General features: G+C 39.6%; 2 protein-coding genes across 2 annotated transcripts; both read left to right on the top strand.

Moving 5' to 3' along the window:
• The first annotated feature begins 13,714 nt into the window (after positions 1 to 13,714).
• LOC123232390 (WD40 repeat-containing protein SMU1-like) lies at positions 13,715 to 15,266 on the top strand. The gene has a single exon (XM_044658818.1). It carries the CDS (start codon positions 13,715 to 13,717, stop codon positions 15,254 to 15,256), a length of 1,542 nt encoding a protein of 513 aa, XP_044514753.1. The 3' UTR covers positions 15,257 to 15,266.
• A 10,719-nt stretch (positions 15,267 to 25,985) lies between these two features.
• On the top strand, positions 25,986 to 27,536 carry LOC123232389 (pleiotropic regulator 1-like). The gene has a single exon (XM_044658817.1). The coding sequence runs from the start codon at positions 25,986 to 25,988 to the stop codon at positions 27,534 to 27,536; it is 1,551 nt and encodes a 516-aa protein (XP_044514752.1).
• Positions 27,537 to 72,089: the final 44,553 nt, after the last annotated feature.

Here is a 72,089-nt window from a genome sequence, read left to right as displayed (position 1 = left end):
GTAATTTATTACAATCCTCTAACTAATCCAGGTAGATATTAACCCTCAGCTGAGAGTCAGAGGGCCAGAGGCCCAGAGGTGAATGGAGCAAAACTTCATTCTCAGAGTCTACTAAAAGAAATTTCTTAAGAGAAGTTCAGGAAGATTCAAACAGTCTTTAAACTCACCACATGGAATTCAAAGAAGATATTTAAAGCAGTCTCACCAAGGTCACAGTGTTCCAACACTCCTCCATGAACCAGAAGAGTTCTGTCACCAGACACCCTCTTCAAACGAAGACCCTCTCACTCACTCAACTCCCTCTTTTTAAAGGGCTCACTTATGCGTCACTTCCTGTGCCTTCCCCTAATCTGCATGTCCAATCACAATAAACGCTTTCTCATAGAACTCCTAGGGGGTGGTCAGTCAATTATGATTCATCACCCACTCTAGCACACTTGGGATATGGACCTCCCAAAATTGGAGGTGCTCTCACCTTTGGTGATTAAGTCTAAAGATGGGCAGTGTAGACTTAATCTAATTATCATAATCCCCCCTGTGATCATTTGGGAGACTGCTCTCCCCAATTGATCATTTGACATAATCATCTTGTACCCCTAAAATTCTAACTACAATAGTTAGAGATAAGAGGGGAGTGGAAGAGAGAGAAAGCAAAACCAATGTTCAACCCCCATCATTTCAATCAATTGTACCCCAAATTTCATTTTAGATCTCTTGATGCAATGTAGATTCTTCAGGCATCTTTCTTGCAAACAATTCATTCTCCGGATTAAGGAGTCAGCAAGCTTCTTTCCCTGAAAATTTTTCTCAAACAAAAATTTAAATCTTGGATTTATAAAAATACAACATTCACACTATGGATCATGACCAAGTTAGAAAGGAAATAGAATATGTTTTTGAGTGAAAAACCTTTGTGTTGCACATGGAATGTGAACTATGAATTCCCAATTTTAAAATTGTTATTATTGTTTTTCTTATATTTGCAATAGGATATTTGATTTTTTCTTAATTTGTGTATTTGAGTACATGAAATCAGTATTAATATTTTTTTTAATTTTTTTTTAGGATTTTTTTAATAAACCCTTGTACTTCGGTGTATTGTCTCATAGGTGGAAGATTGGTAGGGTGGGCAATGGGGGTCAAGTGACTTGCCCAGGGTCACACAGCTGGGAAGTGGCTGAGGCCGGATTTGAACCTAGGACCTCCTGTCTCTAGGCCTGACTCTCACTCCACTGAGCTACCCAGCTGCCCCCAGTATTAATATGTTTTTATTTTGAAGGATAAGTTTATAATATCTATTGGCCCTAATACCTATGCATACCCAAAAGCTTTAGAGGATGGAAAACTGCCATTGATTATTAAGTATTATGGGCTTTTAACTAATAATTGTGTCTGATTTCAGAAGAAGGGATCACAAAAGAGCCACTGCACAGTACAAAGAAACATAAGGTTGAGGAGATCAACAATCCCTGTGGGATTGATGAGGATCTGTACCAAGAGAGAGGACTTGTTTTGAGGTTTGAGGAAGCAGTTTTTTGATATATCCAGATGCTGGGCTTCCCCATTCCAAATTCCTACAAGTACCTTAGTTTGGCTTTCATTTTGGCTCCCTTATCCTTGAGATTGAAAGTAAAATCAGAACAGGGAATCACATTTTCCTTTTACCTCAGAATCTAGTCCCTTCTCTTTTATAGTATGGCAATTTTCTGTAGTCCTGGCTACTGATGGGTAAGTGCAATATTGCTGCAATTGTCCTGCAGGCTTGTAGGACATAAGTCACCTTAATTTGTCCTTGTTGATGATTCAAGGAACTGTTATGGTTTTATTTTTTTACTCATACTTTTATACACATCAGATTTTGAATATATTTTTAAATTTTTTAGCCAGAATTTAATTTTTTCTCTTCTCTTCTTTTTTTTTTTGGGGGGGGGGGAAGGGTTGATATTCTCTTGAGAATTGATTCATATACCTCAAAACTCAGCCATTTATCCCGGGGTGATTCTGGTGTTGGTCAACAACTCAGTGGGGATTGTAAAATTATCCTGAAATCCAAGGTTTAAAATCTTTTAGAGAAATTTTGGGAAAAGAGAATTGCCAACACTTTGAATCAAGAATGTGGATCTTTTAGAGTAGATACCATAAGGATGCCTACAGAAACCACACACTATATCAAAAGATCCAGAATGAACTTTGGGATGTAATGAATTGAATTGAAGGGAGCTGAACATATCATTTATTCTGAATGTATACTCTTATGCCAAAGGGGAATGTTGCTTAATTTGCTCTTTGTCAATGTGTCTATCAATAATTTTTTATTTTCCCTTTTCTTTCCCTCTTAATACCAAATGGTTGTAATTCACTCTAGGTAAAGGGAAATGTTTTATATACCTCTTGTAAGGGAATCTTTAGAGGTATAAACTGGTTATGTGAAATTATTCATTGGGGAGACTAGGCATGTTAATCTCCCAAGACCCCAAGTGGGGAAATTTTAGAATCACAGGGGGGATTGTCAGTAGGAAATTTCTATCTCCATTATGTTGCCTTTTTAAATGTCATCTCTCAGTGATCTGGAGGTCAAAGACCACTGAGTAAATTCAGGGATAGATAAACCCTCAGAGAAAGGAAATTAAAGAACCAAGGAACAAATGAGACAAGAAAATGATTCCACAGGCACTGTCCCATCTGGGTGGCCCAGGCAAATTAAGAAACTATGCTTGGTTCCTGTGTTGTGATATGTGAGAGCCAGTGGGTATAGAAAACAGCTTATAAGGAAGTAAGAGTCTTCTGGTTGCAGCATGGAGAGCTGAAGGAACCCTTGTCAGAGTTTAGCCACAGGTTCATCATGGCAGACAATAGATTAGAAAGTTAAGTATCTCTCTACCTCTTTCCTACCTTTCCATCTCTTTACTACTTCTATTACTTTGATTTAATAAAGTTATTATGCTACTATGAACCTCATAAATTTAATCATTACAGTTATGAACCCAGTAGTGGTATTGCTGGATCAAAAGGTATTCATTATTTTTTACTTCTTTGGGCATAATTCCAAATTGCCTTCCAGAATGGGTGGATCAATTCACAACTCCACCAGTAATGCATTAGCGTTCCAACTTTGCCATTTCCTCTTCAACATTTGTTATTTCCCTTTCTTATCATATTGGCCACTCTGATAGTTGTAAAGTGGTACCTCAAAGTTGCAAAACAGGATTTTAAATGCTGACCTTTTCCTGGTTTCATAAAAAAATGGAAGCTTATTTAAGGAAGGAACATCAAAGATCTCATGCATTTTATGTTTAGGAGAAAAAATTTCACTTCCATCTCCCCCTCAAAGAACCTGAGGTCCTTATCTCAGTTATCTGTATAGTTGCATGTTAGCATTAGGATCACAGACACATTCATTCACTAAAAACAAGCTTCTAAATTTCAACTGTCGTGGGTTTTGTGAGTGAGAGAATACCCTAACCCCTTATTGATGATTAGATTTAAATGTTGGTGATAGTTCTCAGTGAATCATAATTATATTTCTAAGATAATTAGCATGTCATGATTTTATAAGGCTTTTTCATCTATATCTTAGTTATGTTTTAAAACTACTTTAACTTAGGCCTTGGAGTCAGCCCTCACCCTTCCAAGTTTTACTTCATCCACTTACCTTCCTTGTGACCAGGTATGCATCATTGTCTTTGACCTTAAGTTTCATAACCAGATATGGAACTGAACATCACCACCTATCCTTACCAGAGTGGGCCTAAGTAACCTCTTCCTCTCCCCCTGATAACTATCAAGTGACTCTTAGGTAATGGTCAAAAGCTCTCCCTCACCAAATAAGGGGTACTTCCTACATGATCTAACCTATGTACAAATATGGGGTGTTTCCTAGATGAACTGAAAAATGAGTGTTGTTACTGGGTGACTTTATCCTTGGAAGGGATGAATTTGGAAAGAATGCCTAGAGTTTCTTTTTAAATGGCATGACAGATGTTAGGTATTAATTCTGCAGTCAAGCCTTTTGAAAGGTGCTAACTAAGACTCAGAGAGCTTAAAACCCTACTCCTATTTTTCAGTAAGGATATAAGAAACATCTGGGAAAGTAAAGATTTTACTATGTCATTGGGTTTAAGTATGTATGTGCTAAAATTAGTGAAAAATCAATGGCTGGAATATATGAAGAATACAGTAATCTTTCCAGTAAAAGGAAGGTTTGGGAGAAAAAATATGGAGGGAAATAAGAGAAGTTTGGCTCCTAGAAATATGGTAGGGACAAGAATTTGGTCAGACTTTTTGAGCAGTTTGAAGGAAAATAGAGAAAAATTCTAGGGAACTAGAACTGCTACCACATGTCTAGGAGTGAGGCAAATGATAACAATGACTTCTCAATCTTGAAGCTCTGTTAGAAATTTTGGGGATTTTACATACTGCCCTCAGTAGTTATCAAACCCAAATTTGATTTGATCAAAATATGTCCTGAAACTGAATCAGAATGTGGTTTTTAAGAGTGATCCTCTATTAGGAGAATCATGCTGGATCCCAGCTTAACAAGAGGGATAGTAATTTTGCATTTTCTACAATGGATTTGCTAAATACGGAGGGCCATCAAACCCGACAAAGTCTCAGACAGGGGGTCCTAGAACTGCAGAGTGAGATCCTAGGGAGGATGGTTCCCCCTACTCAAGATTCCCCCATGTGACTTCTCTCTTATTAACACTCCTTAGTGGAATTGTTATAACTAATATCCCCACTCAGCCTCAGGGAAATACAGAGGAACATTATAGGATACTATTAGAGCCCTTACAGGTCCCCTACAAAGTCCTAGGAAATTCCGACCTTTACATATAGTAATACAGAAATTCCTCTTAGAAGTCACTTCACAACAAACCAGTAACTGGTGAATTAATGTTAAAGATTTTAAAACCCTAAATTAAATCTCCCATACACAGGTGCCTGCAAAAACAGGTCAAGTTTCCCTCCTCCCTGAAAAATGAATGATAAATGGAGAAATTGTCTCCTGTACTTTCCCACCACTGTAGCTCAAGAGATACATCAAACACACCTTGAAAAATATTGAGAGTTACTGGAAAATAAAAAGTATGAGTTAATACATTGTCTCCAAGAAAAGATACATGGTGGGAATGGAAATCATGCCAACATATATGTAATTTTAAGAAAAAGGTATAAAAATTAAAGTCAGCAGATGGCATATCAGAACAGCTTTCTACAAGCTTACTGAGTCTCTAGCTGTTCTCATTCCGTCTCAACTGCTTAGCTGTCCTGCCCCCCAAAATACCTAGACTGCTGAGACAGGATCCTGGCAGCTAAATAATCCTAGACCTTATGAAATGTTTAAAATAAGTGGGCCTTGTAAAGAATAACACTGAATAATTGAAATTATTTCTTAAACATTCTGTATGAAATTGATGTAGGCTGAAACATCCCACTAACCCTGCCAAGTAGCTGTGAACAATCAAAGAACATGGAAGAAATAATTAATTGATTAATATGGGGCTACTTTTCAGATAAGACATATGAGTTGCTTAGATGGAGGTGCATGGCATTCTTTTTCATAAGTGCACAGAATTGTCCTGGATCATTGTATTGCTATAAGTAGCAAAGTCTATCACATTTGATTGTTCTACAATGTTGCAGTTACTGTGTTTAATGTTCTCCTGATTCTGCCTACTTCACTGCATCAGTATTATTAGGTCTTTCCAGCTTTTTCTAAAACCATCCTGTTCATCTTTCCTCATAGCACAATAGAAATTCCATCACCATCATATACCACACTTTGTTTAGCCATGCCCTAATCAAGGGACATGCTTTTAGTTTCCAAATTTTTCCCACCACAAAAAGAGTGGCTGCAAATATATCTATATCTATATCCACATAGATATAGATATAGATATAGATATAGATATAGATATAGATATATTTGCTCACAGGGCCTTTTCCTTTTTTAAAAATCTTTTTGGGACACAGACCTAGTAGTGGAATTACTGGATCAAAAGGTATGCATTCACTTATAATCCTTTTGGCATAATTACAAATTGCCTTCCAGAATATTTGAGTCAATTCAAAACTCCACCAGCAATGCATTACTGTCCCAATTCTGCTACTTCCCTTCCAAAATTTATCATTTTCCTTTACTGTCATATTGGTCAATCTGATTGGTGTGAGGTGGTACCTCAGAGTTGTTTTAATTTGCATTTCTCTAATCAAGAGAGATTTAGAACATTTTTCTTATAATTATTGATAGATTTTATTTCTTCATCTGAATACTACCTATTCAAACCATTTAACCATTTATCAATTGAAGAATGACTTAGATTCTTATAAATTTGGCTTAGTTCTCTATACATTTGAGAAATGAGACTTTAATCACAGAAATTTGCTATAAAATTTTTCACAATTTGTTGTTTCTCTTCTAATCTTGGTTTCATTGGTTTTCTTTGTACAAAACCTTTTGAATTTGATATAATCAAAATTATTCATTTTACATCTTGCAATCTTGTAATGTTCTCTGTCTCTTGTTTGGTCATAAATTCTTCCTTTCTCCATAGATCTGACAAACTATTCTATGTTCCCCTAATTTACTTATCTCTTTTTCTTTTTTCTTTCTTTTTTTTAAACCCTTAACTTCTGTGTATTGGCTCATAGGTGGAAGAGTGGTAAGGATGGGCAATGGGGGTCAAGTGACTTGCCCAGGGTCACACAGCTAGGAAGTGTCTGAGGCCGGATTTGAACCTAGGACCTCCTATCTCTAGGCTTGGGTCTCAATCCACTGAGCTACCCAGCTGCTCCTCCCCTAATTTACTTATAATGCCACTCTTTATGTTTAAATCATATATCCATTTTGACCTTATCCTGGTATGTAATCTGATATAGGTAATATATATATATATTAATCCAAACCTAAATTTTGCCACTGTTCTCCAATTTCCCAGCATTTTTTGTCAAATAGTGAATTTTTATCACAAAAGTTTGGATCATTGAGTTTATCAAACACTAGTTTGCAGAGGTCATTCACCCCTAGTCTATTCCATTGATCCACCCATCTATTTTTTAGCCAGTACCAGATTGTTCTTTCCTTCCCCTCCTCCCTCCTCCTTCCTATAGCCAACAAGCGATTCCACTGGGTTTTACATGTGTCATTGATCAAGACCTATTTCCATATTTTTAATATTTGCAATAGAATGATCGTTTAGAGTCTACATCTCCAATCATATCCCCATTGAACCATTTGATCAGTCATGTGTTTTTCTTCTGGGTTTCTATTCCCACAGTTCTTTTTCTGGATGTGAATAGTGTTCTTTCTCAAAAGTCCTTAGAAGAATTCTTGAAAGTGGTTTGAGAATGGAAGACCAAATGCTGATCAAAGTTTAAGTTATGAGATGTTTTTCTAGTTTAACCAAAACTGAAGATGTTAGTTAGAAGTATCCTTGGTTAACCTTTTAATAGAACCTTGGGTGATTTTATGCTAGGTGAAGTTGTCCCCAGGGACAAGGCTATATATTCAAATTTTTATTTCTATCCTTTAGCCTAAATGAATTAAGATTTTATTTAAATGGCTAGCAAAATGGTAGTCTAATTATCTACTCTGAATTCACTGATCTTTTCAACTCTTCAGGTTTTTTCCAGAAGTATTTGATCTCTCCAAAAGGTTACTAAAAATATTGGCAATTACTGACCCACCATGCCATTTCATCATTCATTGGTATTAAAGCTAAAATTTCAGTGGGTCTATGATGATTCATGAGACACGTGAGTTATATGAAGAGGGATTCTGTTGTTTGGGGTTCTTTACTGCTCACGTTCATTTGATGAAAATAGGATATTCATGTATTAAAATGGGAAAAATTAGGAGCTCTCAATCTAATGTACCATCTACCCTGTTTCCCAGAAAATAAGATGGTGTCTTATATTAATTTTTGCTCCAAAATATGCCCTATGTCTTATTTTCAGGAGATGTCTTATTTTTTTTTTGCAATGAAGAAGAATTCACATTTATTGCTGAACCAAAAGGGTTTTGGTCCTTGTTTATAAGGCATGCTGATTTAGGATGTCCTATTATGTGAAAATTCCCAGATCCCAGAGTGCCATTGACACATGCACAGGTTCTCCTCAGGTAAGGACTAGATGCACCCGAGCAAGCTGCCAGCTATGTGCCTTCTAGCATCTAGCTGGCACAGACATATTATTAGCAGTCAGGTATGTTTTATTAGGAATTTAGGGGTTTCAGATAGTTTGGGATGCCCCAGGCGATGGAAATAAGGTGGCCCTGATCACCAGTCAAGCTAAACTGCAGGCAGAAATAAATTAATGACCCCTTCAGCAGCCCCCTCCCCAAAAAAGTTTAAATAAATTATAAATAACATCACTCCAAAGCAGGCAAATATAGCACAGCACCTGAAACAGCATCTGAGCGGCATGTGTATCAGTGTAATAACTCCAAGGGGGAGACCACAGCAAGTTTTGAAAGTTCCGCCTCTGCAATGAAGACTCTCAGGTGCAGTCGATGCAACCTGAACATACATTCTTCATGTGTTGCAGCCCGGATGTCACGAGGTGCTGCACAGAGCATCAGGAGCTTCCAAACAGCCTTCGCCTATGTTACAATCACCTAGGCCCACTGCGGATCAACAAAGCCACCCAGGAGCAGCCCCTGCAAGGTAAAGGGTGACCCAGAAATGTGGGACTACAGCATGGCTTATTTTTGGGGAGTGCCTTATATGAGACAACCCCTTGAAATCGCTGCCATGTCTTATTTTCGAAGTACATCTTATTTTCGGGGAAATACAGTAGAACAATATGAGATAGATTGTTCCACAAACACTTTGGTGGTTTAAACTATGATTAAATCATAATCACTTACATTAGAGTAAAATCTGGATCCCCAGGACCCAGAGAGTGAAGATAAATTGCTGACCACACAGCAACTAATCCCAATACTATACAAATTATTTGATATAATAAGCAAAGAAGGAGTCCTACCAAATTCCTTTTATGACACAAATATGGTACTGATACCAAAGGCAGGTAGATCAAAAACAGAGAAAGAAAACTACAGACCAATCTCCCTAATGAACATAGATGCAAAAATCTTAAATAGTGTGAAAATAGATAATGGAGGGCACCAGGGATGTTACAATAAATCTAAATAGTTGTGGGTACAAACACTGGGTTGTAGGAGAGACTGGATCAGGATGGGAAGACCAGAGTTCCCTGGATTAATGTAGGAATGTCAGTTGGCCTTAATGTCACCCATTTTTCCCTAGGCCAGAGTCTAGAAACAAGCAGGCAAGGTAAAAGGGTTTCACTGGATTAATTATGTTTAACTAAAAGGTGGGAAAGGGATTTCTATACTTAAAACCTAATGAAAAAACGACAGGACAAGGGGAGGACTTCTCTACTCTAATCTTAGTGATCTAAGCAGACAGGGCCAAAGGAGCAGTGCAGGAATCACTGTGAAGGCCTCAAACCTGGTACCAGCCAGATTTGGCCAGCACAGCAAATGGGTCTAAGGGTGGCTTTGGGGATCTCACAGTAATCCACAGATGATCAGGATGCCAAAAGCTTAGGTGGTCCAAGATATCCAAGAAGAAAGAGTGTGCTTGAGATTCTGTCCACCAGATCCCAAACTTCTCCTCTTCTTTGTGCTGCTCTGTTGTTCTTGTCCTCTTTGCTAGATGCTACCACCACACAGGATCCCAGGGAAATCAGGATGCAGGGTGTTCTTTACTCTGAGATCTCCCAGGGCTAACAACAGTTTGTGCCCACCACTAACAGAGTCCCTTTCAGAGCACAAGCCACTTCTTCCTGCCCCTACATTCCATCTTAGAATGCTCCAGCCTTCCTGCTAGATGAATATTAATTCTTAATTAATTACTACCTAATCTTCCTCACAAGAATAGAATACTAGCAAAGAGACTCCAGCAAGTGATCAAGAGGATTATCCATCATGATCAGGTTGGATTTATACCAGGAATGCAAGGATGGTTCAACATTAGGAAAACCATCCACACAATTGACAATATCAACAATCTAACAAACAAAAATCACATGATTATCTCAATAGATGCTGAAAAAGCCCTTGACAAAATACAGCATCCATTCCTATTGAAAACCCTGGAAAGTATAAGAATAGAAGGCCCTTTCCTAGAAATAATAAACAGTATATACCTAAAACCATCAACAAGCATCATATGCAATGGGGATAAATTAGAAGCCTTCCCAATAAGATCAGGAGTGAAACAAGGATGCCCATTATCTCCTCTATTATTTAACATTGTACTAGAAACACTAGCAGTAGCAATTAGAGAAGAAAAAAATTGAAGGTATAAAAATAGGCAATGAAGAGACTAAGCTATCACTCTTTGCAGATGATATGATGGTCTACATAAAAAATCCTAGAGAATCAACTAAGAAGCTCGTAAAAATAATCAACAACTTTAGCAAAGTTGCAGGATACAAAATAAATGAACATAAATCATCAGCATTTCTATATATTTCCAACATATTAGAGCTGCAAGAGGTAGAAAGAGAAACACCATTTAAAATCACCCTAGACAAAATAAAGTACTTAGGAATCTATCTACCAAAACAAACACAGGAATTATAAGAACACAACTACAAAACACTTTCCAAATTATTAAAACTAGATCTAAACAATTGGAAAAATATTGATTGCTCATGGGTAGGACGAGCCAACATAATAAAAATGATCATTCTACCCAAATTAATTTACCTATTTAGCGCCATACCTATCAAACTACCAAAAAAACTTTTTTACTGAATTAGGAAAAACTATAATAAAGTTCATCTGGAATAACAAAAGATCAAGAATATCAAGGGAAATAATGAAAAAAATGTGAAGGAAGGGGGCCTAGCAATACCAGATATTAAACTGTACTATAAAGCAACAGTCATCAAAACAATATGGTACTGGCTAAGAGACAGAAAGGAGGATCAGTGGAATAGACATGGGGTAAATGATATCAGCAAGACAGTGTATGATAACCCCAAAGAGCCCAACTTTTGGGACATGAATCCACTATTTGACAAAAACTGCTAGGAAATTTGGAAAACAATACAGGAGGGATTAGGTTTAGATCAACATCTCACACCCTATACCAAGATAAATTCAGAATTGGTGAATGACTTGAATATAAAGAGGGAAACTATAAATAAGTTAAGTGAACACAGAATGGTATACTTGTCATATCTCTGGGAAAGGAAAGATTTTAAAACCAAGCAAGAGTTAGAGAAAATTACAAAATATAAATTAAATGGTTTTGATTATATCAAGCTAAAAAGTTTTTGTACAAACAAAAACAATGTAGTCAAAATCAGGAGGGAAACAACAAATTGGGGAAAATCTTTATAACAAAAAACTCTGACAGGGGGTCTAATTACTCAAATATACAAGGAGTTAAACCAATTGTATAAAAAATCAAGCCATTCCCCAATTGATAATGAGCAAGAGACATGAATAGGCAATTTTCAGATAAAGAAATCAAAAGTATCAATAAGCACATGAGAAAGCGTTCTAAATCTCTAATAATTAGGGAAATGCAAATCAAAACAACTCTGAGGTATCACCTCACACCTAGCAGATTGACTAAAATGAAAGAAGGGGAGAGTAATGAATGCTGGAGGGGATGTGGCAAAATTGGGTCAAGAATGCATTGCTGGTGGAGTTGTGAACTGATCCAACCATTCTGGCTGGCAATTTGGAACTATGCTCAAAGGGCAAAAGAATGCCTGCCCTTTGATCCAGCCATACCATTGTTGGGTTTGTACCCCAAAGAGATCATAGATAAACAGACTTGTATGAAAATATTTATAGCCACGCTTTTTGTGGTGGCAAAAAACTGAAAAATGAGGGTATGCCCTTCAATTGGGGAATGGCTGAACAAATTGTGGAATATGCTGGTGATGAAATACTATTGTGCTCAATGGAATAATAAACTGGAGGAATTCCATGTGAACTGGAAAGACCTCCAGGAATTGATGGAGAGTGAAAGGACAGAGCCAGAAGAACATTGTACACAGAGACCAATACACTGTGGTAAAATAGAATGTAATGAACTTCTGTACTAGCAGCAATGCAATGACCCAGGACAATTCTGAGTGGATTATGGAAAAGAACACTACTTACATTCAGAGGAAGAACTACAGGAGTGGAAAAAGAAGAAAAACAACTGCTTGAACACATGGGTTGAGGCGGACATGATTGAGGATGTAGACTCGAAAATACCACACCGATGCATCTATCAACAATTTGGAAATAGGTCTTGATCAAGGACACATGTTAAAACCAGTAAAATGCATATTGGCCATGGGAGGGGGGGGGAATTTGGAGGGGTGAAGGGGAATGTAAGAGCATAAATCATGTAACCATGTTAACTTTTCTAAAAAATCAATATTAATAAATGTTAAAAAAAAAAAAGAAATAATTGTGGATGTTGCCTTTGGAACTGAATGCTTATGTGTGCAAAGTCCATTCTATCTACCTAGAATGTCCAGGTCATACCTGAGGGAGATAGGCATATTCCCCAGAGAAGTTTTCTATTCTCCCAAGGGTGAATTTGACAAAAGCCCTTAAAATCTCATGTGGAACTGAGGGAAATCTGCAGAAATCATCTCTACCAAGGCAGAAAAATTCAACTCTGTTATCTAATTAGCTGAAGTATACAAAGGTAGTGAGGAGAAATTTTACCTCCCATTATAAGAGGAAAGCTCCCCACAAAAATTTTATTAATGACTGAATGAAAAAAAAATTCAAGGAAACCAGCTTGATTCTTGACAAACCTGGATCTGGGAGAAGCTAGCAATCTATGAAACTGGCCTAAAATAAGAGAGAATTTGAACAGTATTCTCAGAAGTCAGTGCACCAGGTATCTACTCAATTCAACATTTCAAAGACCACAATGTACAAAATACAGGGTAAATACTTTTCAGACAATGATCAGAGACATTAATCTACCCCTCAACATGGGGATGGGGAAAGAAACAATCAAGCCATAGAATGGGGGCTTATCAGTATCCATCAAGATTTGCACATGGTAGGTAATGAAATGTTTTGTTTAGGGATATTCAACACATAGAAAGAGGTGGTTTCAAGATCTTTAGGAGGCACCAAGGACAACATCAGTTCCTATTCTCAACTACTTTCATGCCTGCAGATTTCTACTATAAAAGGGAATTCTTGGTTTTCTTTGCTTAGTTAACACTTTTGTTGGCAATAACTTTGAATCAACAAAAGCTTGCACTGGATGGGAGAAGCTTGAAAACCACTTAATGAATTCACACCCTACCTAGTGTTAGGTGCTAACTCCAACAGTCAGAAATTTGTTCACACCCTCAGAAAGTGTGAACCCTCTTGAAGAGTATTCATCCCTCTTGAAGGTGTGAACTAGGTCCCACAAACACTGTCCCTTGGGCAGTACTAGATAATTTGGAAGGTGTGATTGGCCCTTACAAAAAGGGGCAGGGACAGGAAACCACCATAAAAGCCATGAAGGCAGTGTGGTAAAGGAGGTCTGGTGAGGGATTGTAGAAGAGAGTGAACTCCAAGAAGAGAGTTACTCCAAGAAGGAAAGAGTGAACTCCAAGAACAGAATCACTTCAAGAGGAAGTGGGCTTCAAAAAGAAGGTAGACTCCCTCTTTCCTCTCCATACCCCACCCCCAGTTTGGTGGCAGTTCTCTTGCAGAGTCAAGATGCCAATTGAGATTGAGTCTTCTGATGTTATACGTCTCATCATGCAGTACTTGAAGGAAAATAGTTTGCACCGAGGATTAGCTACTTTGCAGGAGGAGACAACTGTATCATTGAATACTGTGGACAGCATAGAGAATTTTGTAGCCGATGTTAACAGTGGACATTGGGATACTGTTTTGCAAGCTATACAGTTCCTGAAATTGCCAGTCAAAACACTGATTGACCTCTATGAACAGGTTATCCTGGAATTGATAGAACTTCGTGAATTGGGTACTGCCAGATCTCTTCTGAGACAGACAGACCCCATGATCTTGTTAAAACAAACTCTGCCAGAGAGATACATTCATCTTGAGAACCTCTTGGCCAGATGCTATTTTGACCCTCATGAGGCATATTCAGATGGAAGCAGCAAAGAGAAAAGAAGAGCAGCAATTGCACAGGCTTTAGCTGGAGAAGTCAGTGTTGTACCTCCATCTCGTCTTATGGCACTGTTGGGACAGGCTTTGAAGTGGCAACAGCACCAAGGTTTGCTTCCTCCTGGTATGACTATTGATTTGGTTAGAGGCAAAGCATCTGTCAAAGATGTGGAAGAAGAGAAGTTTCCTACACAGTTAAGCAGACACATGAAGTTTGGCCAGAAATCACATGTGGAATGCGCTCAATTTTCTCCAGATGGCCAATATTTGGTCACTGGCTCAGTTGATGGATTCATTGAAGTATGGAACTTTACAACTGGAAAGATTAGGAAAGATCTCCAGTACCAGGCACAAGACAATTTTATGATGATGGATGATGCCATACTATGTATGTGTTTCAGCAGAGATACAGAAATGTTAGCAACTGGGGCCCAAGGTGGAAAAATTAAGGTATGGAAGATACAGAGTGGACAGTGTTTAAGGAGATTTGAAAGGGCACACAGTAAAGGTGTCACCTGCGTAAGCTTCTCCAAGGATAGCAGTCAGATCCTCAGTGCATCCTTTGACAAGACAATCAGAATTCATGGCTTAAAATCTGGGAAAACCTTGAAGGAATTTCGTGGTCACTCTTCATTTGTTAATGAAGCTACTTTTACTCAAGATGGACATCATATAATCAGTGCATCATCTGATGGCACTGTGAAGATTTGGAATATGAAGACCACCGAGTGTTCAAATACTTTCAAATCTCTTGGCAGCACTGCAGGGACAGACATCACTGTCAACAGTGTCATCCTTCTTCCTAAAAATCCAGAGCACTTTGTTGTGTGTAACAGGTCCAATACAGTGGTCATCATGAACATGCAGGGACAGATTGTCAGGAGTTTCAGCTCTGGGAAGAGAGAAGGTGGTGACTTCATCTGCTGTGCCCTCTCACCACGTGGTGAATGGATCTACTGTGTGGGTGAAGATTTTGTTCTGTATTGTTTCAGCACAGTAACTGGCAAACTGGAACGAACATTGACAGTTCACGAAAAGGATGTCATTGGCATTGCTCATCATCCCCATCAGAACCTGATTGCTACCTACAGCGAAGATGGGCTCTTAAAGCTCTGGAAACCCTAATTTCACAATTTTATTTTCTGAGATATAGCCTGAGAGCATACAACTTAAATGAAGAGACATTTCTGCGTTGCTGCTTTTATTGGTTTTTGTTTTTTAAGGGAGAAAATTGCCTAAATGTGTTTATGAGCGTAAGTTTTGCTCAATTTCTCATTTATGTAGAAGTGTTGGTTTTAAAAATCAGTCTGACAGACTACTGAACTATTTCTAGCCTGGACAAGCTACCCCCAGCCCCCAAAGTTTCCCAGCACAGTCTTCCTTATCTCCCTCTATGATAAGCCTAAAACTGAAGCTATCTTGTCTGATGAATATTAACCTTCTTGAGGAATGTTTGTCTATGTTTGCCTGCTTAAAAATATTTGCCTACTTAATGTATATTTGCCAAATGCTTCCTGACCCCTGACCCTGAAACCTCCCCCTCCCCAGATGATTCCTGACCACCTGTCCCTGACACTACCTTGATAATTATGTGTGTGCCAACCCCCTTCCCAAACATTTCTATATAAACTCTTAGCTAAGAATTCCAAGGGGTCGGTTCAGGCACACCTCTCTGCCTAGTGACCCTAGCTATTATTGCTAGTAAAGAATGAGCCTCTTCTTGCATATTGCATTGTCAGTGTGATTCTTCCTCAGGCCACCAACCTGGTTTAGGTATTAAAATTTGGGCACAACAGAAGTTACCCTTTTTTGTATATTTTTAAAAATATTAGCTGATCTGCTTCCAAAGAAGCAGGTATTTAGAGTGGATAGAATGTTTTCAGTAATCCTGTACTGTGATAATTAAATTAAGTCTACACAAAGGTGAGAGCACCTTCCAATTCTGGGAGGTCCTAACCCACGTGCGCTAGAGTGAAGAACCAATCAGAATTGAGGCACCGCCCCCTACACTTTCTATGTCTTACTCTCTTTCCTAGTCTCTCTTGGACTCTTTGTCTCTACATCTCTCTGGCTCACAGAGCATTCAGCACCTAGTCAGTGGCCTGGAGTCCAAGCAAGACAGATGCCGCAGTGGATCCCCCTAATGGCCTGCGCCTCAATCCCAGAGTTCCAAGGAAGGGGGGACCCATCGGGGCGGGGTGCGGGGAAGGAAGGATGGGTGCAGAAATGTATGGGGGTCGTCAAGGCATCCCATTTCCAATTCTCCTGTCTCATTCCAAATCATTCTTACAGTGCGGTTTGGAAACTGGTGAAGTCCCTCGGATGTCCCCATGGCCACAGCAAACCCTCTGGAAAGGGCTGGGCTGGGGATCAGCTGAGGCTGAGGCTTGAAGGGGTTGGGGGTGGGGAGGTGGGGGGAAGGGAAGGGCTCCATGGAGGAAAAGACCTAAAAGCTGCTACGTTTCAGAACCATGCTCTCATTGAAAGGTCATGTTTGTCCCATAGAAAGCCGAGATGATGGCCAAGTTCATCTCCAGGTGTGTTTGGGGTTCGGTTGGTGTTGTATCTCCCCCTCCCCCCACTCAGTGTGTTGTAAAATAGACTTAAATGAAAATAAAAATGAATGGAAATGAATGAATAAGGTTTAGAAAAGTGATTTTTTTTTAAAGAGTCTAAAGTGACTCGCATATCAGTTCTTCAACATGCAATCGAATGCAGAACTCTTTTGGGGTGGGATGAAGCGGAATACCTGTAGCCCTTCCTTGTTAGACTGTATTAATGAAATCTGTGTCTTTTGAATATTATTGTGATGTCTTAAGAGCCCCTGTAGGGCCCTCGCATGCTCCCCGCAGTAGTTATTTCTCTGTTTTCTTTTTCTGTTGTTTTTAATTCCCAGGGAGAAAAGAAAAGGACCCCTCCCCCCACAGCCCCCTTCATAATAGGAAGAAGGGGGAGGGCAATTGAATTTGTCTGATCCCAAATAGGTTTGGTTGTTGTCTCCCTCTATTTCCTTCTCTCTTTACTGTATATGCAATAACCAGGTTATTCAAGAATAGTTCCAAAGAGAAGTGGACGCTATTAGACAAAGTATTGATGTAATTATTTGGTAACTTATTTGGCAAATAAGTGGAATATGAATACTCAAAACTAAACTTTAATTTATTGACACTGTACAGATCTCTGTAAATAAGGCAGCAGCTGTCCCGCCTTTCGTTCTCCATTTCATTTCAAGGTCAGACTTGGAAAAGGAGGAAACGCACAGCTCTGGGTTGGTTTGGGGTTTTTTTCCCCATTGCTCCTTCTTGCAAAGTATCTCCCTGCTAATAACCAAGTTAATTTAAAAAAGAAAAAAAAGAATCCTAATGCAGAAGATAAAAAGAAAAATGAATGCCACGGATGCTATTATTAGGTCCTTTCTAGAGTCAAATGAAGGGAATGGGGAGCAGAAAAGGAGCAAAGCAGAATCTTGAGGTTCCCATCTCTCCTTCGATTTGGCCCATTCCTCCTTGCGTCCAAATGAAATGGATTTGACTACTGGTGTCGCTGTGTTGTCCATTATTCATTCGGTGCCTGGAGAGTATAGCTAATCCAAGTTTGAAAGTCAGGTGTTTTCCAGAAAGAATTTAAAAAAATAAAAGAAAAAGGAAAATCCGTGAAGGTATATTTTGTGTTAGAGAATCGTTAATGAGTTCTTGGTTTTCTGTATTTTTTTTCTTTTAAAACGTCTCTGAAATTTCAATAAATTTTTATTGAAATGTCTCCTAGATTTGTCGAATGCCTTTCTTGGTGGGACCTTCATAGGAGCGGAGAAACAGGAAGGAACAAAGAATCCGACTCTTCCCCGTCCCTTAAATAACTAAGGCTCCCCCTCCTCCCCTTGCAAACCGAGATGTTCTGGGGGGCTCTTCCTCAAGCGTCCCCGAGGCGCCCAAATCCTTTTTTGCTCCAGAAAAAGGAAGGTTGGGGGGCGGGGGAATGCTCCAAATTGAATCTGCCCGTGCATTTTCCTGGAGATGACAGAGGGAGAGGACGAGAAGGGAGGAAGGAGGATTTGGATGGCCGAGCCCCTTCAGATCTTGCTTTCAATGGCAAAAGACCCAGTAAAAGGTCCGCTGGCCCGCGCGGGGCTCGCTCAACCCTACATCTGTCATAAATTAATGGAGCCTACGGGAAGAAGGTGGGAGCCTCCAAAGTGAAACTTTAGAGCAGCTTTTGCCCTTTCCTGCGGTGATTCCTCCCAGCCCCCAATTCGCTACCTCTGCTGCCCCCTCCCCCACTGAAAGTGACCCGGGGAGCATGCGTGTGTGCGTGTGCGTGTGCGTGGCCTTGGTCGTCCTTTCCAGGTGAGGCTGCCTTCGCTGGCCGTGCTCCAGTCGCGCTCAGCTCTGCGCTGGGAAAGGTGGCTCCCTGGCCTTAGGTTTGGACTGAGGGTCCAAAGCCCGCTGGCCGGCGGGCTCCCAGTTTCCACGTCTAGCAGGCTGGGCCTGCCTCGAAGGAGAAGGAGAAGGATAGTGCCAGTGGAGTTCCCACTGCTTTCAGAGCGAGGGCCGCCAGGAGATTCTCTAACCCCCCCACCCCCAGCTGGCACCGGGCCCTGACCTGAACCGCCCGGCCCTTGGCCCGGGTCAGGAAGCTGCGGCTCCCAGGTAGTGTCAGCTTCCCAAACATTAGGAAGGAGGGGCCGAGGCTCCGTTTCTTTAGCGCTCTAGGGGGTTCTTGAAACCCTTTCCCCGTAGCCCTCTCCTCCAACCGCCTGGTTAGGGAAGCAACACTATTCTCCCATTCAGAGGCCAAGGACTTGTCCAGCGCCACCGGAGTGGCCAGGTCTCCTACCAAGGACTAGTCCAGGGCTCTTTCCTTCGGGAGCCTGCCGAGGGTCCGCACCTGCCAATCTCCGGAAGCCCTAGAAAAAGGCGGTCGCAGCCTCAGGGGTCCGGGGACTGCCACCTGGCAGCGAGAGGCGACGCGGGCTGAAAGCGCATCCCGGGCTCTGAATGCGCGGCCCCAGCTCCCCAGGTCTTCCCTAGGCCTGAGCCCCTTAAACTTTCATTCCAAGAGCCGAGGCCATTCTGCCGGAGTGGAAGGGACCTTTCTCAGCTCCAGAGGAAGGCTGCCGGGGTCTAGCTGGCCCCCACCCCCATTTCTCCCTGCTCTTTCTCCCTGCTCTTACCTACCCTCCTCACCCGAAGATCCCCCCCCCCAGCCCCCAGGCAGTCCAGTAGGTTTCTTTTGAAGTTGAGTTTTATCTTTGAAACAGTCAATAAAATGCGGAGCTCCTGTCCAATCTTCCCTTCTGCATATTCATTCCTACCTTTACCTCGAGGCGGTAGGGAGTGGGGGGGAGGGGGTCTGTGGGGGACTCCCAGTGAAAGCCTTCTGCCTCCATGCCCCGGAGCCATGAACCGGGAGATCACTGTAGGAGCGGGTTAGGCGGCTGCCCCTGCTCCCTCAGCTGGCTGGGGGCAGGGAGGGGGCTGGCCCAGGTCCACAGCTCTTACACCTTGGAGTAGCAGCTGAAACTGCCTACAATGCGGCAAAGAGGAGTGGGGGGTGTCTTCCTCTCCCTGTCCCCTCCCATACCCTCCCCCCTCAATTCTTCTCAGTCTCCAATAGAGAGATGGAGGAGGTGGTACAGTAGATATTTGTCTTGGGCCACAGAATTGGCAGGGGCGGGGACCCAGCCCCCAGCATCTCCTTGGCCTTCTTTCCTGCTACCCACCCTCTGCAAAACGGGCCATTTGGGCAGTCAGAGAATGTTATAATAAAATAATACTCCTCTACTAGATGGAGATGGAGATGAGGTATAGAGTGAGGATAAGCTGACACCTCTCTCCTTTATAACAGTTGCCCAGGCAGGATCCTTTAGGTCAATGGATGATATCCCTTCTGGACCCACCTGGGGTTAATTGATATTAATTAATGGGCTCTTTAGCTGGGTAACTTGGTATCTGACTATGTTTCCCCCCTTCCCAAAGAAGCTTTGAATAACCACTTCAGGAAGGTACTTTAAACTTTGATTAAATTTAACAAAGGGGGATAATGGGATTGGATAGAGGTATTGGGAGACCCTAGTTAAAATGATAATGATGAATCTCTAAACTGTAGGCTAGTAAAGGAATTAGGATGGTTAGCTTCTCTCTGGCACAGCCTGGCCACAGCCACACCAGAGTAGGCAAACTGCTGTATAATCTTTCAGCTTCTTCTTCACTAGATCATAAGCCTAACCAGTTTGAGATATCCACCCCTTTCCACCCTCTTCTTCTTCTCCTGCCCACTTCCCGGATCCCTCCCAGGCCCTGGGAAACCTAGATAACTAAGATGATTGACTTCCTAATTTCTAGGGGCAGTAGAATCAGAGATGATGGTCTGGGTACAGGTTGTTGATGGTACAGGAACAAACAGGAGGAGCTTGCAAGGTTGAGTCTGCAAGTCTCAATCCCACAAAAGACCAGGATCCACAGATCTCAGGTCTCAGGGAAAGAAAGGAACCCCTGCCAGGGCTGCCAAGGTGGTTTTATACCTGCCTTGGGCCAACTGCCCTCTCCTGTGTCCACACGCCTCTCTGGGAACATTCCGACATCCAACGGATCCACCTGTCAATCACAGTGTGAAGTCCTGGCTCCCAGAGATTCAATATAACAAGAACCAGAGGCCAAGCGGCTCTTTTCTTTTTATCCCGACTTTCCTCTGGGACTGGATGAATATGAGACTGAATTCAAGTAGGTGGTTATCCTCTTTCAAGAGATAAATCCAGAGAATTGCAGCACACTGGCCACCTTATACCCACCTACTTAGACTTATGAACCAAATGCAATAACCCATGTTGATAACATCACAAAGCAAAATAAATATCTTAGGGTCCCTTTACCCAAGGTCTTCTTTGCCACTGTTTCAGTCATCCAGTTAGTTGAAATGTTAGAGATCCACTTTTACTATTTTCAGTTTTTAAAATTTTTTATTATTATTTTTTTTTGTAGAGAGCAGTGGAAGGTCTGAAGTGCTGAGCTAAAAGGCCCAAGCAGGGAGAAAGAACACATATAAGCAAGCACCTACTGACTTCAAATATATGTGTGGGTTTAGCCATCCACGATAAGTCTTGGAACATAGTTCCTCCCCAAGGATGTAGGATCATCATATTAATAAAAGAAACTCTAGAGATGCTTTAGTCATTCCAAGCATTTCACAAGGCATTGGGCAAACCACATTTCATCTCTTGAAAAATTTCATTAAGGGCTACTTTTCATTGGCCACAAGCTGGTGCCAACAAGACAACTGCATGCACACACACACACTCCTCCATGGCCTTACTCATGACAGGGTTGGACATACCTCTTGTTGAGGGACAGGAAACTACTCCAGGACCTTGCCAAGACTATCACCCCAAGATGTGGAATACCCCCTTGGACATGGCACCCTGAGCACTCACTAGACTAAGGTTTCTAAAGACCTTCCCATCAAGGGTTGGATTTCTCTCTTTCCATTCCTGAAAAAAACAAACATTACCTTTCTAGTCCCAGTGAGAGAAGCTGTTGCCCTGTCATCCAGAAGGGACCCTTGTTGCCAATCAGGCCAGTATACACTGCTTGCAGCCATTTTAATTTGGCATTCATTGCTCTGTGCTATATTGACATGAAAAATAGAAACATAACTGACTAACTTGCTCTCCCTTGAGCACAGCTTGAGAAAGCAAAGAGGTCAAGGAGAGATTCAAGAAGGTTAAACTATGGCATAAGAAGTCCTCAGGCAGGGAAGGAAAAAGGAAGTTTGGTTTGCTGCTACAGACACTTCTTGATCCTCTGTGGTGAATCCAGAAAGTGAAGGTCATCATGACCATGTAATCCTTATAACTCATGTTATATTTAAAGGAGGTCACTAGTATCTATTTGAGGTAGTAGAAATGATGTACAGAGAGGATAAGATGACACTTCCCTTTATAACAAACAGTTGCCCAGGCAGGATCCTTCAGGTCAAAGAGGTTTTTCCCTTCAGGACCCACCTGGGTTAATTGGTATATTAATTTTGGGCTCTTCAGCTAGGATAGTGTTGATATTCTGACTGTGTTGACTCCCTTCCCAAATTAGCTTTGGAAACCAATTTAGGAAGGTACTTTAAACTTTATATATTTAACAAGAAGGATAAGGGTAAAGGACTGAGGTATTGGAGACCCTACTTTAATTGTTACTAATGAAACTCTCACTGATGGCAAATGAAGAATCAATGTAGCTTCCCTCTGGTTCAGCCTGGCCAGGACTAAACCAGAGTAGGTAAACTGCTGGGAAATCTTCAGCTTCTTCTTCTGTAGATCTTAAGCCTAACAGTTGAGATAGATCCACCCTTTCCACCCTCTTCTTGGACTCCTGCCCACTTCCTGGATCCCTCCCAGGCCCTGGGAAACCTAGATAACTAGATGATAAAACTCCTAATATCTAGGGGCAGTAGACACTGAGGTGGTGGTCAAGTACAGGTTGATAACAGCTTATCAAGGACAGGAAGAGTTTGCAGAGAGATGTTTGCACCCTCTCACTCCAAGACCAGGATCCACAGATCTCTAGCCTCAGGACAGGTAAAAGACCCAGAACTTCTGCTCAGGGTTCTCAACTGCCCCTCCTGACTCTCCCATGCCTCTCTGGGAACATTCTATCCAGCTGACTTATCTGTCAATCATTGAATGAACTTCAAGCTCCCAGAGATTCAATATAACACTCATCAGGTATTTCAACCGTTGTTTGCTTTTTTTGTGGGAGGCGATAGTCTCAATTTAGGCCAAATTTAAGAAAAATTATATTCAGCCTACATCACATCTTGAACATCAGATGGCCTGAAAAGATCTCCAATAACAGATTCTGGGAAAGAACAATTCAGTATCCCATCAGTCAGGACATAAAGAAATGAAAGTGGAGATGGATAGGACATACGCTACAAAAACCGGAGGACAACATTGCCAGACAAGCACTGAGCTGGAATCCACCAGGGAAGAGGAAAGTTGGAAGGCCAAAACAGACCTGGCGAAGATCTACCGAACACGAAACAAAGGTTGTCAGAATGACATGGGCTCAGCTGGGGGAAGTTGCCCAGAACAGAGTCCGTTGGCGGGAGATGGTTGCGGCCCTATGCTCCTCTGGGAGCCAAAAGGAATAATAATAATAATAAATAACTGTGAGGCATGAAAGATTACAATATGGTGGACTCCTCTCACTGATTTCCTGAAGGAGAATAAAAATGGGAAGAGATGAGGCCACATCCTATCTAAAGACCAATTTCCCCACATCAGCAGGACATTATGAGAAACATAATTTATTCCTTTAAGAGGCTAACAGGTGAAGTTGGTTTCATTTTGATTCAAACTCCTATGGAGGGGGCATCTGGGTAGCTCAGTGGATTGAGAGTCAGGCCTAGAGACTGGAGGTCCATCAAATCCAGCCTCAGACACTTCCCAGCTGTGTGACCCTGTGCAAGTTACTTGACCCTCATTGTCCACCCTTACCACTCTTCCACCTATGAGCCAATACACAGAAGTTAAGGGTTTAAAAAAATAAATTTAAAAAAAAACCTCCTATGGATATTAGGATAATGAATTGTAACTTCCATATTCCAATTAACTATCTCTCCTGAGTAGACTGTAACTTTACTGATTGGCCAATGGTGATTGAAGGGAGGGACTAGGATGAAAGGAGCCTGTGTGTTTCCATACTTTGAACTTGATGGCTTGGCTATAACACTGGCTCATGAGGACCCATTCTTGAGAGGATGAAATAAAGTCTTTTCCACATTAATGCTAAGTTCAAGTTTTGTTTTGACTAGGTTCCTCTCATTCCTCTCAACTACCTATCTGCTGGGAAAGAAGGCTCAAATTTTTGTATCCTTATCTCTAGTATCTTGGGCCTTCCTAGACACTTTTTCTTCAATTAAAATAAGTCAGCTAACATCCTTCATTTTCTGATTGAGAATAAGAGTTTAAAAGTAGGACTAAGTTGAACTACCCCAAATCTCTTTCCTAGTTGTGAGCTTGTTGCAGCCTGATCTCAGCTCTTGCGCTATGTGGTCAGCAATTTATTTTCACTCACTGGGTCATGGGGAACCAGATTTTATTCTAATGTAATTGATTATGATTCAATCATAGTTTAAACCACAAAAATGTTTGTGAAGCAATCTGTCTCATATTGTTCTAAGTCGTCTACATGTAGACCTTTATAGGATATGATGGTTGATGGGAGGAAAAATCAAATAGGAAGTACAAAACTCATTCATTACCAAGGGCCTTAGAATGATAAGGAAAAGGTTGAAATCAAAGAAAATCATCTCTCATTAAAAGGGTCAGATTTTCCCCTTTGTTCTCTGCAACTATCTTCCAGGAATCCTAGGAATTGCCTTGTTTTATTCTTCCACACATCCTCGATTACCTCCATCCAAAGACCCTCAATCAAGGTTCTTTTCCAGTTATCGAGACAAGGGACCATTTGTGATATACCCAAAGACTGAGCAAATATAAACAGTATGTCAGTCATCTGCAAGGAAATAATTGTGGATGTTGCCTTTGGAACTGAATGCTTATGGGTGCAAAGTCCATTCTATCTACCTAGAATGCCCAGGTCATACCTGAGGGAGACAGGGATATTCCCCAGAGAAGTTTTCTATTCTCCCAAGGGTGAATTTGACAAAAGCCCTTAAACTCTCATGTGGAACAGAGGGAAATCTGCAGAAGTCATCTCTACCAGGGCAGAAAAATTCAACTGTGTTATCTAATTAGCTGAAGTATACAAAGGTAGTGAGGAGAAATTTTACCTCCCATTATAAGAGGAAAGCTCCCCACAAAAATTTTATTAATGACTGAATGAAAAAAAATTCAAGGAAACCAGCTTGATTCTTGACAAACCTGGATCTGGGAGAAGCTAGCAATCTATGAAACTGGCCTAAAATAGAGAGAATTTGAACAGAATACTCAGAAGTCAGTGCACCAGGTATCTACTCAATTCAACATTTCAAAGACCACAATGTACAAAATACAGGGTAAATACTTTTCAGACAATGATCAGAGACATTAATCTATCCCTCAACATGCGGATGGGAGAGAAACAATCAAGCCATAGAATGGGGGCTTACCAGTATCCATCAAGATTTGCACATGGTAGGTAATGAAATGTTTTGTTTAGGGATATTCAACACATAGAAAGAGGTGGTTTCAAGATCTTCAGGAGGCCCCAAGGACAACATCAGTTCCTATTCTCAACTACTTTCATGCCTGCAGATTTCTACTATAAAAGGGAATTCTTGGTTTTCTTTGTTTAGTTAACACTTTTGTTGGCAATAACTTTGAATCAGCAAAAGCTTGCACTGGATGGGAGAAGCTTGAAAACCACTTAATGAATTCACACCCTACCTAGTGTTAGGTGCTAACTCCAACAGTCAGAAATTTGTTCACACCCTGAGAAAGTGTGAACCCTCTTGAAGAGTATTCATCCCTCTTGAAGTTGTGAACTAGGTCCCACAAACACTGTCCCCTGGGCAGTACTAGATAATTTGGAAGCTGTGATTGGCCGTTATAAAAAAGGGGCAGGGACAGGAAACCACCATAAAAGCCATGAAGGCAGTCTGTTAAGGGAGGTCTGGTGAGGGATTGTAGAAGGGACTGAACTCCAAGAACAGAGTCAGTCACCCCGAGAACAGAATCACTTCAAGGAAAAAGTGGGCTCCAAGAAGAAAGTCGGCCTCAGGAGTTACCTTCAGCACCAGTCATTGTCTTGGGTGAGTGGAAAGCTGGTTTTCCCCTTCTTTTTTTCTGGAGATAGTTTAATTCTGACTGAAGGTTAACAAGTCCTGGCCAAGTCAGGCACTGGTGGGTGACGTGGTTGTCGTCATGATGGAGGAGGTACAGAAACATTCTGTGCACACGCTTGTGTTCAGATCATTGACGAGGACCCATGATATGTTTGTGGCTGATAATGCAAAGCCAGTAGAATTTGATGAAGAGAGTCACAAGCTAAAGATGTCTGTCAAACTTCATACGGAGTATGGTCCTGGGTTACACATGCCTATTTTGAAAGGAAGTCTTAGAGAGAAAGGTTTTCAGAGTGCAGTGGATGCATATGGGCATAAAGAGTATCCTGCCAATCAAGGACAAGAAATTGAATCTTTGGTAACTGGTACACATCCATATCCACCAGGACCTGGTGTGGCTTTGACGGCAGATACCAAAATTCAAAGACTGCCAAGTGAATCTGCAGCACAGTCTCTAGCTGTGGCTCTACCTCCTTCACTATCCAGGATAGATGCAAACTGGACTTCAGCTACTGTAGGTGATATCTACCGCCATGCTGGACTTCCTGAATGTTTACAGCCACCTGGGTCATCTCTGGCTATGATGGGAGCTGGGGCCACCAAGAATGCTGCAATGATGGCCAAAAAGGCACCTACAATGCCTAAACCACAGTGGCATCCACCATGGAAACTATACAGAGTCATCAGTGGACATCTAGGCTGGGTTCGATGCATTGCAGTAGAACCTGGGAATCAGTGGTTTGTTACTGGTTCTGCTGATAGGACTATAAAGATCTGGGATCTGGCTAGTGGCAAATTAAAATTATCATTGACTGGACATATCAGTACCGTACGAGGGGTGATAGTAAGTGCAAGGAGTCCATACCTGTTTTCCTGTGGAGAAGATAAACAGGTGAAGTGCTGGGATCTTGAATATAATAAGGTCATCAGACACTATCACGGACATCTAAGTGCAGTGTATGGTTTGGATCTGCACCCAACAATTGATGTGCTTGCGACATGTGGTAGAGATTCAACTGCACGGATATGGGATGTGCGGACACAAGCCAGTGTACACACATTGGCAGGGCATACAAACGCGGTGGCTACAGTAAAGTGTCAAGCTGCAGAACCACAAATCATCACAGGAAGCCATGATGCAACCATACGATTATGGGACTTGGTAGCAGGAAAAACACGTGTTACCTTAACAAATCACAAAAAGTCTGTTAGAGCACTGGTTTTGCATCCAAGACATTACACGTTTGCATCTGCTTCTCCAGATAATATTAAACAGTGGAAATTCCCTGACGGAAACTTCATTCAAAACCTTTCTGGTCAAAAGGCTATAATTAATACGTTAAGTGTGAATTCAGATGGTGTGCTGGTATCTGGAGCGGATAATGGCACTATGCATCTTTGGGACTGGAGAACTGGATATAATTTCCAAAGAGTACATGAAGCTGTGCAACCTGGATCTTTGGACAGTGAATCAGGAATATTTGCATGTGCATTTGACCAGTCTGAAAGCCGATTACTCACTGCAGAAGCTGATAAAACCATTAAAGTATACAGAGAAGATAATTCAGTGAACGAAGAAACTCATCCAGTCTGCTGGAAACCAGAAAGTATCAAGAGAAAAAGATTTTAAAGTCCAACATGTACATAATTGTGCCATTGTTTTATTTTGACTTTTATAAATGCATTCAACCACATTGTGCTCTATAGAGGACTATAAAGCAGAAACTCAGCAGAAGTCATTACTGCTTCATCATATTTTACAATAAAACACCCTTTTTCTTAAAAAAAAGTGTCAGCAATTTATTTTCACTCACTGGGTCATGGGGATTCAGATTTTACTCTAATGTAATTGATTATGATTCAATCATAGTTTAAACCACAAATATGTTTGCAGAGTGATTAACCTATCAGAATTTAGGTACTGCCCCCTATGCTTTCTATGAGAAAGCGTCTATTGTGATTGGACACACAGGCTAAGGGAAGTCACTGGAAGTGATATATATGTGACCCCTTTCAAAGAGGAGGGGAGTGAGGCTGTGACTGGTGTGGTGAAGGAGACCTGAGGGAGAATTCCTGGTTCTTGACCAAACTGTTCCATGTGGGTAAGTTAGGCTGACTCTCTTTCTCTTCCCTTGGCATATCTGGAGGCTCTACCCTCAGGGAGGCCTCTCTTGCCTCTCTAATTGTAAAGGCCTTGTGGCTAGAAGCCTTATTTAATTAACCTTTGTACCCCAACTGCTGGACTTCTAAATTCTTGCCTGGTCTGGGCCTCTAGTCCAGGCCAGAGTTTCTCTCTCTCAATTTCCCTACTTTCAACCTTCCTAATTGTAAATAAATAAACTTCCATAAAAGTCAATTTTGATTTGAGATTATTCTTAATTGAGGTTTGATAATAGTTTAATCCTCTGGAGACCACCTTTTAGTATATTGAACCCAAAAAACCCCTTTTCCCCCCTTACAATTTGGCAGACCAAGAATGGTTGTGCCATTACTCTCAATCTTCTGATATCTTCTTGCCTCTTCTTTTACTCTGTAAACCCCAACACAGCTGAAAGAGGTAAGTTCAAATATTTTTTTTCTACTTTTACCTTAGAATAAATAGCACACAGCTATTTGAAATATAGAGGCTGGGCCCTAAAACCCCACCAGGGAAATTGGTTCCCAAACCACCCGCTCCCATGCCAAGAAAATCCCTGGAGAGAGTATTAGCAGATCCTTAGATTTTGGGAAGGATTATATCTCTCAGCTGGCTAGTTTGCCTTATTGCAACAAATAGGCTGCTCATTTCTTAATTAACTGTGGGCTACACTTAGAGAAAAGCTTTTAAAAAAACTGGAAAAAAGCCATTGAGCTTAGCTCAGTTTTGTTTTTTAGAAAAAGTGATTCTTAAAGTTCAAATTAACCATTTTTACCTTGTTTTGCTCCTTTTGCCTCAGAAAAACTGCATTTTGCCCAAAAGAGAAAACATGTGCTTAGGAAATATGTGGATTCTAGCTCTTCTACCCTTAGCAGCTACTTAATCTGTAGTATACTTAATCCTATACTTAACCTCAGACAAAAGATCTCTAGCCTACCCTCTACCCTTAAGTACTTAAAGGAACCACACCCTTACTTGTGAATTCTCACACTTTAACCTTAACCCCTAGCCAAGGGAAAACTTACTCTGTAGCATCTTCTACAAAAGCTAGAATTAAGAGCAATCTAATACTTAAATTTAACCATGAGAAGAAAACCATTCAAAATGATTTTGATAGCATTTCCCAAGCTGGAACAACATTGTTTCTTTGGTATTTAAATTGGCTCATAATCCCAGAGAATACATCACAGTGGATACACTTCACACTGTTCCTGGATATGCTTATGATAACAAGATATGTAGCTATCCATCTATCTCTCTTTAAGAGAAGATTGACAAACAGTCTGAATAATCTGCAACACATCCAATATGGGATTTGTCCACACTATGCTCAGTGCCGTTATGGAGATCCCCAAAGCTGTGACAAAAGTAAATCTAGATGGATGATGATACTGGGGAGGAGAAGGAAATTTAATGATTCTGGAGGTGACTTTTTAAGTCTTTTCAGACTCCATTGTTTTCTTAATGATTAATTCTTTTTTTTCCCACTCCATAATAGGACTCTGAAACATAGTGCCAATCCTTTCATCTATATTGTATTTGATGATTGTTTTAAGATTTAATTTTGTTTGTTAATTGTCACATATATGATGGATGGACTCTATCAAATTGGTTAAACCTGTATTAACACTACTTAGAGAATTTAATGAGCTAAATATCTCGATTGATTTTAAGGAGCTTTCAGAAGTAATTTTTAGATATTTAGTAACATCTACTACCTCTGATCATTTGCCTGCCTCTGAGTTCTTTGTAACAAGAGGTAAGGGTTCATTTGGTAGCTGAAGTGATTATTACATATTCCCCACCTCCACATTTGTAAAAATGTAATGGATGAAATATATAACAGTCTCATACTAGAGGAGCTGGGAAGATGTTCCTAGGGCATGGTACCCCTGGATGGCTCCCAAGAGGAAGCATCTTGCAGGAAGCCTAAATACCTTTCTGCATTTTTTTTAACTTTTCAGCTTATTTTATTCTACTTCTCCACCAGAATGATCTAAATTCCTGGTGAAATTTTAGACCCAAAAAAGGGTTTTCATGAAGAGTACAGAGGTTTGTGTTTTTGTTTTTTTCTGGGCTCCTCTGCCACATATTGGAATGATGGTAGTAACAGACTTTGTTCATAATATCTTAGCCAAGGTTGAAAGATTTACTAGAACTCCTGACAAGTATTCATGAGTTCCTAGATTTTTTCAAATGTCACATTCATTGGAGATAATAGTCCATAAAAAGTGGACACCATTTTGGGAACACATTGAATTCCTGAAATTTTATTTGGCCATTGCCTTTTACTTTTCTAATAGAATATTTTATTTTACCCATATTTTAATTTCTTGTACTTAAAATACATATAATCAATGTTAATTTTTGATTCTGCAGTAATATGTTTAAAATATATTTGCTATGATAATAATGCATATCCACAAAGCCCTAAACTATGGCAACCTGTCATTTATTGTTAAATATTATAAGACCATGGTTAATGATTATGTCTGATTCCAAAAGAAGGGAACAACAGAGCCACCATCCACTGCAAAAAGCACAAGGTCATGGAGACTAACCAGTCTCATTGAGATTGATGAGAAACTGCACAGTGCCATGGAACACAAGGTCAAAAAAGTAGAATTGTTGAACTTCTATGGCAATACTAAAGGACTTGAACCTAGTGTGAGACTGGAAGTTGCAATGCTTAACATATGTTAAGTTGTAAGACTCTTCATACTACACTACCAGTCGAGTACCTAAGGTTGGCCATCATCATTCTGGCTCCCCTATCTCTGAGAATGAAGTGAAATCAGACCAGGGAATGACATTTCCCTTTTACATAAAAATCTAGTCCTCTTTTCTCTTATGATATATCAACTTGCTGTAGTCTTGGCTGCCAATGGGTAAGTGCAATATTGCTGCATTTTTTGTTTTACAGATTTATGGTACAGAATTTACTTTAATTGTACCCTAATACAAGGGCCTGTTATGAATTTATTCTTGTTTACTTAAACATTTTACATACATAGATTTTTGATCTTTTGATTCTTATTTTGAATTTTTATCACTCCCAAAATTTAATTTTCTTGTGTTTTTGGTTTTTCTTTTGATAATTGACTCATACACCCCATAACTCAATGACGTATTTTGAGGTGAACTGAGTGTTTCCTTTTTAAACACCCTCTTCAGGGGGGATTGTATTTTTATAAAAATTCAAGCCTTAAAATTTTGTTTGAGAAAATTTTTTCAGAAAAAGAAGTCTACTAATACTTTGAAAACAGAAAATGGACTACTTACCTGCACAAACCTACACCGAATCAAGATGATCCAGAAAAGATGCCTGCATAAATCTACACTGAATCAAGATAATCCAAAATGAACTTTGGGGTGCAACTAATGGAACTTGAGGGGATTGAAATTAATTACTTGAATTGTAAACTCTTATGCCACAGGGGATTGCCCCCTAATTGGCTTTTTGTCAATGTCCCTAGCAAAACATTGGTTTTGCTCTTTCTCTTTCTATCTCTTCTACTTACCTCTTATCTCTAACTATTGTAGTTAGAACTTTAGGGGTACAAGATGATTTTGTCAAATGATCAAATTGGGGAGACCAGTCTCCCAAATGATCACAGGGGTATTGTGATAATTTAATTAAGTCTACACAAAGGTGAGAGCACCTTCTAATTCTGGGAGGTCCTAAACCTCTTGTGCTAGAGTGAGTAACCAATCAGAATTGAGGCACTGCCCACTCTAATTTCTATGAGAAAGCTTTATTGGGGACTGGTCTCCTCTCAATAAACATACTATTTAGCTTGGAGTTTTGTACTAGTATGATCAATTTTCACCTAACTAGAAGCATTGTCTTGTGAAGATAAAATTAATCAGCAACCTTTCACTCAATCAATCAAGAACTCAAAGCACCCCCTACTAACACTTAAGTAAGAGAGTTCATAAGTCAAAAACTCTCACCTCCAAAGGGGACTGCCCAGTTCTGGGTAGGACTAAGCAAAATGAAAAACTGCAATTGGTTTCTGTGAAGAAGGGGTAAAGACAGGAAATGACGTGAAAAGGGGATATAAAAGAGATCAGCATGAGCTGGAGAGTATGTTCTTCTACCATTCCTTTCCTGGTATTTGGAGGTTACTTGTTCCCTGGATCCTGCTTCAGCTTGCTGGGTGAGTGACTCTGATTATAGAGGAGGCTGCACTGGTGGACTTCTAGCCAAATATTCCATGGAGAGTTTGAGGCCTGAGGAAGCCTCCTGCTGGGGTGCTGAACCAGACTTCATTTTGCAGGAGAAGCTCTTAGGGCTGGTAGGCTTGTGAAGAATCTGTCTCTCCCTGCATTTTCCACATTTACTCTTTCCACGTCTGTAAATAAAAGCTGCTAAAAGTCATTTTGACTTAAGCTATAACATTTTAAAATCAGTGACCACAATATTACTTTATAACTCTCTTACTGAGTCAAAACCCCAATTTTAACCCTTACATCTTCTCAGAGGGTCTTCAAAGGATGTCAACTAAGTACAAGCTTAAAAAATTTTCAAGATCCCCAATATCTGATCAGTAGTAAAATGTCCATATTTATTTATGAAACAAAGTGGAGGGAGAGAACTGGTTTCTCAAAACTATGCTCTTTTGAAGAATTATTCCCATATAGTCTATGGTAGAATTACCTTCAACTATTCTTGACAAATGACAAAGCAAAGAAATCTTTTTGGACCACAATTTGCAAAGATAGCAGCAGTAATGTGTAGCACATTTTAGATCTAGTTAGATTGCTCTTCAATACCAACACTCATCTCTTACCCAAGTGTATGAGGCCATATCTGCCTTGGTCATTGGGAACGAGCAGCTTTCCAAAGGGTCTATTTGAGAAATGGACCAACAAGCCTACCAATGCTATTCTGAAAGGTAGGTCAAAAAGAAAGGGATTTATTGCTTTTCCTGTACTTTTTCCTACTTCCTATTGAATGCAGATGGAGATTTCAGTTCCTGACACCTAGCAACACCTAAGTCCAAGTCTTCCATTCATCAATGCCATTCTACTCTATATGGGGAGTTAAAACATTTTAAAACTTGCTCTTCAGATAAGCTGTTCAATTCAGACTATGACAGGGCTTGACTATTGATTCTGTTGTGGCATGTTTCTTGGGACCTACTAGGATGCATAATTTTGCCATCTACAGAGTCCTCAGGCAGCTAGTGGAGTTGCAGACCCCTACACCTTTAACTGAATATCGAAGAGATGGTAATGAATCCTTCCCTTCTTTTCCCTCCCACACTCACTTTTCAGAAACCCAGCTCTGTATCTAATCCCAGGGCTAATTCCCAAAAAGTAATTATGAGCACATCATTGAATTCCTCTGAGATGGCTTCTTGATTATGCTTAAAAATCATGATATTCTAGAATTTGTCCCAGGGCCTTTTTGTTCAGAGATTTGCTCTTATTTCTCTTAGCATCTTTGATTCATTTTTTCCTTAGTCTTTATTAAGATGAGAAACAAACAGGTAGTATGACTATTTGCCCAATGTGTCTGTTTTGTCATGAAAAGTCAAGCTTCAAACTCAGAAGATGAAGTCAAAATAGCTATTCATGAAACTTCAAAGTAAAATGGTCACAAATCCAAGAAGTAATTCTTGGAAGAGCTTAAGAAGTACTTTGAATATCAGAGAGAAGAGGAAAATTTGGGAAAAGAAATGACTAAAGAAAATTATGAGATATTAGTCAACCAATTGAAAAAAAGAGTCTTAAAACTCTTTAAGAATTAGAATTGGGCAAGGGGAAGGTAAAGACTTCATAAGACATCAAGAAATAATAAAATATCAAAATAATGAAATAGAGAATAGAAAATTCCTTATTGGAAAACCAGTTGACCTGAAAATAGATCTAGGATAGCAAATGTGAATTTCTGGTCTACCTAAAAATCCTGATCAAAAAGAGCCTAGACATTATACTTCAAGAAATTAAGGAAAATTGTCTTGAAGTTTTAGAACTATAGGATAAAATAGAAAGTGAAAAAAATTTGATTTTTTGATCACTACCTGAAAGCAATCCCAAAATGAAAACCTCAAAGGAATATTATATAACTTAATTCTAAAGCTCTCAGAGTGTTGAGGAGAAAAATGCTACAAGCAACTAGAAAGAAACAATTCAAATATTGTGGTGCTATAGTCACAATAACAAGATTTAGCAGTATCTACCTAAAAAAACCAGAGGGTATGGAATTATATTAAAAGGTCAAAAGAGCTGGGTTGCTAGCAAGAATAACTTACATAGCTAAATAGGGTAATTCTCCAAAGGAAAAACAGAGATTTAAGGAATTAAAATGCTAAGTGATTTAATAAGCTTAAACTCTTTACAGTCTTATTTGGGAAAATTCTATTTGTAACTTTTAAGAATGTTATTATTAGGGAGTTAGAAAGAGTACACATAGAAGGTTTGAGTTAGAGATGATAGGATAATTTTTAAAAATAAAATTGGTAATGAGAAGTAAAATGGAGTAAATTATCTCATTCAAAAAAAGGTGTGAATGAAAGAACTTTTACAATGGATGGAGAGGGTGTAGGAAGTACAGGAGCCTTATTCTGTTTAGAACTGGATTAAAGAGGAAGTGACATCTAATTGGGCATAACGTTTTAATTTACAAAGAAAACATGAAGGCAAGGAAATAGCTTAAGAGAAGAATTCTCAAAAAGGTATCTGTTATAGGGATATAGTGGTCAGAACAAATTAGACAAAAGAGGGAAAGAGTAATCAGCTAGGAAAATAGGATAGAGGGAAATATACAACAATTATAACTGTAAATATGAATGACATGGCTTAAGGAGGTAAAGGGATACTTGCTTAGCCCAATCATTCCAACTATTGATGTTCCATCACATAAGAGGGATTCTCAGAATTTTCAAATATCCATTTATAGTTTGTTGAGATTTTCTGGAAAAGAGATGGTTCTTGGGCACCACAAGTCTTTGTCACTGTGGTGGTAAACCTATGGTATGTGTGCCAGAGACAGCACTCAGATCCCTCTCTGTGGGCATGCCTTTCATCACCCCAGCACAGAGTTCATTACTACAAAGCCAGAGGGACCCAGCGCTGGGCTGCTCCCTCCCTCCCCTTCCTCCACATGCTCCTGAGGACATAACCCACCTCTCTCTAAAAGGTTCACCATCACTGACTTATCAGTTCCCTGTGAGATAGATGGGAGATACAGTGGAATTCAGCAGGCTCCTCAAAAATGAACTTATCTCAGTCCATGGTATCTTTTGAATCCTCTCCCCAGTCCCTCCTGGGAAAGCTCCTATACATAAAATAGGCAAAGCTAGGATGCTAAATAGGAATGGGACCATTATCAAATCAGGATAGACTGACCACAGTCTAGGGAGCCAAAGAAATGGAAACATTTTTAGGCTAATGTATAAAGATACCACATAATTCTTTGTGGGGAAGCTGAGAAACCTTACATTTAGACATCATTACAGTGATGGTGCCATGGCCCATATTAGTCATCTCAGCACTCATTTTAATTTGAACTCATTCTAGGACATTTAGAAGTAGATGGGCTCTACACTCTACTCTTGTGGAATTCTTTCAGAAAGAGATATATTACTCCTTCCCCAATTCATTACTCTAGAATTGTTTGGAGGTTTTGCCCTTTTTCAGACCTAAAGGCCAACCAATCATACTTCTTCTTCATTTACCAAGTTTCACAACAGAGCCATCATAATCTGTCATTTTTTTTCCTTTGAGGGTGGAGGGGGGTGAAGTTCTTTAGAGCCAGTCTACCCAGGCTGTGCTCCCAGGAAAAGCAGTATCTCCAATCTCGAGATACTGCTTTTTTACCACTATGGATTACTAAGATTAGTTTTCATTCTGTCTTTCTAAATGCAGAATGTTGTATGAATGCTTGAGGATCTTGAAAAAAATCTCTTGATTTCAGTCCTTTTATCAATCTACTCTGACACACATTTCATCTGGGCCCACAGTTGAACAAGAGGAGGAGAGGGGTATGCCAAATTTAGTACATGAAGAGCATACTGTAATGTGGGAACAACTTAAGACAACAGTTAAACCCTTGAGGGACTCTAGATGGGCTCTTATCTTCCTCCATTGAATGAAGCAATTGACACTGATATCAACAAATGAGAAAAATATTAAGGACTGGAGAAAAAGTCATTGTCAACTTAATTGCAGTATAAATATGTACATCAGGCTGTGTATATATAGCAGAGTAAGTAAATCAGTGTCAAAAAGACAGCTGTAGAATTGACCAATTTGGTTAAGCCAACACATAGGCAAATGTTAGAATCACACACTAATGCCTGAGCCATTTCTTCAAGGGTTTCCTTTAAGAAACTGCTGAAAGGATTGTAGTTGTGCTGCTCTCCTAAGAGGGCTTTTACCACTATGGATTTCCTGCCCTCCATTCCAGCCTGAAATGAAGTGCCATTACCTCTAGATAGTAGGTACCACTAGTGGGAGAAAAATGAGCATTTATCACTAAGAAACTACCACTGACACTATTGCCCAAAATGTTGGGATTACAGGCAAAAGCCAATAGGATTTGAACTAACATTCTGACTCCAGAGCTAGATTGATACTGTGCTGCTGTACTATTGACCAGAATTAAAGTCGGCAACAAATAGTTTTAATCTCTGGTGACAGTAGTCGTGAGAAACCCAGGCAAAAGTACTGGGACAAATGTCTCCTAGAAGGATTCTTTCCATCTTCTTAGTTACCTGGACCACTCAGCAAAGATTCAGATATTTAATTTCTATGCTTCTTCAGTCTGAAGGAACTATATCTGACGTGGAATGTCTTCAAAGACAGGATTATAAACTGGAGGTTCACTTATATTGTCATTTTTCGTTTACTATTTTGCCCAAGAAAAACAGGTCTTGTGACCTTCTGAGATTTGGGTTCTTAAGGCATTCAACATTACAGGTTACCTAGAACATTGTAGATTGGCACCTAACAGGAAGTTATGAAGAAGTTATTTCAAGTCTTGGTTTTGTAGAGATATTCTTTACAGTCAGACAAGTACACTTTTCTTGATTGAAGAGAGCTGTGAACTTCAGTTATCTATTTTTTTCCTTAAAATTTCCCTAGAAATCTTAGCTTTCCAACTTTCAAATGAAAAAGACAATGAGCTTTAGTTGTTCCTCCTCTCCCCCATAACAAGAAGACAGACAGTTATTGGGTGAAGGAGCAGGAGTTTCCCCCCCTTATATCAAACTCTTAGAGGTGGTATCAATGAGGCTTCCCCACTGATATCACTGACCAGACTCCATGAGAAACCATTGGAATTCCATAATATTTTCAAGTGGGCATCAGGAATTCTCCACAAAAACCAGTCAACACACCCATTTCTTTCTGGGATGCTACATCCATGGAGTAAAGATGTAGAGTCATCATGGGGCTTTAGAGGCCATAATTAACTCCCACACATGAAGAAACAGCCCAAGGAAGTTTAAGTCACTTATAAAATTCACATGGGTAGAAAACATTAAAGGTGGGCTTTACAATCAAATTATTTCCTATTTCTCAGAGGCAGAGGGCTCACTCCTTTGAGCTACCAAAAGTATTCTCTAGATTCCTTTGGTTCCTCCTCCTAGATGCCTTCTCTTCCCACATGAGCAAATTTAAAAACCCAGAAACTTGCTATTCACATAGTCTGTCTAACATGAAATCTGACTGGGTTTCATTAGCATCTTAGTTGTACTATTTCCTTGTGCTGGAGGAAGGGTTGGGGGGAGTGGTGGGGAAGGTGGGAGCTAGAATAAAAAAGGCTTCCATTTATAGATATGTTACACAATTGAGTTGCAAGATCATATCCTGAACATTGAAAATGATAGTGTGTAAGACTCCATTTCCTCTGCCCCTATACTTTTTAGACTGATTTATCTGGCTCTCTAAATCAAAGTCCACATTTCTAAACTAACATCTGATTATATATCCAGAAGCTAGTTTATTGAACTGTGTGCAACACTAGTATCAAGTAGATGCCTTGATTTCTGTGCAAGTCTAGGAAACAAGATGCTAGTACAAAAACTGTGCCCCTCAGGACCTGAGACTGACTCGATATTCCTTTCTTGGCACCTGCCATATTCCTTGAAAGGAGAGGAGTTAGTTTTGACTTCTGTAAAAGGAAGCATTTGGATCCCATTTTCAAATGCCATGTTTTAGAACTGAACTAGGAAATGTCCAAAGATGACCTTTTGAAAGATTTCACTTTCCCTAATAAAAGTAGAAGGAACTTGGATTCTGAAGTGAAGATCTCGTTTTAGATCTCCACTCCATTTATTACCTGTGTGATGGTAGGGAAATTGCTTAAAATACCTGCACCCAAGTTTCCTCTGTAAAATGAGAAGGTTGGATTAAATGATCCAAGATCCCTTCTATATCCAGGATTGTGAGCCCCAGTGATATATGAACCTAAGCTCCAAACTTCCATCCAAGATAAGGCTTTAGCCCTTGAGGCAAGGGTTGGAGTGCCAAGATCCAAAGCAGTCACTGACTCTGAATAGGGTAGCCCTATAGAGATGGACCATCATCCACCACTGATGATTCTCTGATATATTCCCCCTCCATAGTAAGCAGCAAGACTTTAAAAAACAAGTCTTCCAGGTCCAAATCTTGTGTTCCTTCCATGGTACCACATGCTGCTTCCCAAGGGGAGTGATTTATCTAACATAATAGTCAAATACAAAAACTAATTAGACTAGGCAACAGGAACATGGAATTCTAAGTTAATTCTTATTGCAGAGTCATATTTCTTCAATGTTTACACTGAGGGCAATAGTAATTATGCCATCAATTTAACAAAGGATGTCATAGGTAAAGACTTCCCACAAGATGCCATGAGGCTGCAGGAATGGGAAGAGGGAAGAATGGACAAGAATTTACCTGGGGCAATAAAGGAAGTCACTATTTTTCTATTTGGTTCCCTATTTTTGCTAAGTAATTTCCATTATATAGAGCAGTGGTGGGCAAACTATTACCTGGAGGTCAGATGTGGCTCCCTGAAATGTTCTATCTAGCACCACGACATTATTTATAATCTGATGGATACAATGAGTAGAATATAATACAATGAAACTTCAAAACAGTTGCCTTAGAAACAGACTGACAGAAGAACATTTCCTTTCCTTTGGCCCCCCTCTTGAAAAAGTTTGCCAACACTGATATAGAGTGGTACGAAGAACTCCTCTAGATATTTCAGTCTAGGACAAAGGTCTAGTCCTAGTAATGTCTTTGCTTCCATAGCCCATTGTGTTTCCCTCGGTACCATGCCATTTAAAAACTCCAAACCCAAGTCTTCATAGAGCACTTTGACTCTGTTGTCATAGCATTCTGTCTTGCAACATTTTTTTTTCTTTTTGTACAGTCTCTCCCTCCATTTAGGTTGTAAGTTGCTGAGGACAGAAGTCAGGTTAGACATTTTCCAAACATTAGACCCATTCCCTAGCACAGAGTTTTGTGCATGTGTTTCTAATTTAGCATCATTGAATTAAAATTTAAAATCTCACTCTGGAACCCCTTGTGAAGTGGCCTGGGACTCGGGAAAGAAGCAGAGCCATTACAAATGTTAAAAGCATTTTATTGTTTATCCTCTTTTAAAAAAAAAAGAAAAATGAACTTCAGAGGATGATGCTGATTTACTCATGAACTAGATTTAAATGAGGCAGTTACACAAAGTCTCTACTGTCTCTCTCTCTCTTCCAGAGTCATTGAATCCAGTGGCAAAAGTTAGGACAATTGGCAATAACATGAGATCCAATGGATTACTGTGGTATCTTCAATTCCTGACTAAGCTCCAAGTGCTCCACAGTGCCTGTTTCAGCCAACCTCATGGCCTGCTGAAACAAATTACTCTCATCCATCCATTCAGTCATCAGCTGGGGAAAGTCTTCATATGCTTGGGGTAAACCACACACCCTTCCCACCCCACCCCCAACTCACTGACAGTTGGAGGACTATCAGTACTCTTAACTTGGTTAGCCAGTCTGCTGAGATGGTTTTACAAGTGTGACCACTGCATGTCCTGGAACTTCTATAGGGCCACAGGTGATAGTTGAAAGATGGGCACCAAAGGTGGATGACTCGCCCTGAAAAGGACTTGCCAAGCCCTCACACCAAAGGTAACCAACCTCCCTGGTGGCACCATAGTGCTCAAAAAGTGGCCCTTCTCACCAGAGATGGCTAGATGGCACCACAGTGCTCAGAACAGTGCCCTTGATCCAGAGATACTAAACATCAACTACATGACAGACACTATTAAACGCTGAGGAAACAAAGAGAAAAACAAAATAATCCTTGGCTTTAAGGAGCCTACATTCTATCAGAGGGAGAATCTCAGGTTTGCATCACATTAAAGTGAGGGAAAAAACAGTGGTTCTGGAGTCAAAGGGCCTGGGTTCAAATCCCACTTTTAATCATTACAATCTGCTTAACTTTGAGGCCCAGAGAACATAAGTAATTTGCCCTGTTTCATCTGTAAAATGAAGATAGAAATAATGGGCTCTGAGGTCCCTTTCAAATTTTGATCTATGCTTCTAGGAATAGTATGTAAGTAAAGTCAGGGTCATTTGGAGAATGGGTGTTCTTTGGAAAAAGGATGAGAGATCAGATGGGAAGTAGTGTTTGAGGAGAGTCTTGGAAGAAGCCGGAAATTCGAACAAGGAGGGAGGACACTCCAAGAATGAGGCACAGCCTGGGCAAAGATATCAATTGGGAAGTTGTAGCATCCTATGTGAACAGTAAAGTGCTCAGTCGAGGTCTACTGGAAAATACCCAAAGGGTCCGTGTACAATTATCTTGAATTGCTGTAGTGGTAAAGGATGGACCTTAATTGTTGACTAGAGGAGTTTGCTTCTAACGCCGGACCGTGTGGTCTTTTCATCCTGTCATGAACCCCCCTTTGGTAGCCTACAGAAGCTCAGACCAAAGCTTTAGCACCTACATTCACGATTGAATGAAATGCAAAGTTTCAGTTAGAAGTTAGTGGAAAGAAGGATGTAATCCCACAATTACAGTCCCCAAGTTAAAAAACCTAGGCAGTGACCTATTCAGAGAGTGAAAGGAAGACTGTGGATCCCAGGTTGAGAACCCCCATCATAGAGGAATAGCCAGGTAAATACCTCGGCTAAGTTGGCTTCCCCCCTTTCCCTTCCTGGCATGCCTTCCTGCCCATTCCATCCCCAACCAACAGGACTCGGGAACTGACAGCAAATTCCATCTTTTCTCTCCTTCAGGAGCCCAGGCAGAGAGGAAACTGCAAAGACAGGGAGCCCTGGTGCACTTTACTGTGAGGGCAGCCTAAAAGAGGCTCTTTGAAGAAGCGAGTGTTTCCATGATCCTCACCTTAGACATTTCCCTGGGAAAGCGAACTCAAGTAGGAGCAAAGGAAGGAGAAGGAGAGTCCATAGGGCCCTCCTCACATCGATTTCCTGGCGCAGCCTCCTGTTTTATCACTCTCCATTTATTGAGTGTACCTGCACGAGAAAGCAGGAGCGTTTGTGCTCCCAGGGGAAGCTCCCAGCAACTCTACTCCCTCCTCATCAAGGATGATGGACTCATTCACTTCCATTCACCTTGTCAACAGCCTCCCCAGCTCTGATGGAGATGGATTACTAGTGGTAGAGGTGATCTGGGACACTTCATTAATACTGCATTCCCCATTAACAGGCAGCCCCAAGCCAGAGTCTGCAGAGCACCAGGGTTAGGGGGAGGGGGAGGCTGGCCTCCAAAAGAGGAATCAGTTTCTCCTGCTTTTTATTCCTGCTCTCAGTTCTTTCCCGATAGCAAAACCAGACAACTTAGAGGAAAACAATCAAATTTCCCTCCTAGAGGAATGGTGATCATGGAACCTAGATGTCCCTTCCCTCAGCATCCAACACATCCACCTGAAATGGTGAGCATGAGATTTAAAGAAACAGCCTCTTCAAAAAGAAGGAAGGTAAACTGAGGCTCTAGAATGGAGAAGTGACTTGTTGACTGAGGTTCAGCCCTGATGCCATCTCCTACATGAGAAGCCTTTCCTGATACCCCCTACTCATGGTCACCCATTACTTTTTATATTCTAGGGGTTTACTTGTGTACATTTTTCGCTAGTGGAATATAAGCTCTTTGAGGACAAGGACTGCTTCAATTTTACTTTGCCATCCCTAGTGTCTGGCACAGAAGTCGGCCTTCAGGAGGAGCTCACTTCTAATTGAACAGTTGAACCCTGATATTTGTGAGCAACCTTTTCCCTTCACTTTTCTAAAGACACTGTTTTTGGTTCTCTCTCCTTTACAATAGTACCTATAATAAGAATAACACCATCAAATTTGAGTCCTGTGAAATTTGTAACCCTGGCTCTGTCTAGATCCCATCTGACCAGAGGATCCCGTCTTAGAATGAACTCACTCAACCATCAGGTTTTGCCCAGTTTTTGAAGTGAAGCAGAGACTTTAAAGCAGTGATTCCCACAGTGGGCGCTACCACCCCCTGTTGGGTGTTGCAGTGATGGCAGGGTGGTGATGGCCACAGGTGCATTTATCTTTACTATTAATTGCTATTAAAATAAAAAAAATTAATTTCCAGGGGGTTAAATAATATTTTTTTCTGGAAAGGGGGTGGTAGACCAAAAAAGTTTGGGAACCATTGCCCTAGAGTATTAGGGAGGAAATCATATTCACAAAATTCTAGAGTACTATTTGGATACCAATGATTTCTACAGACTCTTAAAGCCTCTGTGAAATGTTTTCCATCATTTTCATTTGAACCTTGTCAGCACCCCAGGCTGGTAGACTTAAGTCTTATCAGCCCTGTTTTCAAGATTCAAACTTGAATCTTCCTGACTCCAGAACTAGCACTGTCGATTCCCCATATGGATGGTTTTATTGAGGCACACATTCACTTTCATCGAGTTGAGAAGAATGAATCCAGGTGCTTGGAGAACTACATTATAGTATAACAATACTTGGAGGTGTTATATTGAAATTAAGAGTGGTAATGTTCAGTTTACCCTCTCTTTATTTATAACAGAGGTCTGGTTCAATAGCAAGTTGTGGGAAAGGAGAACCTAATAGATATTCAGAAGAGTGATCAAAACTTTTAGGAACATTCTTCCAAGATACTCCTCGTGGCTCATTTGGCTGATTGTCACATGGAAACCAGAAGCTTCTGATACCATTTTATAGGAAGGAACTTTTTCATTTTAGCCTGAGAAGAGCAATTGGTGATATCCTCAGCTCCTTATAGCGAGTATGACTATGGAGCAGAGAAGACAAGAATAGAAATTGGACTTCTAAAATTCTTTTAGTATGTGGAATGCCATTACTCTATAAGAGAAATTCATAGAAATGGGAGTCATCTTCTGAAATGATACAGGGGAATAGTAAGTAGCGCCATGAAAACAATGTATACAATGAGTACAACTAAAGCCAAATGCTTTGGAATTGTGATGCATCTTTGTTCTTGGACAAAAGATGAGGAAATGTACTGACTTCCTTTCATGGGGAATGGGAGGAAGGAAGACCCAAGTTTCCATCTGAAGACTCTCCTGCTGTCCCTGCACACAAATAACTTTTGCAGATGAGGAAACTAAGGCTACAGGATAAGGAAATTGGATTCAATGACTTCCAAGGTTCCTTCTATCTCTAGATCTGTGATCCTATGATTCTTGGTATGGCATGATGCTTAGGCAGTTGTTGTTTGTTTGTTTGTTTTTTTTTCTTAACCATGGGAGGAATTTTATATTTGGAGCCAGAAGACCCAAGTTCAACTTTTGGCTCTCCTACATATTACTGGAGTAATAGAGGAAGCACCCCTTGATCAGTAGGGCTTAATTTAATCATTTAAAAAAAACAAGGAAAAAAAAACGAGGGCATTGACCTAGGTGACTTTGAGGATCTTTTTTAGAAGGGAAGGAGAGATGAATAAGAAAAACAAATGATACTAAAGCCAAAGATCATCAAGATACATATTTGTTCAAAGTAGATTTTGTCTTGATTACTGGAGACTAATTTAAAGAATAGAGTGATTGTGTCATTAAGTTCCAACTTTTAGGCCCTCCATAATCTGGGTACATACAGATATTAGCCAGCTTTATTTCCTTCTTCTCACAGCTCACATATTTCATTCTAGAACAAGTCAGATCTCTTCTTGGGCACAAGAACAGACCTCACTTCTTCCATATTTTCAATCTTGTTCTACCCTCTTTTGAGAATTCACTTGGTTCTATCCAAATCTTTTCATTTTTCAGGCAATTCTAAATTCTGCCTCCTACCCAAAGCCAACTTTTTCCATTACCTCCACTCTTCTTATAAGGAAGGAATCCCACAACACAGGAAAGCAGAGCTGAGAGGGAACTCGAGGCCTCTATAACTTAGTGCCATTTGTTTTGGGTACATGTGTGTTTTAAGCAATTGAGCTGGGAAGACAGTTTAGAACCTTTGACAGGAGAAATAGTTTGGATGACTTTCCTTGTGTCTTCCTGCCCTGGCAACCCCAAGGCCAAACCTCCAAGCCCAAAGATCAATTATAATCCCTTATCCAGGCTTTGATAAGTTGGGACAAGGCTATTAAGCTAAATAAAGCCAGCTAAGACTATTCAAGGCGGGAGGGACCCAAATGACATCTTCTAAGTTTGGGGCTTTAATGAGAAAAAATATTGGTAATTCCTTCCCCCTTATTTAAAGCAAGGAGGTACATCTTCTCCTAAGTCACCACTGAGCTGATTATCCAGTCTGTAGATTCTAATCAGAACAGAAATACAAGCCATGGGCATCCAGTTCTCTAATGAGAGTTTACATTGGCTCCAAGCCTCCAGAACTGAATTAGGGAAAGTAGGCTGTCTCACTTTAAGTTTCCCCTCTGGGACCCCCACTACTCCCAAGAGATTAAAACTCCCTTTATCTACTGAGGGGAGACACTGAAGCCAACTTTGTCAAGGCAGAAAGGACTCTCAGCTTTATTGATTCTAATCTACCTTCTTGCTTGGGTTGGTTTAGAAAGAGAATAAGAGAAAAAGAAAATGGAGAATTCACTTCTGCGACTTTAAGGAGGAAGATCGATAGTGAAAGGAGTTTCAGGTTTGTTCACTAAGGTCAGGTTCAAGAGACCCCATAAAGTAATTGGAGTCAATCGCAAACCCAGAACTATTATATTCCAATATTCTCATTTTATACTTTCATTTTTATGCACTGAATAAAGATCTACCAAGGTTGTGATTTGCCTGAGGTCATATAGTTCATCAGCTTGTTGTTTGTTTGTTTGTTTTTTAAACCTTTACTTTCTATCTTCTTGTTCTATCTTAGAAATGATACTAAGGACTAGGCAACTAGAGCTAAATGACTTGCCCAGAGTCATCCAGCTAGGAAGTATCTGAAGCCAGATTGGAACTGAGGTCCTCCCAACTCCAGGCCTTGATAAATGAACCTGTCCCAAGATTCCAGGGAGTAATCAGAGGTGGGATTTAATCAAACCCAGATGGTTTTTTTTAACCACTGTCTCGCACTGATTACAATTATGCCCTTAAGAGTATGAAGTGGGTTTACCTATAGAGTCATGTTCTGGACTTTGGAGCTAGAGTTCTCTGGATTTTAACTGAAATAACCATTGAACTTGGGACAGCTAGGTAGCATGATGGATAAAGTGTGCCAGGCCTGGAGTTGGGAGGACCTCAGTTCCAATCTGGCCTCATATACTTGGTAGATCTTTCTTTATTCAGTGCATAAAAATGTATGTAATCCCTGTTGAGGCCCCCCAGTTCTCATCAGCTCAGGACTCATCTTCTCCCCTCGACCTCCTCAGTGCCCCAGCCTGGACATCAGCAAGAATCCTTCATGTTTTATACTCTTGAGCCATGGTTTTCTAAGTGATTCAGATTCTGTACAAAATTGGACATTGATGCAAACTTAGCATTATATTGAGATTGTCATGAATTTTAAAATACAGTAAAACATTCTCAGAGGATATTTCTTTATGCAGAAAATGGGTATAATATTGGCTCTATTGTCCCTTTAAGATCTGCAAAGGACTTTGTCACATACATCATTTCCTTTGTTTTTCTCAACAATTCTGTGAAGGTCATTATTATCTTCATTTTTTAAATGAGGAAACATTCACCCAGGACACACCCTCCCATCTTTGCCCCTTTGTTGTCTGTCTGTAGAGCATTTGGGGCATTGGGGACAAAGTGTTACTGGAATTCTTAGGCAAGGTGCCTGTGAAAAGAAGTTCTTCTAAATTGTTTCTGCACACACAGCCTGCATTCCTAAGCCATTCCTGCTTGAGTATTTGATTCTATGATGTGTCTTCTAGGATGTTTGCTTATCCTCTCCCCTTTCAGGGCAGGAAGAGGCTGCCTTGAACACCTCTTCTTCACCCTTCTTCTCAGGTTCTTCCCAAGAATTATCTTGACTCTTTCCACTGTAGAAAATACATGTGAACCCTGTCTTTGAGGCATTAAGAATGTTTTCTACTAGATTGAAGCTGATAGAACATCAGGAAAGCTAGAGGCTGATTGTGGAAGGGTGAGGGTTCTCTAGCCCACCTTTCTCCACAGTCTCCAGGGGATCCTGATCAAGTGTCATCTGAAGTATGTTTTGAGTTCTTTATTTTAGAAATATAGGCAAAGTGGGCATTTGAGTGGCTCAGTAGATTGAGAGCCAGACCTAGAGATGGGAGGTCCTGGGTTCAAATCTGGCATCAGACACTTCCTAGCTGTGTGACGCTGGGAAAGTCACTTAACCCTCATTGCCTAGCCATTACCACTCTTTTGGTTGGAACAAATATACAGTATTGATTCTAAGATGGAAGGGTTTAAAAAAATATATGGGTAAGCAGGATACAATCCATCCTCCATCATCATCATTTAGATAGCTTTAAGGTATTCAAAGCACTTACATCTCTCTGATCCTCATAACAGAAGCAGGTACCCTTGTCCCCATTTTATAGATGGGCAAGTAGGCATCCAGAGACTAAATTACTTGCATTAGGTTACATATCTAGTAAGTTTTCTGAGGCTGGATTTAACTTAGGGTCTGACTCCAGTTCTTCATCCACTGTGTTGTCTAGCATCAGTATGACTATATAAGAGGAAAAATGAGTGAAAACAGGAATGACTGGTGAACATTTAAAGGGAATAAGTGAAAAAGCTGTTCCACTTAGTGTTCAAACTCATTTACATGTGAACGTTGCTCATCAAGTTAGTTGCATTGATATTTAATGTTAACTCCTAAATACTTTTTAAAAATACAAGAGGAAGCCAAGGCTGGATAGGAAGGGACCACCCAGACATACTAGGGATGGGAGGGGGTTATGGAAAAATTTACAACTCTCACAGCTTTTGTACACCTGAATGTGCATGCCATAGCTGAAGAGGAATCAAAATAAATCATTGAATGAGACAGGTAGGTGGCTCAATACATAGAATGCCAGGCCTAGAGACAGGAGGTCCTGGGTTCAAATTTGCACTCCAACACTTCCTCCCTGTGACCTGGGCAAGTCACTTAATATCAGTTTCTTAGCCCTTACCACTCTTCTGCCTGAGAACCAATATATAAGTACCAACAACTCCTAGATGGAAAGTAAGGATTGTGTTTTGTTGTAGATTTTTTCAAGTTCCTGAAACCAAGTCAACTCCCCATTTTTAACAGGCCATCTTTCCATTCTAAGTACATTGAAGAGAAGCCTGACCCCTTACCACCCAACATTCCCTTTTGTCTGAATTACAGCCTGTAATTATATCGAATGGTACAAAAGTGTTTATGTTTGGATGAAAAATAAAAGGATGTATACAGTGCAGTTGGGAAAGATGAATACTTATTCAAGTAAAATTTATTTATTTGAAGAGTTTCCCCCCCTCCCCACTCAAGATTTTCTTTCAAAAATTCGTGTGATTATATTTTCAGGATTGATAGGCACGAGAAAGGAGGTCCTACATGTAAGAAAATTCCAATCCATTGGGATGGCTTTAGGAACACGAACTTCATACCACAGGGCAGGTAGGTGGTGAAGTGGATAGAATGCTGGGCTTCAAGTCAGAAAGAATCCAATTCCAGAGTTCAAATATGGACTCAGACACTTACCAGCTGTATGATCCTAGGCAAGTCATTTAACCCCATTTGCCTCAGTTTCCTCACCTATAAAATTGAGCTGGAGGAGGAAATAGACAACTACTAAAATATCTTTGCCAAGGAAACCCCAAATGGGGTCACACAAAGAATTGGACACAAATGAAAAATGAACAATAAGTTTGCTAATGCCTGAGCTGGATAGCAATTACCAAGGTTACTGGGGAAGAAACATATGCTACAAAGTCAGTAGAATTATGAAGTCCTTGGATTACCAAGGACCGAAAGCTACACACAAAAAGAAACCAGACTCAGAAAAAGAAAAGAAACAAAGAAATGGATCATTAAGTGCTCCAAATTTGAAGGCAGAAAATGTGGCAGCAAAAGAGTCTAGTGTCCCCATTCAGCACTGAAGTTGCAAACCCATTAGGACCATCCTCAGGAGATGTCATAGAAAATTTAAGGTTGAGCCTCAGCTCATGGTCAATCCAATACTGAAGATGTCTATATCAACACGTGCAATCAAACTGCATACAGATCCTTCAAGAAATAGAATGCTTGGCAAATAAAAACAATGGAAAAATTACAGAACTGTGCCCCACAGGCCACACAAATTTATGAGACAATTTCATACATTTTCATTCATGTATACATACAGTTTGCTAATGCATCACAAACTCAAAGCGATCAAAGAATCGACACCAAAGTTGAGGTCGGTATCACCAGGATACACTTGATGCATATGATGGAACTCACTGAACACAGAAGATAGAATAAAGATATGAGAATCACAAAATCTGATATTTAAATATATCTCTAGTTTAGCTACCCTCCTGATGTCAGCTAAGCAAAAATCTTGAGTAAATGTCTTCTCTTTACATTTTGAAGGTCTGGAGCAAAATATCCACACTAGCTGGGCCTGATGTTGACATTTTCTACTATCTTTAAATGTCAGAGACCAGCTCTGGCTGCTGCATTTGTCTAATGGATTGCCTTTAGTATATTTATGCACCAAGAACAGATCTTTTCCAAATCTCTTACTCTCAGAGGTAATTGAAATGAGATAAATTGATGTGGAAAAAAATACAGTATAAACATTCAGAAAAATACAGCTAGGATAGTGAAGGCATTAGACAAGTCATGGGTATCAGTTGAAGGGTAATAACAGCGAAAGGAAGATTAGGGTTTATTCTGCTTGGCTCCAGAGGACAGAAGCAAAACAGATCATTCCATGCTCCAAATTTAAACTCAGAGGGAAAACCAAAAACAAAACCAGAATAAAAAGGCTAACAAAGAAGTACAAAAGTGGAATGCCTCAAGAAATATTGATTTCCCCATTACCGAAGGTTTTCAAGTAAAAGCTGTGTTAAGTAAGCCAAGAAGAGTAGCTGGGTGGCTCAGTGGATAGAGAACAAGTCCTAGAGATGGGAGGCCCTGGGTTCAAAACTGACCTCAGCTCTCTCCTATTGTGATTCTAGCATCGCCCTAGCCCTTATTGCTCTTCTGCCTTGAAATCAATATACAGTATTGCTTCTAAGATGGAAGGTAAGAGCATTGTGTAATTAGAAATCTTGAACCCTTGGACGTTATCTCCCAGAATCCTTTTCCCTTCATCCATGCAGCGTCCTTACATATTGTAAATAAGTTTGCTGTCGCTCCACCCTCTCTCTCTCTTCTCTCATGACCATGGCTGGGTTACCTCTCTCTTTACTCTAGCTTTTTATTTTCCTTTACTTCAAGATATTTTTAATAAACTTCATAAAGTATACTTGGAGTATTTGTATATTATTTTTTAAGTTTACAGTATATTAAAAAAGAAGAAACACTGCCACCTTGAAAAGTGAGGAGAGCATTTAGATTGCAAAAGGTCAGAAAACCAAAGTTAAAAAAAATATTTCTGTGTACAATTGGGAAGAATGCAATAATTAAAAAGAAAATTACTTTGTGCTACCAGAGGACCAACTCTGTGACAGGTGCTATGCTTACAAAGGGCTGGACAATGCCTGTTCTCAGAAAGCACACAGTCTAGTAAAGGAGACAACATGCAGACAATTATATATGAACAAGATATAGACAGCTAAATTGGAAATTGGCAGAACTTGCAGTTCAGAAGATAAAAGTATTATTTGAGGGAAGAGTTCAGCAATCTGCCCTAGAATGGGAAAATTCCACTAGAAACAGGACGCCATACCAGGAGTCAAAGAATAGGAGATCAAATTTCACTTCACTGGTTTTTACCCATGTGGGCTTTGGGCAAGTCATTGACCTCTTTTCCTTATTTGTAAGGTGGGGATGGAGTAGGACTGTACTAGATGATGTCTAAGGTCACATCTAGATATATAATCCCTCATAGCCTTAATTGAATAGAAGTTGTCACCAGAACTTGTCCATAGGCAACCCATGGCATGTCCCACCTCCTTATATTTTTCTTGTGGTGGGTCAAAATGCACTCTTCACATGAACATCTGTCAAGTAATGCCTTTTCTATGCAGAGAGGGAGAGAGATACCTGGGAATTTTAATGTAACAAACATTTTTAAAACTGCATTCTTCAGTATGGCACTTGACAAACATGAGGATCTCTAGCAAAAAAATCCATTTAAACCTTGCTGCCTTGCCATATCCTTTCAAGGCTGTCCTCATCTTCAGGGTTATTGTCAAACTTCTCTGAAGTTAAAGTACCAATATTCGAACCCTACACCTGATGCTTACTGCCTAAGTGACCTTTTAACTTTGGGCCTCAGTTTCCTCATTTGTAAAATGAGGGCTGAAAGAATTGGCCTCCAAGGTCTCTTTTAGCTCTAAGTCTATGATTATTCTCTAAGTAACTCTCTAGGCCTCAGTTTTTTCATCTATAAAATGGGGCAGTTGGACTAGATGGCCTCAAAGGCCATTACTATATCCAGGATTCTTTGAAATTTTAAGTAAAAGGCTTGGAATCTAGGTAATCTAAGTAAAAGTGCAAAGATTTCCTATGTTAGATCCTGGGTATGGTAGCTCCTTTTCATATTCTGTGAAAGGAAATTTCTTATTTGTATCACCATCCTCATAGGGCATTTATTCATGTGAGCTTACCACCACCCTGTCACACATTTAATTCAACTCAATTTTTCTGCAAATTAGTAGATATATCAGCAGAATGGATGAAGGAGAACTAATCTTGGAATTCAAGAACTAAGTTTTACCTGTTTATCCTGGCTATGTGACCCTGGGCAGTTCATTAACTTCTCAGGACATCTTGAAGACTGTAGAAATGACAAGGTGGCTACTAATTTACATTGGTAGAGTGTTTTGATCAGAGTTCTCTATACCCCTGAAACCACATATCTAGCCCTCTGTCCACTGCAATACCTGAAATTACACATGAAAAATCCTTAAAGGCCTTCTAGCTCAACTCTTCATTTTACAGATGTATGAAGCGGGACCAGGAGAGGAAGTGACTTCTTCATGGTTATTCAGGCAGTAAACAAGCAGAATTTGAACCCATGTCCTCCACTTTTAGATTGCTGCTTGGTCCCACAGGGTCAGAACTGGGAACAATGATTGGATGTAACTCAATAAGCCTAACGGGACATTGGAGGTAGCCAGTTCTTCCTCACTGATAATCCAAGCAAAGGCTACACTGTCTCTTATCAGGTATATTTAGAACGATATATTTAGGGGAAAGATATACTGATGATATAGGCTTGCTGACTTGGTAAGACTTTGCCTCATTTAAATCCAACCCATGAGCAAGATATCACTCTCTTGGCAAGGGCTCCATTCAAAAATGAAGGCTAGGAGTAACTGGGCAGCTAGGTAGCATGGTGGATAGAATGCCAGACCTGAGTTCTAATCTAGCCTCTGACACATCCTAGCTCTATAACCCTGAGCAAATCACTCAACTCCAATTGCCTAACCCTCACCACTCTTTTCTCCTTTGGATCCAAAACTTAGTGTTGATCCTAATATAGAAGGTGATTTTTTTAAAGGGATAAACAATATTTAATGCGACTTGGGGTGGGGGATAGACTGGGCTAAATTTCAATTAAATCCTGCCTCAGACACTCACTAGTGTGACTCTAAACAAGTCATTTAACCTCTGTTTGCCTCAGTTCTCTTAAATGTAGACATGAACCTCTAAGTTCCATTCTAATTCTACATTTCTGACCTTATAATCCAATGCTCAAAGTTAGGTCCTTTCACTATAATTCAGTCCTATGTTCACCGTCCCAGAGATTTAAGTTATTGGATCTGGGAGGAAACTATGGAGTGTCCATTTCCCCCCCCCTTTTCTTTTAATTTAATTTTTCCCCATTTATACATAGAAACAATGATTTTTTTTCTGACATTTTAGGGTTGAGACTTCCTTCCCCTCTCTCTGAGGGGGTAGTTGGATATAGATTATAGCAGAGCTTTCATCCAATACATATTTCCAGATCGCTCATTCCGGGACAGAAGACATCACATATACAATAAAAGATATTGGATAAGTCTTCCATTTTATTGCCTTTGTGAGCTTTTTAAAGCTGGATATGCCATTTGGTTTAGGGAGTGCTCAGCAAGGAAACTCCCTCTTCTTCCAATGTAGAGAACAGCTGATGCTCAAAACAAGGTTGGTTCAGAGTTTGTAAGAGGTAAAGTCCAAAGTCATTCACAAAGCCTGCCCAGACCATCAAAAGTGGGATAAAATCTCCCCAGATCCTCACATCTAGGATCCAGCACTAACAGCCCAGGCCCACCAAATAGGCTAGAATTCACTTTAAACATCTCAATGCAGCAGCATCTTCTGCATCAGCTTCTAGAGCTAAAGGAGAAGGTTAGGGTCAGGGAAAAATCATCCCTAGACATAAGGATAATGGGGTTCACCTCACTTCTGAGCTGTTGAACAAAGCTGAACTCAACCCCCCAGTGCCTCTAAGGCTGCCTCTTTGAGAAACGTCCAAGTCTTCTAGATGGAGATTTCCTCATCTCTGTTTGCTTCTAGAACACCATGAAAATTTCCCAGAAGGTGGCCCTTTGACACAGGAGATGGAAGTAAAAAAGGAGGGAATGGAGCCATAGACAACACACTCAACTCAAGTCTATAACCTGGAGTGTGGAAAAGGTGGCAGCCGTCGTGTCTTGTATTTACCTGCACAGGGCCAAAGCACACAAGTCCAACTTGGTGAGAAAAGAGGGCAGGATTCAATCTCTTGGAGACTCGAGTAATAAATCCGGTCCTCTCTTCCCAACTGGAATTATGCTCTAACCCTGGGCATCTACAGACTGTTCTCGGCCTCTCTCTGGAAAGGTAATCTAGTCAACTTTCAAACTCCTACCCTACAGCTGAACTGGTCCCTAGGTTGGTGAGGATCTCCCAGGCCACTCTTATCCAGTCATGTCCAGCTCTTTAGGACCCTGTTTGGAGTCTTCTTGGAAAGGATACTGGAGTGGTTTGTCATTTCTCTAGCTCATTTTACAGATGATTTTAACTGAGGCCAACAGGAATGAGTGACTTGCCCAAGGTCACACAGCTAGCAAGAATCTGAGTCTGAGTCTGTGCTCATGAAGGTGAGAATTGCTGATTCCAAGCCACCTAGCTCTGCCTATTATATCTAGGCAGCTCCAAATCATGCTTTAAATTCCCCAGGTATCCAAATATCATAAGTCAACTTTCCTTAAAGATGGTTTCATCTGACTGAAAGTGTCCACAGACCAGAGAGTTAATATGTTAAAAGACTTTTGGGATGAAGAAATCAAAGATATATATATATCCATATGAAAAAATGTTTGTAAATTATTACTGACTAGAGAAATGCAAATCAAAACCACTCATATCTCAGACCTGTCAGGTTGGCTAAAACAATAAAAGGGCAAGATGGGAAATGTTGGACATGTGGGAAAATGGAAAGAAGGGTACATTGTTGGTACAACTGAGAACTGATCTCGTCATTTTGGAGAGAAATATGGAATCATCCCAAAGAGTTTTACAACTGTGTTTAAACTCTGACCCTGAAGTAGCACTATTAAGGCTGTTTCTCAAAGTGATCAGGGAAAAAGAAAAAGAAGCTCCAGGTACTAAAGTATTTAGAACAGCACTCTTTGTGGTAGCAAAGAACTGGAAATTGAGAGGATGCCTTCAACTGTGGAATGACTAAGCAAACTGTGGCATATGATTGTGATGGGATCCTACTTCACCCTAAGAAATGATAAGGAAATTACTTTTTTAAATAGACTTACATGAAATTATGAAGAGCAAAACAAGTAGAACCAAGAGAACATTATAGATAGTAATAGGAATATATTGTTTGAACAATAAGTATGAATGTAAAGACCTGATAAATGGAAACATCCATCAAACACACACATATATGTGTCAAATGAGAGCTTTGGTAGTGATTAGAGGGGAAGGGAAGGGAAGGGGGATAACTGGGAGCTTTTTATAACAAACAAACAAAGAAATATATTTCTTTTAAATCAAAGGAAAAATAAATGAAGATTAGGAGACTACAAAGAAATGATGTTTAACCTTCATGCAAATGAGTAATCTCTTTCAATTATGTCTCATTTCACAGAAAATCACAGCTATCTCTTTTGTCTCTATCACATTCAGCCAAAGATAATGTGAATTCTAAGTGAAGTTGGCTCCTAACTTCTATGCACTATCCCACTTTCACATACTTTGCATAAATTTTCTTGTTTTTCTTGTCCCCATTAGAACTGGATTAGCCCAAGTTGTAAAAGGCTCAAACCAGCACCTTCTGTAATCCTAACACTACAGACACTCTCATGGACTCACCTGCATTTTAGCTGTGGCATTAATGCTCTAGGAAGTGACATTATGTGTCAGTAATTGAACAATCATTTCCAGAAGCCTGATTTCCTAGAAAGATGACCAAAAGGACATAGGCAAAGACTGTAATTGGGAATTGAACTAATCATGGTTACTAACTGGTCTCTTTCCCCTTCTGTCAGACTTAAAAAACTTACCAAAATGTGAATATGTGTTTTTCCTTTGGACATAGTTCTACCTGGCTTAAAGTCATTTGGATTTCCATCAGAACTCTAAACAATGATGCTTCTACCCTACATCACTTTTGTAAGTCAAAAAAATCATCCCATTCCTTGTTAGTGAAATTATAAACTGCATCTTGCCCTTCCACTCCCAAATCCTGCCAGGAATTATCATCAGCAAATATATACTAACAAGTAACTTCCTAAAAAGGAATTTCACTTCAGCTTTTATAGCAGATACTTAACTTTCGATATTGAGATCTCAAGAATGAATCAAGTATCAAAAGAATCACCCATTAATCTCAGGAATTTCTTACAGAATAGGAAACAATCAGAATTGACTCTATCCTTCTAGAAGCTTTACCTAGAACTTAGCAGGATACCCAAGAATTCTGTGTTGACCTCAACCCCAAAAAAGTATAAAGTACATTTTCTAGAAACCTCAATATGCAACACATATAATTAAAATATTGAGAGTACTATTCTCTAAGTTTACAAACTAGTCCAGAGTTGGTGAATGTTTTGGAGTTTTCTTGCCCAGGCAATAACTTCAACCTGCCTCTAACCTCTCACCTCACACACATTACCCCAGAGAGCAGAGGGAGGATGTGCTCGATTTGGGTGCCTAGACAGAGGACCAGAGCATGCAAGAAATGTCCACATATGCCAATACTTTATCATTGAGGGAGGAGATAAAATGTCCAGATAGTCTAGTCCAGGGTTGGCAAAGGAACAAGCTAAATTCTCTAACGTTCTCTCATTTCATCAGCCCTGAGAACTTCTTAGAAATGTAAAAACATTCTCTTGCCATTCCTGGAATGATGGAGAAAGACCTTATTCTGATCATCGTACTGTTGAATGCTATGTAACTGATCTTCTCTAAAGGCACTTCCTGACAATGTCTTCCAGCACTCATGTGTTTCTCTCTTTTTTCCCCCAACACATCCAAAGCTGAACCAGTTAGAGAAAAGTTAGGTCAAGGTCTCTGATAAAAACTTTTCTATATATGTCACCATATAGGGTTAGCAGGTCCTTTTTTTATCTGATTACTTATATTCAGTTTTAGACCAGTGGTTGCCAAGGTAAATACAGAAGAGTACAAAGTAAGATTAATCTATTTTATTTCTCTGAATTATTTCTGCTCTGAAGAAAGTTGGAAGTTTCACTCAATGATCTTTTTCAAAGGAACTAGGAAGATGAAAATTATATCAGGTTAGCCGCTGTTTAGTTAAAAAAAGGACCTTGACTTCATTAAATGAGTTCTGCTAAGGACATAACTCCACTTGGTTAAAGCCATTCAGGCTTCCATTAGGAGCCTAAAACAAAGATGCTATCAAACCCACATCATTTTTGCAAGCCAAAAAAAAATTCATGGCTTGTTAGTCAAACATTGAGGCACAACTTGGCCTTCCATTTCCAAATCCTACCAAGAATTACATTCAGAAATAGCATACTAACAAATAGAAAAGATGAAAAAATTAACAATATGGCAAGGTTGGGAGCAGAGAATCAAAACATCTATCTTCCATATGGCAAATTGGAATCACTGGTCATCCCATGTGGACTACGTGCAGTCCCAACCCCTTCCATCTTCTGAAATTCTGTTGCTCTTCAGAGTGCCATCCAACCCAAGTCACCCAGACTGACAACCTAAATGATACCTCTTTCCTTCCCCAGATCCAATTAGTTGCCAGGTCCTGTTGATTATACCTTTGCAACTTCTCTCACCTAACATTGCCACCTCTTTGGTGTAGTCTTAAATACCTAAACTACTTCAATAACCTCTTAGTCCTCCTCTTTGCTTCAAGCTAGCTGATCTCATCTCCTGTGCATTCTTTACTCAGCTACCAAAATATTTCCAAAGAACAGAGCTTCCATGTTACCCATCTTTTCCACCCCTGAAACTAGTATGGATCCTATTACCTCTAGAATCAAATACAAAATCCTCTATTAGATTTTAAAGTTCTTCACAACCTGGGTCCCTTACTACATTTGACCTCCTGCCCACATGTATTCTATGATCCATTGACACTGACCTCCTTGCAGTTCCTCACATCAAATACTCCCTTTCCCAAACCCAGGCCTGCATTACCAATATTCTATCGTTTTGTTTTTTTTTAGAAAATTAGTTAGCAGTAGCAAATGGTTCAGGTCCCCTTTACTTTACATATTTACTTTCCTTTGAAATGGTCTATACTGCTCACAGAAAATGTTTAGGAGACCAGAGGGTAGCATTGATTGGAGATTTGCCATTGAATGAAAGAGTAGGTAACATAATTTTTATCATCATGGTGACAATTTACTTGGAGGAAATATTCGACAATATTTAAGACCAGGGTACATATCCTAAACCATCCTTTGCAGGGAATTAATTGCTCTCTCAGGAGATCTTTCCAAACAGAATTGGGTTCTTAGCCTTCAAGGAAGACCTTCAAATCATTCCTGGTATTGAAAGAGAACCCCACTTTGGCATTTGCTGGAGTTTGAAGGGCTGAGAAAGCCCTGTATTCCTTCCCAAGTAGACATTGAATTGATTCTCAATGTGTCTCTCCAAAAAATTTTGGTAGGGTTGAGAAAATTATATATTCTACCTGGGGAGCTTTGGTGGTCATGCTCTCAATGGTCTTACTGAAGGGAATTGAGGGGCCTAATACCTGGTTCCTTATCTTGAAGTCCTAAAAGGAATGTGAAGTTATAGAACAAATTTGTTTTCAGAGTGTGTGTGATAGCAAATTTCTATGTACACAGATTTATACATGTGAAAATTTACTACTTGCATGATCTTAGGAATAAATTACTTCATTTCATCAACCTATATATGGATATTTGATCATTTTACATCATTATTCTTTTGGGTTACAGATTGAATTCTCAAGAGAATGGTGTTAAAATACTCAAAATGCCCAATTAGAAAGACAATAGATATTTATAATGTTTTTACTGTGAATTTGGAATAGCAGGAATCTTTTTAAGATGGCTTATCTATGAAAAGCAAGATCTTAAGACGTTGCTAAGTCTGATAAAGTCCAGTGGTTTGATTTTAGTTGAGAATTTCTAAGCCTTTAAACTCTCAAGGATTTCAGAAAGGCCACAAACTGACAGGCTCAGATCAAATTCCTCAGGCAAAAAAAGAAAATCAGCCCTACATCTAGATTCTTAGAGGGAGAGATGTGAATAGTAGCGGCTTATGATACTTAGCCCAACATACGCTGAGGTCAAATTAATGATAACATTTCTGAATTCAGACTGCTAAGTTGTATACATATTTCCTAATGCTATTAATGTAAAACCAACTGCATTGGTAGCACCAATATGGTAAGCCAAATATCTTCTCTTGTAATACATCATTTCAGTTGTTAAGAGCTATCTATAAGGTACTATTTCAAGTGCACTTTATTTCATTAGGATTATAAAAACAGGGGGCATCTGGGTGGTTCAATGGATTGAGAGTCAGGCCCAGAGACAGGAGGTGCTGGGTTCAAATTTGACCTCAGACACTTCCTAGCTGCATGACCCTGGGTAAGTCACTTAACCCCCATTATCTAGCCCTTACCACTCTTCTGCCTTAGAACCAATTCACAGTATTGATTCTAAGATGGAAGATAAGGGTTTTTTTAAAAAAAAAAAGATTATAAAAACAGCTTCAGAAAATTCATCATTGTTTTATCTGATGTTTGAGATCTTTTATTTGGATATGGTTATGAGTTTCCTCTAGTTCTGCTGGTGATGTGACATAAGGTCTGAGAGTGTTGAGATTCACAAGAAAAAGTAGTAGCTTCACACCTAACTAGAATGGAAAAGGATGTAAATCAGATCACATTATAGATCAGCTTCTTTTAAGGAAGCAACTTCCACCTAAATTTGTTCAACTGTATTAAAAAGCCATCCATGTACGATAGGATGAATAATTTCCTGTCAGGTCATTTGAAATTACATTTGACTGAATTAGTATCAACTGATTGGTGCTGAATTCTGTTCCAAGCATTGAAATTCATGATATTGTGACATGTTTCTAAATTCCCTTATACTGTAAAGGCTGGCAAATTATTGTATTAAATATACCTTTAAATCAGGATTTTGTTTAGTTTTCAATTTTTTTTAAAACCTCCTTAGAAAAGTTCACTTCCTTAACACATGTATAACCCAGTGTAATTGCTTATCAGCTCCAGGAGGGAGAGAAAATGAATCATGTAACCATGGAAAAATATTTCTAAATGTTTTTAGAAAATCAAAAGAAAGGGAAAAAAAAGTTCACTTCCTGGCCCATGTCATTTCATTAGCTTTGCTGACCAATATTTTAAAATATTGTCATTTAAGAAAGTTCCAGGTTTGCCTGTAGCAATGAGATCATTTCATCTGAGATTATTTAACTATCACTTATTTAAATTGTGAAGTTCTTTAGGGTTATTATGATAAAGTTCAAAACCTATGAAGTATTTAATTAGGCATATTTTATTATTTTATTTTGTTTTTTAAAACCCTTACATTCTGTCTTAGAACTGTCTTATTGTGTATTTGTTCCAAGGCAGCAGAGTGGTAAGCTCTGGGCAAGGGTGTTAAGTGACTTGCCCAGGGTCACACAGCTAGGAAGTGTCTGAGGCCAGATTTGAACCCATCTCTAGATCTGGCACTCAATCCAATGAGCCACGTATCTACCCCTAATTAGGTATATTTGAAAAGGGGAAATTGAGCATGGTATGGGAAAAGGTACAAGGAAAAGACCTTGTAAAATCTCCTCACTTGTAAACTTCTGAGGTTTCTTGGGACCATCTATTCATAAATCCTCATCAACTTTGTGTTATAGGTATTTGAAGATGGCATGGAGATCAGGAGGAAAGCAGGCAAGTGTCCCAGCAAAAAGCTATTACATTGCCCCATGGCAGGTCCTACAAATAATGGTGAGCTCCTTGCTGATAGAGGCTGGATTTGAGAGTGCTGAGGAAAAAGTATTGGAAACACTGAGATATTATAAAGGTCCCTTTCACAAATTGGGAGGAATTTCAAATCCTATTGTGAGCACATGGGCAGGACACAGGCAACACTCAGATGCTGTGGTCACACTTGCTGAGATGTGTTTCCATGTGGAAACTCTCCCTGCATATGCTAATCAGTCCCAGAGGACAATCATCATAGGACCTCCAGCCATCAAGAGATCTGAGGCTCCCAAAGTCCTGACTGCCAGACAGAACAGGGCTCACTCAGCTCATATCCCTAGCTATTTCCCTAAATTTCCAGATTCCCACACCTACATCAAAACACTTGCATGTTGAGAGTCTGTGCCAGATTACCAGGTCTTTAGCATACCGTTGGCCAGACGTTTCCACCCAGGACTTTTCTTCCTGTGCCACTTTTGGGACAAGAGGAAAAAAGCTCCTGAATTGCAAAGGGATGTATGTACCTGAAAAGATCAGAACTGATGAATCCTGAGATGATAAATATGGTCAAAACTGATCCTGATGGCAATGGTCAAGGGACTGTTAAGGCAGGATATAATTGCAAAGACAATTTTCTTGTGATCATATTGAAATTCACAGGATTGATAAGTACTGAAACTTTCCTTTAAAGAAATGATTTGAGGTTTAAAGGAGGCAGGGAAACAAGCTTAATTTAGCCCTCTCAGGAAAAGGCACACTCACAGTTTCCAAAAAAAAGCAGTTTTTGTTATCAATACAAAACATCCCTCTCAGCAGGAAAAGGGCACTATAGATAAGATATGTTTAGAGGAAGCTCAGTGAAGTCCCTACAAAGTCATACTTTCCAGTAACACCTATGTCTATTGTAATGTATTGCTAGGATCATCAGATTCAGAGAAAAACATCATATAGCAAAAATGTTGGCTTATCCTTGTGGAAACAGAATTTGTAACTTTGATTGAATCATTGTGATCCTTATCAGCTGTGTCAGTGAGAATGGGTTGAATTGCAAATAAAAGCTAAAGTGGAAAAGCCCCAAATCTAAGAAGCTTCAAGGCTCCTTCCAAAATTTGTCTGTGTGTCTTTCTGTGCCTTTTCTTTCTTTTCTCTCTCTTCCATATTTCGTGTTCATAGCCTTCTCTCACAGGTTAAGAACCCAGGTCTTATTATATTGTGTAGGTCACAATACGTACCCATTTCAGACACCCATGGAAGGAGTGCCCAAATTGAGACCTACTGTCTTGTTTTGTGTTTGATTTTGGAGAAACAATAATATAATAATGTCTTCATCCATACCCTGGGAAACAGGGTAATTCAGTGATTTCATTTCCTGTCAGAGGCTTTTATTCCTCTTCAAAACTAAAGGTAGGTAAATGTAGGGAGGGAAAGGAGAAGGGAACTCATTTCTTTTCACCCTGAGACCAAGAGGTCCTGTGGCCCAATTTGCATTCCCATGCAACTACATTACAGATGACTCTTTTATTGGCTCTCAGGTCTGGCACTGGTGCCCAGATAGTAAGAGAAAATAAAGATCATACATAAAATAATTAGTTTAGTGTGAGAATCAGAAGGAATGATCAGATTCTAACTTGAAAGCATAGATTACATGTTGCATTGCCACACATACTTTCCTTGATTTTGTTTTCCTGTTGTTCACACATAGGAAACAAGACTATGTAAATAATTTAATATTCTATTGTAGACAGAACTTATTTTTCTCTTACCTGAGCTGAAACGTCCTCCTTCCCCCTCCCAACTTGGAAATCCCTTAAATTTTCCTCCAGTTAGAAATTGGAAAGAAGTGGTCATCAAAGCAATATGGTACTGGCTAAGAGACAGAAACGAGGATCAGTGGAATAGACTTGGGATAAGTGACGTCAGCAAAACAGTGTATGATAAAGTCAAAGAGCCCAACTTTTGGGACATGAATCCACTATTTGACAAAAACTGCTGGGAAAATTGGAAAACAATATGGGAGAGATTAAGTTTAGATCAACATCTCACACCCTACACCAAGATAAATTCAGAATCTGTGAATGACTTGAATATAAAGAAGGAAACTATAAGAAAATTAGGTGAACATAGAATAGTATACCTGTAAGATCTATATGAAAGGAAAATTTTAAAACCAAGCAAGAGTTAGAAAAAATTACAAAATGTAAAATAAATAATTTTGAATATATTAAATTAAAAAGGGTTTGTACAATAAAAAACAATGCAAACCAAAATCAAAAGGTAAACAACAAACTGGGAAAAAATCTTTATAACAAAAAAACTCTGACAGAGGTCTAATTTCTGAAATATATAAGGAGCTAAAACAATTGTATAAAAAAATCAAGCCATTTTCCAATTGATAAATGGACAAATGACATGAATAGGCAATTTTCAGATAAAGAAATCAAAATTATCAAGAAGCACATGAGAAAGTGTTCTAAATCTCTAATAATTAGAGAAATGCAAATTAAAACAACTCTGAGGTATCATCTCACACCTAGCAGATTGTCTAAAATGAGAGCAGGGGAGAATCATAAATGTTGGAGGGGATGTGGCAAAATTGGGACATTAATGCATTGCTGGTGGAGTTATGAACTGATCCAACCATTCTGGATGGCAATTTGGAACTATGCCCAAAGAGCTATAAAAGAATGCATGCCCTTCAAGTCAGCCATAGCATTGCTAGGTTTGTACCCCAAAGAGATCATAGATAAAAAGACTTGTACAAAAATATTCATAGCCGTGCTTTTTGTGGTGGCAAAAAACTGGAAAATGAGGGTATGCTCTTCAGTTGGGGAATGGCTGAACAAATTGTGTATATGCTGGTGATGGAATGCTACTGTGCTCAAAGGAATAATAAACTTGAGGAATTCCATGTGAACTGGAATGATCTCCAGATATTGTTACTGAGTGAGAGGAGCAGAGTCAGAAGAATATTATACACAGAGAGTGATACACTGTGGTAAAATCGAATGTAATGGACTTCCGTACTAGCAGCAATGCAATGATCCAGGACAATTCTGAGAGATTTATGGAAAAGAACTCTACCCACATTCAGAGAAAGAACAACAGTAGTGTCAACACAGAAGAAAAACAACTGCTTGAACATATGGTTTGATGCGGACATGATTAGGGATGTAGACTCAAAATGACTTCACCAATGCAACTATCAATAATATGGAAATAGGTCTTGATAGATGACACATGTTAAAGCCAGTGGAAATGTGCATCGGCTATGGGGGGATTTTGGGGGTGAAGTGGAAAGTAAGAACATGAATCATGTAACCACTGAAAATGTTTCTAAAAAATAAGAAATAAAAAAATAAGAAAACATGGTTCATAGATGAAGGAGTTCTTATATATTGGACCTACGTGCAGAGCAGTTACCTTTTATTATTATGTCAAGGTAGAATTTCATAATTTTAAAGTCTTTATCTTTTTCTCTGTATCTCCCCCTTTTCCTGCTATTATTATTAAAAATGATGAAGGCCAAGATTAAAAGGGAAAATAGTATTTTAATAAAAGCCATGCTGATAGAGATAAATCGACCATGCACCTGTAAGAAACCTATTCCAACATCGCCTCAGCCATTCTACCTTTCATACCTGGCTCAGGTAACTAAAGAGGAAGTTCAAAACCACTTCCCAATATTTAAAGCCATCCCTCACCTTGAAGACGTCATCTAAAACAGGAAACCCATTGGACCACGGGAAATGTAGTTCCAAGGTCCCCCACATGTCCACAGGAAGTTTGTCAGACACTACATATCTTGAGGCTCCATCCTTCCAAATAGAACCCCAGTACTTTTAAATAAGACACTGCCCTCTCCTTGGTTCTCACAGACTCCCTTTCCTGCTTTGTCTGCCTGCTCCCCCCTCCCCTTCCTGCTCTTCATCCTTGCATTTCTAAATAAGAACAGTCAGCTGTCTTGTAGACTACCTGCTGTTATGTATATAAGCCTAGTTGTTGCCATTACTCAGTGCTTAGATTTTTGGGAGATGACTTTATTAAGCCCAAGAATTACTTAATAAACTGTTTTTTCCTACCATTATGGGGTCAGTATGCTTCCTCTGTGGGAACAATCAGAGCATTTCCTAAGTCAGTGCAAGGATTGTCTTAGTGTTTTTTTAACTTTGCTCGAATTCACTGCACAGAAGAAAAACGATATTTCAGAGTAGACTAGTAAGCTTCCATAGCAATGTCCCTTCACAACTCTACTATACCCACCATCACCACTTCTATTTTGCTTTGGAGGCTTCAGATAGAAGTACAAACACTAAAATCCTGTCTATTTTTGAAATCCTTTAGTGACTGGGTAAGCCTCTGGAATAGATATTTGTTAGAAACCAATGCATTTCTTCCTGTGTCTTTACTTCTACTTTTTTTTTTGTTTTAACTTTCCTTGTAAATATTTTTTTTTAAACCCTTGTACTTCGGTGTATTGCCTCATAGGTGGAAGATTGGTAAGGGTGGGCAATGGGGGTCAAGTGACTTGCCCAGGGTCACACAGCTGGGAAGTGGCTGAGGCCAGGTTTGAACCTAGGACCTCCTGTCTCTAGGCCTGGCTCTCACTCCACTGAGCTACCCAGCTGCCCCCCCTTGTAAATATTTTTTAATATTTTACTTGTAGTGAAATGGGTTCCAGATTCATTTCTGTGCTATGGAGCAGGATGCCTGGGGAAGAAATTGAGATGACTTCTTAGTGACAAAAAAATGAGTTTCATAAAAGAAATAAATATTCTACAGAAAAAAATAGCCCAGAGAGCTAAACTTTGGAAGATTTGGCTTCCCACTTGTCTGCCTATGATTTTTATGGAATATCCAAGTGGTGAAAGAGTATTTTATACTTATAGAGAAAATCTCCTACTTTCTTGCTTCATGAAGGGAGGAAATTAGACTCAACTTTCCCAAATTTATCACTCCTGTGCTAAGTGCCAGTATATTCGTCAAAAAAATAAAATTAGATGAACTACAAGGTCTTTGACCCTTGAGAATGGTTTACCTTAATATTCTGGTGTGATAATTGGATTAAGTCTACATGGCCCATCCTTAGGTTTAATCACCAAAAGGTGAGAGCACCTTCCAATTCTGGGTGGTCCTAACCCATATGTGCTAGAGTGAGTAACGAATCAGGATCAATGGACCGCCCCCTACAGAAAGCATCTATTGTGATTGGTCACGAAGGCTAAGGGAAGGCACTGGAAGTGACATATATGTGACCCCTTCCAAAGAGGGGGAGGGAGTAAGGCTACGGCTGGTTTGGTGAAGGGTACCTGATGGAGCTTTGCTGGTTTGTGACCTAGAGTGTTCCATGTGGGTAAGTTAGGCTGACTCTCTCTTTCTCTTCCCTTGACATTTCTGGAGGCTCTACCCTCAGGGAGGCCTCTCTTGCGTCTCTAATTGTAAAAGGCCTTGTGACTAGAAGTCTTGTTTAATTAACTTCTGTGCCCCAACTGTTGGGCCTCTAAATACTTACCTGGTCTGGGCCTCTAGTCCAGGCCAGAGTTTCTCTCTCTCCATTTCCCTACCTTCAACCTTCCTAATTGTCAATAAATAAACTTCCATAAAAGTCAATTTTGACTTGAGATTATTCTTAATTGAGGATTGATAATAGTTCAATCCTCTGGCGACCACCTTTTAATATATTGAACCCATAAAACCCCTTTTCCCCCCTTACACTGATGATAATGTTGAATTAACAAGACCTCTGTTCCTATAAGGTTTACCTCAGCTACACATTTACTTTGGTTTATTTACAATGTGGGGTGTCACTTCTGGAGCTAAGATGGCAGAATAAAAAAGAACATTCTGAACTCCTCCAAATTCACCAAACAACTATAAAAACCCTCTCCAAATTAATTCTGGAGTGGCCAAACCCACAAAAGGGAATATCAAAGAGTCTTCCAGTGTAAGACAATGGAGAAAGCCAGTAAGAAGTGCCTCTCTAACTAGGGTAAAAGGGGAGTATAATCCAGTGTTGGCACTATCTGGGCAAACCAGTAGTAAGGAAAGTAAAATGAATGCAAATAGTGCCAGGGAGGGCCAGACGTGGGGGATTGAGATGCAGTACAATCCAGATGAGTCAGTGAGCAAAACAACTTCAAGCCTCTCCTCAGTAAGGCAGCCTGGCCACCTCCACACCATTCCAGAGCACAACAGGACCCCAAGATATCCACGCTGCCCCTGCCCATCAGTGGGGGCTCTAGAACAAGAAGCTTGGGTCAATGCCCCAAGAACAGAGTCAAAATTTAGCATTTAGGCAAAGGTCATGAAATAGGTTAGAAAATGAGTAAAAGGCAAAAAAATACCTGACCATGGAAAGTTACTTCCATCTCTGTGAGGCTGGTTAATTAGATGATTTCTCTTTTGTACTATGTTCTTTGCTTATAAAAAAGACATGGGACCTTTAAATCTGGGGACTTTTGATGATTCAAGATCCAGACATCTGATTTGTGGGTTGTGTCTCTACTAATAAATCATAATATAAATTTCTTGGGGAAGCTGCCTCAATTTACCTTTTTGTTAAATTCAAAACGAAATGAATTACCTCAGGTTAGATAAACCATTATATATCTTTTGGGGAGAGGGCAGTGTCCTTCAAAAAACAAGCTGAACATGGCCAAACAAAGGACACTATTTTCTTGGTCATAAAGATCCATTTTTGAATCTTCTGCTCTGCCTAGATGACCATACTAGGATAACTTCATCACTTCTGGTTTCATTACTATGCTCCTAACCCAAAAAATGATTAACACCAGCTCTTATCCCTTCTGATTGGGTTGATAGAGGGTGGAGCACCAAACTCTTCCCAGGTTCTTCCTCTATAGGAAGTAAAAGCTGGTCTATTAGCTCACTCCATGAAACAATATACCTCCATAACAGGTTCCCTTTTAGGTTCACCCTCCACTTTTTTGTCTCCTTTTGTGTTTTGACTCTCTCCAATGGATTGTAAACTCCTTGAGAGTAAAGACTGTATACTTTTATTAATTGTATCCCCGCCACTTAGCACAATGTCTGAAATATTGTAGAAATTTAATGTTTACTTGATGGAATTTGGAAGTAGAAATAGTCTCTGTTCCTAAATTATCTATGATCCTTTACTGCCCCTTTCAAGATTATTTCCAACTGTTCTGGCAGAAGCATGTGTGTTTCCATGCGCCCACATAAATGCATAACTTTAGAATAAACCTCAGAAGAATAGAGGTCTTGCTAATTCAACATTATCACCAGAATATTGAGATAAATAATTCATTCTCAAGGGCTGAAGTCCTTGTGGTTCATCTAATTTTATTTGAAGGGGAAAGAAACAAAGGTACCATTTGTACCTGCCTTGCTTCAGTTAACCCTATTTTATAACTGCTTTGGGTAACACAACATCCTAGTACCACTCATGCTCAAGCTACCATGGACAGTTCAAATCCTAAGTGCCTTGGCAAGTTGCAGCCATAATCTTTTAGTCAATTTTCCAGTGACAGAAATTCAATATCCATTAGACATCTCGCTTTTATTTTTTTTAAGTATTTGGACATGACTTGTCACCACGGATATCTGAGGGTCTCCACATAATCTTAGGAAAGGTATTTGTTTGGGGAATAGATTCTAAAGACAGCAGGAGGGGGAAATCTGATCCCTTAATCTCAAAAAGACAAAGATGAGAATTGTTTTGTTTACCAGGCTTCTGTGAGCTATAAGAATTGCCTCATTTAAATCCCTGATGTATCCTTAGGTTACATTAATCCAGAGCCCCTCAACTATACTTCACATCACCACTTGGTACCTAAGGACACAGAGTAGATTTGCTGCTTTTAATAGTTTGTTAAAGTGCAGACATTCTGTACTCCCACTCTGATTTTTTCTCTTTACCAACAGACTTAGTTCTCTGCCCCGGCGCTTGATTCATTACACTAGTCAGTATGATTGATAATATCTTCCCACATAAGCCATGACTAGTTTATCTGACCAGGTAGAACAGAAACAGACATACATAGCCTGATGGTTTCAATTTTATCCTAGGAAACTAGCAACTAAAAATAACTATTAGCCAAGTGACTTCTGAAAACAACCTTAACCAATTTCCTAATGTCTTCAGTGTCTCATGGGCTCTAGGATCATGTAAGGTAATGCTTTCCTTTGCTCTACTCAGAAAAAGACAATTGATTTGGATTGGAGTCCCAGAGTCCTGGGTTGCCATATCTGTTGTCCTAGCCCCAAAGAGACAGATGGTTATCACTAGTCCTCATTAATATGCCAGACTTCAAACTATAAATTTACATTATTCATTCCTATTTCTTAGATCCTCTAACTTCATCTCTAGGTTAGTGATGGGGAACCTTTCAGAACTTTTTAAGGACCCTGTGTCATGCCCCACCCCACCCCCAGATTGCATGCCATGCCCCATCGCCTGGCTGCATGGATATCAATATGTACAATCAGAGGAATACATGATCATTCCCTTTTTGGAGGGGACAGGGTTCCCAGTGCAGATTTTACACAGGGCATGAGTCATATTAACAGGAAAAGGGTCAGTGGCTCAATCCTTATCACAGCTCTTATACTGGAAAGGGTCTTGATTAACCCATACATCCTGAAAGAGCATCATCTCCCTGTGCTGGGCCTGGGGATATTCTATAAAAGTGAAAGGTTATCCCAAGAGAAAGATATCCCCAGAGTTGGGAGTGGGTGAGAATTTCCTGGAAGCCTCTAATGAAGAGGAAATCAAGGCAATCATTAAAAATCAATTTCCCCAATTATATGGCAATAAATACAGCAATCTAGATGATATAGATGAATATTTACAAAAATATAAATTGCCTAGATTAACATCAGAAGAAGTAGTATACTTAAATAATCAAAAATCAGAAAAAGAAATTGAACACTCCATCAAAGAACTCCCAAAGAAAAAATACCCAGAACAAGATGGATTCACAAGTGAATTCTATCAAACCTTCAAAGAACAACTAATTCCGATACTATATAAACTACTTGACATAATAAGCAAAGAAGGAATTCTACCAAACTCCTTTTATGATACAAATATGGTACTGATCCCAAAGCCAGGTAGATCAAAAACAGAAAAAAAAATTGCAGACCAATCTCCTTAATGAATATAGATGCAAAAATCTTAAACAGAATACTAGCAAAATGACTCCAGCAAGTGATCACAAGGGTTATTCATTATGATTGATCAGGTTGGATTTATACCAGGAATGTAAGGATGGTTCAACATCAGGAAAACCATTCACATAATTGACCATATCAACAAGCAAACCAAACAAAGCACATGATTATCTCAATAGATACTGAAAAAGCCTTTGACAAAATACAACATCCATTCCTATTGAAAACCCTGCAAAGTATAGGAATAGAAGGACCTTTCCTAAAAATAATAAACAGTATATATCTAAAACTATCAACAAGCATCATATGCAATAGAGATAAATTAGAAGCCTTCCCAATAAGATCAGGAGTGAAACAAGGATGCCCATTATCACCTCTAATATTGAACATTGTACTAGAAACACTAGCAGAGGCAATTAGAGTAGAAAAAGAAATTGAAGCTATTAAAATAGGCAATGAGGAGACTAAGCTATCACTCTTTGCAGATGATATGATGGTCTACTTAAGAAATCCTAAAGAATCAACTAAAAAGCTAGTAGAAATAATCAACAACTTTAGCAAAGTTGCAGGATACAAAATAAATGCACATAAATCATCAGCATTTCTATATATTTCCAACACATCACAGCATCAAGAGGTAGAAAGAGAAACACCATTTAAAATCACTCTAGACAATATAAAATACTTGGGAATCTATCTACCAAAACAAACACAGGAATTATAAGAACACAACTACAAAACACTTTCCAAATAATTAAAACTAGATCTAAACAATTGGAAAAACATTGATTGCTCATGGGTAGGACGAGCTAACATAATAAAAATTACCATTCTAACCAAATTAATTTACCTATTTAGTAACTTACCTATAAACTACCAAAATAGTTTTTTGCTGAATTAGAAAAAAACTAACAAAGTTCATTTGGAAGAACAAAAGATCAAGAATATCAAGGGAAATTAAAAAAAATGTGAAGGAAGGTGGCCTAGCAGTACCAGATATTAAACTATACTATAAAGCAGTGGTCGTCAAAATGATATGGTACTGGCTAAGAGACAGAAGGGAGGATCAGTGGAATAGACTTGGGGTAAGTGACATCAGCAAGGCAGTGTATGATAAGCCCAAAGAGCCCAATTTTGGGGACAAAAATCCACTATTTGACAAAAACTGCTGGGAAAATTGGAAAACAATATGGGAGAGATTAGGTTTAGATCAACATCTCACACCCTACACCAAGGTAAATTCAGAATGGGTGAATGACCTGAATATAAAGAAGGAAACTACAGGTAAATTAAGTCAACACAGAATAACATATTTGTCAGATCTATGGGAAAGGGAAAATTTTAAAACCAAGCAAGAGTTAGAAAAAATTACAAAATGTAAAATAAATAATTTTGATTATATTAAATTTAAAAAGTTTGTACAAACAAAAACAATGCAACCAAAATCAGAAGGTAAACAACAAAATGGGAAAAAAATTTGCCTTAGAACTAATACACAGATCAATTATTAGTATTTGGCTCTGATTAGCCTTGGATCACATTGTTCATCTGACTATGTTTGCTCCCTCCCCAAGGGTCATGATATAATTACCACTCAGGAAGGCACTTATTAAATATTTATCTTTGATCTTGTTTAGGGAAAGGATTATCAGGATATGGATTGGGGATTGGAGACCCTATCAAACTATTATCTATAGGCTATAATCCCTCAGTCCTGGAGGCTTATTGATTTATAAAGCTGGAGCTCTTGGTATTCACTGCCCCTCTGATCCAGGTTGCTCACTACCAAACCAGAGAGATTCTGCCCTGTTGGATGCAGATGAATTGGTGATTTCTCTCTCAGCTTCCTATTATCAGTTTGTGATGTGTTAGCCTTCACAGCCTTCAGGAAGTAACCACCCTTAAAAAAACACCACCCTCTTCTTATACCTCCCTCCTCCTGGTTACCACCTGGGCCCAGAAATCTACATAGGTATGATGATTCAGATGCCTAAAGGTCTAGGGACATTCAGAGAGAACCAATAACCAACGGTCAGAGACCCACAGATCCATGGTCAAGGACCAAGACCCAAAGATCAAAAGTCAAAGGCCCTGCCAGCTGGCTGTTAGGGTATTTATACTCTCAAGCCAACTGACTTTTGCCCCTGTCTCACAGCATCTGGGAACATTCCGATGTCTCCGTCTCCCTTGTCAATCAATGTGAGACCCACAATCCCAGGGTTTGAACATAACACATCTTAATGATGAAAAGCTACGTCAAGCTTGATCAAGCATTAGAGAAGTAGCAAAATAATCAGTTTAGAGAAGACAAAAACTCAGGAAACAATCAGCAGGAATGCCCCCACCCCATAGGGCCTTTTAACCTTTCTCTGGCTGCCTGCCTTGCTGCCTATTGGCTGAAAGACTGACCCCCTCAAATCTCTAACAGTTGGGCCAGACTCAGGAAAGTTGTTGCTGAAAGGGGTGGTTTTTCAAGTTCAGAGTGAACTGGGGCCAGGTGTTGTTTATCAAGGGAAAATAGCACTGGGTACATCTGTTTTTAGGCCTTGAATGATCATTCTCCTAAGGTTTCTCATATTTTCCTGATGGACTGGATCATTGTTATCCTGGAGAGGGAATTGCTGATCCATTTAGCTTGCTATTCTGTGGCCGCCATATGGGCCCCTAGCCATGCTTTCACAAAAGTCCAGCCAGCACCAAACATAGAAGAAAACAGGCTTCATGCTTCCTGGTTCACCATTAATTTACCCTCCTGGCTCTGCCCTCAGTACTGCCATTGCATGCACACTGACAACTAATGTCAGGGTTCTGGAGATGTTTCCGATGATGCCAGATGGTCAGGGAATGCCAGGCTGTGCTAGATCCCGGGAAGGTGGTTGGAGCTATTTTTCCTCATACAATCCTTAGGCCCCCAAATTGGGTAAATTGATCTGCCAGCCCAATTGGATCTTCCAGCAGGTTTCTAATTTCTCTCTCAAAATTTCTCACTTCAGAACCACT

Source organism: Gracilinanus agilis, chromosome 1 (genome assembly GCF_016433145.1).
Source record: "Gracilinanus agilis isolate LMUSP501 chromosome 1, AgileGrace, whole genome shotgun sequence".
Taxonomy (NCBI): Eukaryota; Metazoa; Chordata; class Mammalia; order Didelphimorphia; family Didelphidae; genus Gracilinanus; species Gracilinanus agilis.
Note: the sequence above shows the minus strand (reverse complement) of the source record. Positions and strands in the feature narration are given on the sequence as shown.

What these genes read in the sequence shown, in the direction of transcription:
- LOC123232390 (XM_044658818.1), top strand. Translation starts at nt 13,715, where the DNA reads ATGCCAATTGAGATTGAGTCTTCTGATGTTATACGTCTCATCATGCAG.
- LOC123232389 (XM_044658817.1), top strand. Translation starts at nt 25,986, where the DNA reads ATGATGGAGGAGGTACAGAAACATTCTGTGCACACGCTTGTGTTCAGA.